Source organism: Carcharhinus amblyrhynchos, unplaced genomic scaffold, assembly GCF_965287045.1.
Source record: "Carcharhinus amblyrhynchos unplaced genomic scaffold, sCarAmb.v2.hapA scaffold_38, whole genome shotgun sequence".
Taxonomy (NCBI): Eukaryota; Metazoa; Chordata; class Chondrichthyes; order Carcharhiniformes; family Carcharhinidae; genus Carcharhinus; species Carcharhinus amblyrhynchos.
In genome coordinates this window covers 1,881,143-1,953,231 of record NW_027649779.1, presented here as the reverse complement: position 1 = coordinate 1,953,231, position 72,089 = coordinate 1,881,143, and the positions used below count along the sequence as shown (strand labels likewise).

Sequence of the window (72,089 nt, the reverse complement as noted above, 5' to 3'; positions counted from 1 at the left end):
TTCATTAGAGGAATTATTATCGATTTTTGTAACGACATGCTAGGATGATTGTATTTCCGATGTGGATAACTATCACTGTAATTTGAGACTGGGTATACGAAGAAGAGAAGAATGGCCTACTGTTTGTGTCACTGACAATTCATCCACCAACTGAACTAATGTATTCAGGACCTGGCTTCGAATCTCAGAGCAACAGATGGTAGAATGTAAATTCAGTACAAACATCTGGAAATAAGAATCTACTTATGATAATGATATCTTTGTCGATTGATTAAAAAAAAATCCATTCGCTTCACTAATGTATTTTAGAGAAGGGAATCTGCCGTCCTTAACTGGTCTGGCCTGTCTGCAATTCCAGAGCCACGGCAATGTGGTTGGCTCTCCATTGTCTTTGGCAAGAGGTGGCCAATAAATTCTGGTCATCCAGCCGTGCCCATGTTCATAGAATCTGTACAGAGCATAAGGAGGCCATTTGGCCTATCGGGCCCGCACCAATGCCATTTCTATTCAGGCCCTATCATCAACACCCAACTACATTCCCAGCTAAATCCCTTGACATTATGGGTCAATTTATCATCGCCAATCAACCTAAGCGACACATTATTTGACAGTGTGAGTAAATAGGCTGACAATTGGAGAATGTGCAGACTCCACACAGGTAGTGATTCCACTTAGACCAAAATCTGGAATTGAAACTGTGTCCCTGGCGCTATAAAGCAGAAGTGCTAACAAAGATGTCACCGTACAACTCACAAATACATTCAAAAATGAAAATCCTCATATGATGCAATGTTACACCTCATATTTCCCCAATAGCTACTTAACCCTGTGAAAATTAACGGTGAAAGAAAACTGGTTGACTTATGATTACTTGACAGAGAAACATGAAATTAAAATCGACTTTGGACAGAGAATTTAATGAGTCAGAACGGACACAGGGATCAGGAAAGTTCTCCCTCAGCATCCAGATCATTGCAGCTCATTTTATCAGCCACCGGCTGTCTAACATTCACTGGTAGTGTGAAAACAGGACATCAGGACTTCGCGGCATATTACACAATATCACAAGAATAAATGTTTTATCTTCCACTGAACCAGGTTATGAACGGGTCATTTCTTCACAGATTGGCAGCTACGAGAGGGACTGGTAAATGGTCGAAATCAGATTCTGCTGCACAACAGAACATGGATCTAATCAAATGTAAGAGACGGACAGAGCACTGAGAATATTCCAAGAATCCGCGCTGTTCAAGGCAGTTGTATGGTTTTCTTCTACTTTTAATTATTTCCATTTTGGGGCCATTACACTGATCTCATTGGACTGAGGGGTTGGGAACATTAAAATCTCCTCCATGCAGATCTTGCAGTAGCTCACAACATGGCTTTAATTGTTGAAAGGGCATTTATTTGGAAGTTACAAAAATGAAATAGCACCTGGCCATTTTACTAGTTTCTGATATTGTTTAATCACATAGTAAACAGTGCATTCATTTAAAATATTTGCTGAGAAAGAATACAAATCAAAACGTTCCTTTCTTGTGGGAAATAAACAATGATTATATTACTGACTTAAGTTCCATTCTATCCTTACAGATTCACGTTAATCTGTCCGACGCAGTATTTGGCAGCAGTCCAACCTGCTGACAAACACCCGAAAATATTTACAGGAAACATCTGACGGTGTTTGTTCAGTAACTCAAAGATCTGTTTACTCAGTACTGAGCGCTTGGCTGCAAGCCAACTTCAAACTCTTAGCATTGTCAATGGGGCCTATTTATAAACAAATCTGCCCAGCAATACTGCTGCAGGCAACTTACTTATTTTTAAATTTGTAAATCTATACCAATACTTCCCATTTCTTCGGAAAAGAAAGTTTCCAGCTTCTCCGGCACCTTGGTAGCAACAATCATGATCTCTCCAACACAACCAAACACTGTGATCGTTGGATAGAAATAAATACAGGCAGATTGCGAGAGCTGATTCAGAGAGATGATATATTTTATACTACATAAACATTTATGCTTGTGTTTTATTTCAGTTATTCTTCTATGGGACGCGGGGGTCGCTGGAAAGACCAACTTTTGTTTCTTGTGCTTAACTTATTTTCAGCAGAGTGGTATTCCAGGGCATCTCAGAAGGCATTGCCCAGTTAAACATACTGCTGTCCGTCTAGAGTCACATCCTGCTGATGGTGGGTCTTCAAATCGAAGCTGGAAAGAGTGAAAATGATGAGGTTGATGAGAGTGGATTGTTATATTTGGTACATTGTGAAATTGATTTGTGCACAACTTGACATTTTCCAGACAAAGCACACAGCCAAACACACACCCACACATTCTCTCTTGTTCTCACTCTGTCTCATATATTGTCTTCTTTTTATATACATATACACGTAGACACACACACACACACACACACACATTTGAATACACACATTTTCCTTCAACTTATGACTCCACCTTGCCTTCCTGGGAGGATTCAGAGATAATGACCCCAACTATCTTTCAGGTGGAATGATGAAGGAATAAACGTTCCCCAACGCCATGATTGCCGATGTGGACGTTAAAGGTGCCATGGTCTCCAACAGAGCCTTGGTCAACATTCTTCCTTCTAACCAGGATCAACAGAAATACATTAACATGAATTGAGGTATTTTACTCTGAGGCTGGATTGGCAATATAGGAACAGGAGTGGGCCATTCAACTCCACAGACTCGCCCCGCCGTTCGTTAAGATCTTGGCTGATCTGTAACCAAATTCCATGCACCTGCCCACGATCCATATTCCTTGATACCCCTGCTCAATTAAAAAAAAATCTTAGACTTAAATTTAACAATTGAACCAGCATCCACTGGCGTTTGAGTAAGAGGGTTCCGAACGTCGCCACTCTCCGTGTGTAGAAATGCTTTGTATCAACTCTCCTGCATGGCTTGGCCTTTTTTTAAAATATGGTCCTTCATTCTCGAGCCTTCAACTGGTGGAAACATTTTATCCTTGTCAACTCTGTCCTTCCCTGGAAATATTTTGTTGATTCCTGTGAGCGCACCCTCCAAACTTCTGAATTCGAGCGAAAATCTCTTGATTTGACTAAATTCTCCTCGCAACCTAACCCCTTAAAATCAAGTATAATTCTTGTAAACCTGCATTGAGCTCCTTCCAGGGTGAACACGCTTCCAAAATGTGTTGCCCATACCTGCTCAGAGTACTGTAATTGGGATCTAACAAAGATTTTGCACAATTGCAGCACAACATCTGCATCCCTACACTCCTACCCTTTAGATATGAAGACCAGCATTCCTTTGGCCTTCTTGACTGGTTTCTGCAACAGTTCGTGGCATTTTAAGAAGCTCTGCACCGGAACTCCAAATCTCGCTGGACATTAACTGAATTTAACTTTGTGCTTTCTAAAAAAAATCTTAATCAATATCAGTTGGATATTTGGCTATTTTTGTAACTATTTAAGTCGCTGATGAATATTGTAAATAATTGAGGCCCCTAGATAGATTCCGGTGGGAAACACCTAACCTACATTATTCAACAGCGTACATATACAATTCTTTGCACCTTTAATTTTGGCACCTTCCAAAGAAGGGGATGTGGTATTATATCTATGGGTATGAATTCTTGATACATTAGTATCATTGATCATACCTGATAATGATATTGTCGCAGTTAACTGTAATTGCAGAGTTCTGCCATCAGATGGAACTGCAATCTTGATCAGTTACTTTAGATGATTCAGGCACTGCTTCAATAAACACTACACTGGACACTGTGTCCGTTCATTTTGAATTGGCCTCCATATGTACATATGTGGAATGGGCCCTGTCTCTGATTATAATATAATGTATCATATGGCACCTTGTTTCAACTAATTTGCACCGGTACGTGTCAATGTATACATCACACCTTCACTCTGATCTGAATTTTTGTAGGCAGGATGTAACGTTGCAGTTCTCCAGCACACAGCCCTGAATGGTAGTTTAAAATAAACACAGCAGAAGTCTCAAATAAAATCCCAATTTTTAAGATGGGGGAGCTCAGCACGAAGGAAAAATAACAAGACTGAAACAATTGCTAATATCTTCAGCCAGAAGTGCCAAGAGGATGTTCCATCGCGGCCTCCTCCTGAGGTCCCCAGCATGACAGATGCCAGTCTCCGAGCAGTTCAACTCATTTCACTGGATAACATAGGAAGATAGGGACAGGATAGGGACAGGAGTTGGTCACTCATCTCCTGGAGCCCGCTCAGTCATGCAATATGATCATGAATGATATGTGGCCTAGCCCCATGCTAAAAGCATTGGACACTGTAAAGATTGTTCGTCCTGACAATAATTCAGCAACAATAATAACGGTTTTTGTTCTGGGACTAGTTGTGCCCCAGCCAATCTATTCAAGTACAGCTATGACACTGTCAAAGACACAACATGGTGGAATTTTGGCAGACACGCCTGATCGCAAAAGGCAGGACAAATCCAACTCGACCAAATGCCACCCAATGAACGGAACTCCATCAACGTAGTAGAAAGTATCAAGGATTATTGAATAAGCAATAATAATAATGGGAATAATAATAATTTGGTCAGTGATGCTCTGTTGGGTTCCCACGAGGAACACTCATTTCCAGAAATCGTTTAAACTTACTCCAAATATAGTGGAAATAGTTGATTTAATAAAGAGAGAGCCTGCCCTCGACATCAGCGCAGCACTTGACCGACTGTCACAGCAAGGACCCTGAGCAAAGCTTCAATCAATGTGGATCCGGGGGTAAATATTTCACTGACCGCAGTCATACCGAGCACAGAGTAAGATGGTTGTGGTTGTTTAAAGCCAATCATCTCAGTCACAGCGGTTTACAGCATGGAACCAGGTCTTTTGGACCAACTTGCCGATGCCGCCCTTTTTTTAAATACCGAAACTAATCCCTATTGCCTGCATTTGGCCCATATCCTTTTATACCCAAGTAACTGGCTAAACGTTTTTTAAGAGACAAAATTGTAACAACGTCTATTACTATCTGCGGTAGCTTGTTCTAGACACTCACCACCCTCTCTTTGGAAACAAATGCCCCTCTGGAGACTTTTGTATCTCTCCCCTCTCACCTTAAACCTGTTCCCTCTAGTTTTAGACTCCCCTATCTTTGGAACAAGATTTTGACAATCTTGCTGATCTGTATCCCTCATCATTTTATAGAAGATCACCCCTCAGCCTTCTACGCCGCAGAGCCAAAAAAGGCCCAGTCTGTCCAACCTCTCCTTATAAATCAAACCATCAAGTCCCAATAGCATCTTAGTAAATCCCTTCTGCACTCTTTCTAGGCCCGGCGTAACTGCAGTAAGACTTCCCTAATTCTGAATTCATGTCTTCTTGCAACAAAAGCCTTCCTAATTGCTTGTTGTACTTGCCTCTAAAATTTCATTGAGTGGTGCAAAAGGATACCCAGATCCATTTTTACATCACACTTCCTAACATATGTTGCTTTTGAATATACACACCAGTATATAACTATACATTTATCCCCGTTGCAAGGCATCTGCTACGCGTTCACCCATTCACTCAAATTGTCCAGATCACATTGAAGCCCCCCTCCCTGCCGCACCCCCCCCACCCCGAGCCCCTCGCGCTATGCCCAGAACCCTTCTCACAGTTGACAAATTTGTCAAACTTTGTATCGCCAGCCATTTTGGACATGGTACAATGGATTCCTTCATCTAGATCCCACTGGCCACAGGGCCAGGGACTTCGGTTCATTTCCCGGTTCGGGTCATTGCTGCACGGTGTCTGCACGTTCTCTCCGTGTCTATGTGGGTTTCATCCAGGTACTCAGGTTTCCTCCCACAGTCCCACAGTCATTCTGCTGAGGTGCATTGGCATAAATTCTCCCTCAGGTGTGTGTACCCGAAAGTGAGCTGGAGTTTGGTGTCTCAGGAATTTTCATTGTAACCTCCTTGCAGTGTTACTGTAGTGTACTTGTGAAGAATAAATAAATAAAATAAATTCAGACCCTGTGGTACCCCACTTGGAGCTGAAAACTGCTCGGGAAAAATCCCCATCTATTTCCACTCTCACTTTCTTATCTGCCCACACTTTATATACCTATATCAGCACGTTACTCCCTATCCCACGTGCTTTAATTTGGCCTTCTAATATTTTATGAGAAACCTTCCCAAATGTCTGGGGGAAGTGAAAATACGCCATGTACGGTGGTCCACCCCCCTCCCCCTTGCCTATTCTATTATTTACATTAGCCAAAAAAAAACGCAAGTAGGTTTGTTAAGAATAGCATGGCTTTCTTAAGATGGCTGTCTTCATCCAACTCCGTTGATGCCTGTCAAATATGTTGCTATTATATCTTTGATAACAGTCTCTGACATCTTTACTGATAGAAAAATCAGGCTGTAATTCAACATCGTCACTCCCCCTTCCATTGTGTACATTGGAGTTACTATCTGTAGGAACTGCTACAGAGTTATCGAATTTTAGAAGATGACTACCAATGCATCCAATGTTCTCCGGGGCCATTTCCCTTCATATTTTGGGATGTAGATTATCAGGCCCCAGTGATTTCTCAGCCTTTAACCGTATCAATTTCCCCAACATGATTTTTCTACTAATACTAGTCTTCTTCAATGCCGTCTTCCAACTATTCCCTTGGTTCCATAACATTTTTTGAAGGATACTTGTGTCCTCTTTTGCGAAGATGAAGTCAAACTTTGTTGTCTATTCCACCAACATTTCTTCCTTCCCCACTATAATTTCTCTGGATTCTGAATGCAAGTTTCGAACATTTGTGTTTATTAATCTTCGTCCATTCAGATATTTATAGACGTTTTTGGAATTAGTTTATTAAAAAAAAATCACTGATAAGACTTACATTAGCATTGCAATGAAGTCACCGCAGTCTGGCGCCTATCCGGGTGAATTCTTCTGACCAAAACAGAATGTGCATGGAAATTGGAGCACTCAGAGGAAACCCACGTAGACACAGGGAGAACGTGCAGGACCACCCAGGCAGTCTCCCAAGAGGGCAATCGAATCCGGGCCGCTGTGAAGCAGGAATGCTCACTACTGTACTACAGTGCCAGCATTATATCTCTAATGTTCCCTGCTGTTTTATTCTCATAATGTATTTCCGCCCTCAATCATGTTGCCTTCATTCGTTTAATTCACAATCCTCAGGCCTGTTGCTTCTTCTGACAATTGTCTATACTTTATAAGTAAGAAGTAAAATTTCCTCTCCTTAAAGCCAATAGAGAAGAAGATGAGCTTTGATGAAATATGATTGTTACTCATTGCAGAAGGATGTATATTTCAGTTGTGACAAATTAATTGAATTGAAATTCCCCAGCTGTCGGGTTGGAATTTAAACTCCTGTCCCCAGAGCATTATTTCAAAATTCTGTATTACTAGTTGAATAATAATATTGTTGCAATTAAGTATGATCACATCTAATAATGAAATAATTGAACATTCATCACTGGGTCACAGGTTGGATCATGAGTTCAGGGATCTGTTGTGGGAATTGAACATATTACCATCCGTTTCAAAAATGATGTTGATTCCTGTGAGATAAGACTGTTAACTGATCACATGTTGTGTTTTGATATTATGCCATTTAATTCACTGTGTCTAAAGTCTGAGGTCAGTGTCCAATATTACATGGATGTACTTAATTGTCAGAGGCAAGTTTTCTCCTCGTCTTCAATCTTATTCTGACTGAATGGCAATGATTAATGGGAATCCATGTGAAACTTCCATCAATTCTTAAAATAACATCTGGAAACACGCGAGGCACAAGTTCTGAGAGTTTGGCGTTAATGATGCATGAGTTCCACCATCATAACAGCTGAACACTGAGTTTGTTTCTCTTAGAACTGAGCAGTCTATGGGAGATTTAGTACAAAATTTGGGAATGTTTTACTCATTTGGAAGAAACTGTTACCCACTGACAAAAGGGCCAGTTTACAGAAGACACTGCTTTATTAGTTATGAATTAACGGAACCATCTCTGATTACATCACACCTGTCCATACTCCTATTTATTTTGTACCAGATCCAATCTTTAATTATACGTCGGTAGATCCTGACCCTCTTTATATTACATTCGCTCGATACTCTCGTTAATCTACACTGGACCATCCCTCTATTTATGTGACATTAGGTCCTCTTAATTAGTACTAATGTCCACCACGGATCTGATCATATTAAATGAGATCCAATCTATTTTTATATTACACAAGGCTCGTCTCTTTACATGACGGAAGGACCTCTCTCTGTTAATTCAATACAGGGCAATGAATATGTTTCCTGTCAAGATATTGTCAATCACGATGTACATCGGATGTGCCTGTCCGATACCAGTCATTCTTGTTTGGAAACGTAGGTTTCTTGTTTGCTAATATCTATAAGTAGCTGTGAGAAACGCCGAATTGCTCTGTTATTGTATTTAGCTTGAACGTTCTAACAATTTCTAAGTGACTAAATGGCACTGGGGGACAGGTCAGTATCTGAACAATAGTGCAACATTTGTTGTAACACCGTTAGGCAATCTCTGTTGAGATACATTTTACTAGTTGAATATTGTGTTGCATTGCGTCAATTTACCACAGATTTTACCGAAAAATGTTTCGTCTGTCTCATTTTATTAAAAAACATTCACTGATACGCTGACAGTGTGAGACTGAATTGTGGACTTACAATATCTCAGATGGATCCAACCGGCTGAATATCTATCCAATCATTAATTGCTTACCTCCTTCGTAAAAAAAAAGCCACAGAACACGTCTTGACAGTTACGTTACGATAGAATATAATTCAAAGTGTATACTTTCTGCAGTTTGTTTTGTTATATTTTAAATTATTGTTTTTTTCTCAACTTGAAATGTGTCCAACTGCTCAGGCCCGAACCTCTGGTATTCCCTCCGAAATCTACTTATCTCAGTTTCCTCGTCTAAATCAATCCATAAAGCTTTCCCTTCACTGACAATCTTTTTACTAATCCGATCAAATAACTGTGGTTCATAAAAAAAATGCAGATGCATGGGGTCTGAAAACATGCCAAAGGCACTCAGCAGATCATTCACCATATGTGGAATGGCATGAGTGTTCATCTCTCCCTTTCTCTCACTCTCTCTCCCTGCCTCTTTCTCCCTCTCCCCTACTCCCCGCCATTCCTGCTTCTCTCCCTCCCACTCCCTGTCTCTCTTTGTCTCTCCTTGTCCCCCTCTCTCTTCCTGGCTCCTTCTCTCTCTGTTTTTCTCTGTCTCTCTGTCTCCCTCTCTCCCTCTCTCTCTCTCTGTCTCACTCTCTGTCTCCCTCTGTCTCTCCTTGTCCCCCCTCTCTCTCCCTGGCTCCTTCTCTCTCTTTGTTTTCCCCTCTGTCTCTCTCTCCCTCCCTCTGTCTGTCTCAGATTGTGCCGAAATCGGATGACTTCTCTTTCACTCAATCTCCAACACTTCAATTTTACAGGTACCCAAGAGACGGATCCAGCTATTAGTTGAAAAAAAATGTTTTTTTTTTGCTGACGGCACCTTGTGACTGAAAAGATGAAGCACAAAAATTCCATCAAGGGAAATTCAGTGACGGAAACAGACCTGTTCACTCACTTAACCTCTCTCTTCTATTTCTCTTACAAGGCGCCTAACACACTTAAAGTGTTTCTTTTATTTCAGAACTTCTCTGCAGGACAAAATGTTCCCTCTTTTAATTTTCCCTCGTTTCTCTCAGTGATAATTTCCAGTCCGCCTTCCTTTCAATTAACCTATTTAACGACCAAATACGACAATTATCTTGCTTCACTAAAATGGGAGTCGACCTGATTGTAATACTGAGACCAGCAGCAATCTGTCTGGTTGTTTTTGATGCTGTAAGCGTGAGTTCACCTTCACAGGCAGGAAGACTGTTCACTGTGATAACATCAGTCTGCCCCGGTTGTTTCATTCTCAGGTAACACAACTTCCCGATTCTTGCTGCCGGTTCCAAACCGCATATCTCACTTCTGAGCAGAAAATAAATCCAGGGACCACAATCTGGTGAGAACATCTGTCAGTGCGGCCTATATCTGCCCACAGAGTCAGGGCAAAGTCACACAGATCACATTGCGGTGACATTTACAAATGATTCTGTTGTGATCTGTTCAGAGTTTCCAGACACAACTGATGGTCACTGGATCAGTCACTGAACTCCCGGTTTTCATGAAGGAAGGAAATTATAACTGTTATCTTTCATTGTTGAATCATTTTCTCTCCATCTGCTATTTATTTTTTGTTCCTCAGTTTTAATCCGACAGTACCCGGTTTTTCTTTCTCCCAAATCTCCAAGTCTCTGTCTCTCTGTGTCTCTATTTCCTTGTCAATCTTTTGAACACTTTTATTCGTACTCAAAATCATGAAGTTTTGATTGGGACAATTAAAGAGAGAGTATTTCAACTGGGAGGGCGGTCAGCAACCATTCGGCAAAAGTTTATTTTATTGAGCTGAGAGACAGGAATGAAATTATTTATTTTTACGCAAGATTTGTTATGAACTGGAATGAACAGCTTGAAAGGGTGATCGAATCAGATTTCACAGTAATTTTGGAACATAAATAAGACATGTCCTTCATGTGTTTAAAATTTCAAGGATTTTCGAGAATGGGAGCATTTTAATCTAGATCTATTTAATCTGTATCATTGCCCCAGCATCCTTTTTTGTGTCTCTCCCTGTCCTTCACTGAGACTGAATAAAATGCAATATTTATACCACTGTCGTCTTGTGTAAATCTCACCTTTTCACAAAACGTATGTGTGTGTGTGTGTGTGTGTGTGTGTGTGTGTGTGTGTAATTGCCAGGAACCAATCCGAAATTCTATTTACAAACCATCATTTTGAACAACTTTTTACTGGATCGAACTTGATTAGGAAAAGCACAATAACACTTAACATTTATCACACTGTTCTTTCTTCCTTCCGGAGAGGTTTTCATACTTAGCCTTTTCAATCTTTACATGTCCTAATTCTGAGTATCAATGTGGAACTGTTTGTAAGAATGAAAAGGAACAGATGATTTTCTGTTCCCCTGATAGATTCACCATTGTTATCTCAGATAACAGAAATCTATGGAGTCAGCCATGACTGTCACCCCGTTGGGAATACCAGCTCTTAGTCAGGTGGAGTCAGTCACTCCTGCGGTTGTCATAGGGTTCCCAATCCGTGTTTGTCACACAAATCCCTGTGTCACTCGTCCTGACAAAGAAACCTGTGCTAAGGCCCTAGAAATGATTGTTTCCTTATGTCAGGTCCCAGTCTGACTCCGGGCCCAGCTGTCTCTGTCAGTGATACACTGGGGCCGGTCATTCACATTGTAATGTTCTCATTCTCAGGTCCCAGTCTGACTCCGGGCCCAGCTGTCTCTGTCAGTGATACACTGGGGCCAGTCATTCACATTGTAATGTTCTAATTCTCAGGTTCCAGTCTGACTCCGGGCCCAGCTGTCTCTGTCAGTGATACACTGGGGCCAGTCATTCACATTGTAATGTTCTCATTCTCAGGTTCCAGTCTGACTCCGGGCCCAGCTGTCTCTGTGAGTGATACACTGGGGCCAGTCATTCAACCTATAATGTTCTAATTCTCTATGATTATTTTTGGAAATCGTTACCCAATCCGTTGTGAATTAGAACCTGCATCTGATTTTACTTCATCTGACCCCTGTCTGTCATTATTGGACAAATCACTTTTTCTAGAATGATCACACGCACAAAAAATGTTTACTTAAATGTTATATCATGTTCTGTCTCTCTTACTTTAGAGAACCCATACGTTGGTTCACGTGATTCTCCTGGTCAGTTTATGTCATCATTGCGCTAGCATATCTGTCTATATTAGATTAGATTCTTCTTCTGTTGTTAGAGCATTATGTTTAATCATTTATAGGGTGTGGGCAGCGCTGACATCTGTTGCCCTTCTCTGATTGCCCCTGACAATGTGGTGATGAGCTGCTCTCTTGAACCGCTGAAGTCCATGTTCACCAGGTGATATCACTGTTTATGTCACATAAGGTCTGGCCACTCTTATGATACACCTGATCCTGATTCATTGTTTTACCGAGATTGTACAACCGATACACAGTAGAAGATGTTTAGGGTGGTTACCATGGAATTGGAGAAGGTAACGGTTAAACAGAAATATTGCTCCTTCTCTGGAGAGTAGCAGATGTTTCAATCCTTTGCATCAATAGAAATAAGAAGTCTGAGAATTACAGGTGTAATTATCTCCTGTCGGCTATATATCCAGGGTCATTTTTATTATCATTTTCACAAATCAGCACACAATTGAGTCGTACATCAGGAAGTTTAATGAGACGCTGAGAAGAACAATTTTCATAACCTCCCCGTCATTCGAGACGTGATTTATCCGTTTTCCAACAGATCTCTAAAGACAGATAAGTCATCACCGGGAACAAAATAGTGAGGCTGCAATAATTTTATATGCAAGAGCACACAACAGAAGGGTTGTCAGTAAATAATTACATATTAACCGTTCTTCAGTTGAAACACATTTTTTCATGCACTCATGGAAGGCAGTGATGGGCTGAAGGTTATCACTGGGAAAACTGAAGGGGAAGTGCTAAAAGAGATCATTTCTCCAAAGGGGGTTATTAGAAAATAAAATATTTAAAATAAGTAAGCACGCAAATGTTTATGATGTTTGTTAGAAATAGAACCGGAAAATTCCTACAGTTCAGAAGAAAGGCCATCTGGCCCACCGAGTCTGCATCCCACCCCAGGTCCTCCGCTCTGCCATATTCCCGTTAGCCCCACACATTTACCATGGTTATTCCACATACTCTGAGGGAAAATAACGGGCAATTTTGCATGGCGAATCCAACCAATACTATCTGTTGCAATATAATCGAGAGACTGGTTTCGTGCAGTAATATTGAGACAGGGCCGAATACACCAGATATCAATATAGCACCTGTACTAATATAAATGCAGACTGGGTCCAGTTCAGTCATTACTGAGAGGGTGTATACAGTATCTAACACTCTCTAACCAGCGTGGTGTTTTCTCATATAAACAGAGACATGCCATACTCAAACAACTGAGATTTTGCTGAGTACAGAATCAACTGAGATTATTGTCATATAATCAGAAATATGATTTCGTGTCATATAAACTGGGTCACGTTTAGGATGGACAAAGACTGAGTCTATTACAGAAATAACTGAGACGATCATCTGTATCGTGGCGTGCCAAAAAATGCAGTTTCACTGCCATCTCCTGGACAAGCTTTGCTATTGCAGGTGTTGTGATATGTTGATTTCAGTTGTTGTTTCTCAATCTTTCATGGGCTGTAGATCCAGCTGGCAAGGCCAGCATATATTGGCAATCGCTAATACATTGAATTTACTGGTTTTCTAGACCATCATAAAAGGCACGTAATGGCCAAGCACGTGTGCGCCTAGAGTCACCTCTGGGCTAAACTGGGAAATGATGGAAAGTTTTCTTTTCTGCAGGGCATTAGAGAATCTGATATATTTCAGGTCATGGCCGCAATCACGGAAATGACCTTTACATTCAAAATTGTAATTGCATTTTGAAGCCTGTTGTAGTTGGACTTGAATATTTATCTTGAGAAATTGGCCTACCCTCACAGAGATATTACCACTCTGTCACTGTCACCCTTTCAACATTGATAAAGTACTTACAGCAGAGAAGAAAGCCATTTTGAAGCGTCATGTGTGTGTTGGCCCTCGAAAGGAGCAATTCATCCAATAACACTCTGTACCCCACAGTCCAGCATTTTGTTCATTTTCAGACAATTATCCAATCCCATTTTGAAACCATTAATTGGCGCTGCCTGCACCACACTCTCAAACAGCACATTCCAGATCTGGATCACTCACTGTCTGAAAATGTTTTTCCTGATGCCTCCATGTTTCTTCCACCAATTTACTTCAACCCGCGCCCTCTGTGTCAAGATCCTTCTGCCATTGAACAGTTTCTCTCTATCTACTCTATCAAGACCCCTCAGGATTTTGAATGCCTCGTTAAAGTCACATCAGCAACTTCCTGTCAAGGAAATTAGTCCGAACCTCTCCAAAATATTTTCGTCACTGAAGTTTCTGATCTCTGGACTTATTCTCGTGTTTTCCGTTACATCCAGCCTATTGACTTTAGATTCTGCCTGAGTTTGGTGCCGAAAATTGGACCGAATTTTTCGGTTGACGATTTTCCAAGTGTTTTCTACAAATTTAGCACAACTTGCTTGCTTCTGTATTCTTTTCCCCAATAGAGAAAAACTATTCACTTTTTTTTGTTTGCAGCTGTCTCAACCTGTCTTGCATCATAAATGATTTATACACATATTCACTCAAGTCCCTCGGCGTCTATATTCACTTTCATAACTTTTCATCATTTCCATTTTTTTCTCCACATTCTGTTGAACAAAACTGATCATGTAACTTTTCTCTGCACGATATTAAATACGCAAATTACTCGTCCATTCAACCAATTAGTTCTTTTTGCCCTGTCACCATTTACCTTAAATAACCATCCTCTGCTTTCCAAGCTTTCCCCCAACGTGTCGATTATCTCCAAGCTGATTCCCCAATTACCTTCTAATCATTTATATATCCATGACAAACAGCAAAGGTACCAGAACTGATCCCTGAGCCACAACACTCCATTCAGAAACGCACACTTGCACAGCTACACTCTGTTTTCTATGACTGAACCAGCTCTCCATCCACCTAGTCATCTCACCTCTGATCTCATTTTACTGCAAATTCTGTACCACTCTGCCATGAGGGACCTTGTCAGAGGCTTTACTGGTGTCCATGTAGATAATATCCACTGCTCTACCATCATCAATCATCTTCGTCACTTCCTCAAAAAATAAACTTGATCATGTTAGTCAGACATGATCAGGTCTTCAAAAACAAAACATGTTGCCTTTCACTAATACATCCACTTATTTCAAAGAGGGATTAAATCCTGTCTCGAAGAATTTTCTTCAATAATTTCCTGACAACTGACATACGGCTCATTGGCTTGTGCTTATCTGGATTATGGTTGCTATTCTCCCTAAACAAAAACCGGCTATTCTCCAATCCTCGTACTTCCACTATAGCCAGTGATGATACAAAGATTTCTCTCGAGGCCCCAGCAATTTCCTCCTGGCCTCTCGCACTATTCTGCGGTATATCACATCAGGCCCTGGGGACTTGTCTACCGTAATGTTTCTCAAGAACCCCAATATCTCCTCTTTTTTGTTCTCAACATGACCCAAACTATCTGCGCATCCTTTCCCAGACTCATCATGCACTAAGTACTTCTCTTTAGTGAATACTAACGTAAAGTATTCAATACCTCGTCATTTCCCTGGCTCCTTGCATAGAATCCCTCACCTGTCCTCGGGTGTGCCAACCCCCTCCCTGGCTAAACTTTTGCCCTTTATATATGTGTAAAACGCCTTCGGATATTCTTCCATCCTGCGGCCAAATAATTCTCGTGACCCCTTTTCGCCCTCTTTACTCTTTGCTTAAGTTTCGTTTTACTTTCCTTGTATTTCATAATTGTTTTGTGCCTTCCTAGGCTAGAAAAAATCCTTTTTTTTCCACTTTGACGAGGCTCATAATTTCTCTCGTTTTACAATGTTCCCGAAATTTGCCATACCTACCCTTCATCCTCATTGGAATGCGCCAGTCCGGAATTCCTATCAACTTGTACTTGAAAGCCTCCCATGTACCAGATGTTGATTTGCCCTCAAACATCTGCCCTAATCTACATTCTTCAGTTTCTGCCTAATATTGTTATAATTAGTCATCCCCCAGTTTAGAGTCTTCACTTGCGTATTACACTTACCATTCTCTGTCCGTACCTTAACGCTTACTGAGTTGTGATCTCTGTTCCCCAACTGCTCCCTTACTGAAATGTCGACCACCTGTCCAGGCTGGTTCCTTATTTCCAGGTCCAGTTCAGCAGCTTCCCTAGTTGGATTACCTATATAATGTTTCGGCAAACCCTCCTGGATGCTCCTTACAAACACTGCCCCATCCACACGCTCAGCACAAAATGAGTCCCCGTCAATTTTGAGGAAGTTAACTCTCCCACCACAACAACCCTGTTACTTTTACATTTTGCCAAGTTCTCATTCACATCTCTTTGTCAATCTCCTGCTGGTTGTTGGGAGGCCAATAGAAAATGCCGAATCTTGCCAGTACACCCTTTCTATTCCTGCACTCTACCCATACTGCCTCGCTGTATAAGCCATGCGAAGTACATTGGGTGCAGTCCTCCTGCAGTACTGCTGCAATATTCTCCTTACCAGCCTTGAAAATGTTCTTCTCCTGTTACATCACTCTCTATCCTGCTTGAATCATTTGTATCCTTGTACGTTAAGCTGTCATTCCTCTCCTTTCCTTAACCAAGTCTTTGTAATAGCAGCAACATCACAGTTCCAAGAACAAATCCAAGCTCCAAGTCCAACAGCCTGACCTGTTACACTTCTTGTATTGAAACAAATGCAGTTCAGCCTGCCGGACCCGCTTTAATTAGGAGCCACACTATTTCTGCTCTTTCTCTGAGTCTTACTGGCCCTGTTCTCTAGTTCCACTTCAGCTAATTCACCTTTGCTTTATCCCCCTCTCCCTGGTAGATTTCCTTCCCTAAAGGACATTAGTGAAAGAAATTGATCCTTTCGACAATCAAATATGATTTTATGGTCATCAGTAGATTTTCATTTCCAGACATTTTTTATTTAATTCAAGTTCCATCAGCTGCAGTGACCGGATTTGTACCTAGAACATTAACAGCATGAGGAATCCTTCCTGAAGTTATGACATCAGTAGGAGCTACTCAGAAAATTTCCTCAGATTTCCTTCCAAGGACTTACTCAACAATCAGCTGCTTCTGTTTGTCCCACGTCACTTTCTGAACTGTAATACCTGATAGACACCTACCCAACTGGACATTGCAGCATGGACCGGGTAGTAAGGGACACAAGACACAGCAACACCTCTCTACCCACTTCCCTAAACTCCCACACTTTCCCCAACTCTCAGCGTTTCACTCTCTGCAACTTACAGTCTGTGGAGATCCCTCAATAGGCAGATTTCACAGGCCTCAGTTCCGAAGTTCATACTTGGTCATGCCCAAATCATTAATCAATTTTAAGTTATTACACCCCTCCCCCTCTCGGTCTGAGTAACCGCCGAGGGCTGACGGGCTTGGAAGCCTTTCTTTGAAATTTCACTGCTGGGTCTGGTTCCTCCTGCTCAGCCTCGGAAGTGAGTGGGGTTCAGCAGACCGGAGCTCGCCCCTTCCACCATGAGCGTTGTGGCCCGAGTTACCTTTATCGGGAGACAATGTGGCCGAGAGGCTAAACCCGCCCTGTCCATTTCAGACTCCGAGTTTCTCACTGGTGGAGATGGAGAGCAGGAGCCGGAGTATCTGGAATTCTTTCCAAAGTTCTGGGTGTGCCGGGAATTGATTTTTCCTGCATGGCTTGGGGTTTCACGGTTTGTAGATGTTTGAAACATTCCCATCGATGGTATCTCCCAAGCGGACTTGATAGAAAACTGGCCCTGTTCCTGACCTGAACGTGCCTCATAACCAGCGTATCCATTGCCATGATTCTTAACTAATAGCCTAACAACTGCCTTTAAGTGCCGGTCCCAGTTGATGGAAACGGCACTGGGTGTCAGCTCCCACCCTCGGAGGATCAGACTTAACTTTGGGAAGAGTGATCATGAGCAACTCTGCTTGGGCTGTTCCATTTGTTGAAGAGGGGAGGGGACTGGTGACTGGGGGGATGTTGTCCTGTAACTGAAGCTGAATCTGGATAGTTTGGTGTCAAAGGAGGCTGTGGGATAGTTTTTTGAACCTCCTTTTACTGTTTGGGCCGCTCTTTCTGCCAGACCGTTGGATGATGGGGAATATGGACACTGTCCTAACGTGTCAAATTCTGTTCAATTTGTTGCAATGCACAAATTCCTGGCAGTTGAAGTGTGGTCCATGTTCAGAAACCAACGCCTGTGGGATCCCGAGTGTCAAGAAAGAGGAGTGAGGTTTCTCCACTCTTGTCCTTGTGTTTGATGATCTCACTCTCTGTATGGCCATCCATTGTGAATCAGCATCTACCATTTTCAGGAACATAGACCCCATGAAAGGTCCGGCACTGACAATGTGCAGCCACGTCTACGGCCGTTCCAGCCATTCCCAAGTGTGAAGAGGAGTGACTGGTAACATTCGTCCCTTGTTGACATTGCCAACACTGACCCACGACCAAATACCTGTATTCATACCTGGCCACAGGCACGGCAATTTGGAGGTTATTAAGTTTGTCACTCCTGGTTGGCCACGAGTACCGCGAAGATGGGATGGTGAACCTTGGCTCAGGATGACACTCTTGAACCCCATCGGCGTGTGCCATCTTCCACAGTCAGCTGTCCTCTGCCACTCCAATATGGGTGCAATTCAGGCTGTAACGGCCTTTTGGTTTCCCCCATCAGCGCTCGCTGCTTCAGTTTATTCAGGACTGGGTAATTTTGTATCCAAAGCCGAATATTATTGGCTGCCACTGGGAGAGTTTTGAAAAAGTTCATGATTACAGTCTCTTCCACTGGGGATATGACCAGTGTCTGTTAATTGGAGCCAACTCAAGGCATCTTCCTTTGCAACTCTGATGCCTAGTTGCCCATGTTCAGAGGGCAATGAAGTGTCAACCACATTGATGTGGCTCTTCCCTGGGACATTGATAAACACAGTAAAAAGTCTGACAACACCAGTTTTAAGTCCAACTGATTTATTTGAGAGTAAATTCACTAGCTTTCGAGGTTACCCTCTTTGTCAGGTGAATGGAGAGTTCTGGTGACGAACATTCACCTGACGAAGAGGGTAACCTCGAAAGCTAGTGAATTTACTATCACATAAATCGATTGGACTTAAGCCTGGTGTTGTCAGACTTTTTACTGTGTTTACCCCAGTCCAACGTCGGCATATCCACATCATGACATTGATAAACCAGATGGGTCTTTCTGAAAATGGACAATGTTTTTATGGTCACTCATGAATTCTAAACTCCAGATATATTTACTCAAGTTCCACCATCTGCAGTGACGTGATCAGAATCCGTGTGCCCAGAACATTAGCTGAGTTCTTGCATTAATACTCAAGTGATAAAACCTACAGTCCATCACATCCACACCTGAGTGTACACATCCTGAATTCCAGTTACCCAGACACACCATACTATGCATGTCTGCAGGGCTCCCGGATTGGACAGCATTAACTGCCTCAATCAGGGAGCTCATATTCCAAAGCTCCACCTGATGGTTATCGTTGAAGTCCTTAGATATATCTCTCTACCTCTTTCTATGTTTCTTGTGGCTCTCTCTCTGTCACTCTTTCTCTATGTCTCTCTGTGCCTCTGTCTCTCTCGATGTTTCACTCTGTCTTTTGCTGTCTCTCCGCCTCTCCCCCACTCTCCCTCTGTCTCTCCTGCCTCCCCCCCTCAGTGTCACTTTCCTACTCCCACTCCCTCTTTAATTTATTTGTCTCTCTGCCCCCCCCCCCCCCCCCCACCCACCTCACTCTGACTTTTGCTCTTGCTTTGTCTATTGTGCTTTTTCAGTCCAACTCTTTCCCATTCACTCCTGCTCTGTGTCTCAATATCTCTGTTTCTATCTGTCTCTGGCTATTTCCTTCTGCATCACTTTTTGTCCCCCGTTCCCCCACCCCCCTTGTCTCCCTCTCCCTCTCGTATTACAAACTCCAATCTGTCTTCCTCTATTTCCCTTTCTCATTCCCTGTATATCTCTCTCGCCATTTTCCTCATTATTTCTGTCTTTCTCATCCCCTGTTTATCTCTCTCGCCATTTTCCTCACTATTTCTGTCTTTCACATTCTGTGAGGCTCTGTCTTTGTCTCTCTTCTATCTCTCTGTCTCCCTGTTTATTTTCCTGTACCTGTTAGAAACTCTTTCAAATTCTTTGCTCTCCAAGTCTTTGTGCCTTTCCCTCTCTCTGCCACTCTCTGTCTAATAATCTTAATGTTGCTAACATTGCCTCTCTATCTATCTGTCACTCTTTCTATCTCTGTGAGGCTGTTTGGTGATTTACAGTTTGAATGCCCAATAGGAAGAGTCAGAGGTCTTGTTGTTGTCATTTCCTCTCAGGCTGTATTGAGTTGAAAAATTGCAGTAAGGGGATATTTCAGTAGATTTTTTAGCTGCTGCCTGAACTGAGTTTGTGTCACAGCATAAATAGCAGTATTTGTACAGCAACTTGTGAGTTGCAGCATGAAGCCCAATTCCATAACATAAAAGTCTAATCTAAAATTCAACCCCAAATCATACATGCGATTCCATACTGAATAAACCATGAATGTTGACCATAAGATAATGAAGTTGGCTGAGATAACAAATAGGAAAATGATGGATTTCCTTCGACTCTCCAACTCTGGGTCTCTGGGCTTCTCACCGCTGCGGTGAGCCCGGAGTCTCCTGCGGGCTCTGCTGCTCACTAAAATGTGTCTGACGGTGAGAGCATTCAGCAGCAGAATCAGGACGAATGGGGCACACGGGGTTAGAATGTAATGGAGGAACTCGATTGTTCCCCAGGCCAGAGAATCTATGGCATCGCTTGTGAAGTGACAAAACCAGGGGAGGTTCTGCAGCCGATATGTATTTAATAACATAAAATACCAGATAATGTTCTTTAAACAGCTCAGCACTGTCATTGTTCCTAGAACCACAGCCGCCGATTTCTCAGTACAATATTTACTTCTCAGCTTGGAGCAGCAAATGGCCACAAATCGATCAAAGGTGAAAGTGACGGTGAACCAGACAGAACAGTCAGTGGCTGCATAAAGCAGGACAGCGTGGATGTTACACACGGGGAACGACTGTAGGAAATAAAAGTGTTCCCAATAAACAATGGGAATGTGTCTCAATATCAGGTCAAAGATAATGACCAGCAGATCCCCCACTGACATGGCCACCAGGTAACGAGTGACACATTTGGACAGACCACAGTTTCTGCTCGTCAGTGTCACAATTGTGATTATGTTCACTGTCAGGAAGGAAATACAGAATAAAATTAGATATGATTCAATGGAAGGAATTGCCATTTAGACTTATGATGGTTTTTTTTTTAGAAAGTACATTATCACAACAATTGGAATACATTTTTTAAGCCAGCATGTCTTTCGGAGTGTGAGGGGAAAGTGGAGCATCTGGAGTAAACCTGTACAGACACAGAGAGAATGTACAAACTCAACACAGACAATGACCCAAAACTGGAACTGAACCCAGGTCCCTGATGCTGTGAGACAGCAGTACTAACCACTATGCCACCGTACTGCCCCTTGGTAGTGACACAACGTTAACATTTGGGAGAGAGCTTTCCAGGGAGTCCTCGACATTGTCCCTCACTCAGCTACAGGTAAATATCCCCTCTGCCTGTGAAGGATTTGGAGGGTAAGAAGGATGAGGCAGTAAACCCTAACAGAAGATGAGGAGTGGAGTCCTGTAGGTGGTAATCTGTTGTCTCTCAGACAGCTCACTGACAACTCCCACAACAGAGCTGGTACCAAACAGTGTTGGTTTGACCCTTTCCTCTGGACAATACTAACAGTTGGCAGAGGGAGACCCTGATGCCCTGAAGCACAGAATCTCTATTAGATTTACATCTCCATGAGTCCTCTCATGGCAGGAATGTTGTCAATATATGCACCAGGTAAAAACTCAAACAAAGGCCAGTAGCAAAGGAAAAGCCAAGCAAGCTGCCAAATGACTCTCATCCTGTGACTCCGACATCCAATATTATGAAATGCATGAAAAGGTTAGTCATGGCATGAATCAGTTCCGGCTTCCCAGATTTCCTGGATCCAGTACGGTTCACTACATCCACAACCGGTCCAAAATCCCATCTCTCTGACACTACAGTCAACCCTGTAACACCGACTCATGTTTTTCGACGACAGCTCAGCCATTAACACCATTATTCCTATGCATGTGTCTGTGTGTGTGTGTGTGTGTGTGTGTGAGCACCAGAGTACCTGATGAGTGCTCCTAAGTGTGTGTTATTCCGGAGGCTTACAGCAATTTTGGCTTCTGAATTTGTGTGTGAGTGGGAGTAAGTGTCTAAATCTGATTGCTTCTATCAGTAAATGTCTCTATTAATACATGTATGTTTGTGTTTCTGTGACTCCAGGAAAGTTTGTGGTGGTACAGGGGACAGTGTTGTTGCCTCATAGCACTAGGCTCCCTGGTTCAATTTCAGGCTTGCCTACACTGTGTGCAGAGTCTACTCGTTCTCACTGTGTCTGCGTGGGTTTCCTCCAGGTGCTCCGGCTTCCTCCCAAGATCTGAAAGTTGTGCTGGTTTGATGCATTGGCCGTGTTAAATTCTACCTCAGTGTACCTGAACAGGCGCCGGAGTGTGGCGGCTCAGGGATTTTTACAGCAACTTCATTGCAGTGTTAATGTTTGCATACTTGTGACATTGATGAATGAATTTCAATATGAAATATTTTTTCTCTTGAGATCCTGCTGTGCAAACAGGATCAATTAAATGCATCCTGCAGCCCGGTGACTGGGTGGGCAATTGGCAGTGAGCTGGCGTTACATGCAGATGGTAAAAAAACGATTCTGCTTTATATTTTTCTCACAAAGGATTTGTGTTAGGTCACATGTCTATGGATAGTCACAGCACACAGAAGACACCCTAGCCCATAGGCCCTGAGACAATTGTCAGCGGCTGAAAGAATTAATAACAGGATATAGGGATTCAACAGAAACAACAAGAGCAGCAAACCCAGTACAGTAAATGACAAGGAAATCAATACAGTTAAACAGCCTTTCTAGAATTAGGAACTGGGGACAGAACTTTACAGCCTCAATTTTCCGAAAACTGCAAAATCCTACCCGTGTTCAACAGACCTTCCCATGCTCTGACCCCTGCCTGCTCCGATTCCAGTGGCAGTCGGACTGGTACAATTCCAGACAGGGACTTACCTGGAACTCCAACAATCGCCAAGATGGGATAGTAAACGTACTGAATCACCTTCAGTAGACTTTCAATCCGATAAGCTAATGGCATCCTCCAATCATCTAAGGTAAACAAATAAATCCAATAGTTTAAACTTTTGTCCATGGCTGGAATCTTCCAATCCATTGTTCCCAGATTCTGATCAATTGTTGGAACTTTCTGGGTCATTCTCCCCAGATTCTGATCCACTGTTGGAACATTCTGGGCCATTGCTCCCAGATTCTGATCTCTCCTCTCTCTCCCTCTCTCTCCACAGCCGCTGATCGCTGTTAGTGTTGGAGTTGTCGCTCCCGCTGACTCAATGGGACAACACACTGAACGGAATCCCTTATTATTAGAAGGGGGAAATCCCTCCAGGCACACTAATCAGATCCATGCAGACTCACATCAATTACAGTCACTAAACAAACAGCTTCACCTCACCCTGTTCAATCCAACACTTTTTACACGCAAAGAAGAGAATTTACAGCCTAGATGGGGTGTTGAGGTTCAGGGAAGTATGGGAAGTTGGAAATAATGGAGAGGCAGACATGACTGTGCAGAAGGAGGCCATATGGCCCAAAGAGTCTGTACCGAGTCTCCGACAGACCACCCTACCCGCATTGGAATGATCATAGTATATGTTTTCTTTTTAAGATCAATGTAAAGGTTTAAGTGTGGAGACCTGAACGCGCCTCTCAATGCACACATATTATTGGTTTCGAGGTATTTTACATTAGCATTAACATAAACCCATTTATATTATATCAGGATATGCCCCTAAATATTACCGTAAGGATAATATACATCATTGAACTTTTTGCCATTCATCGCCTCCAATAACTTTGTGACTTGATTCATTAAGCGCTAAAATCATTCATTTTTTTTCAGGCTTTAGAGTAAGAACGAAGAACATTACAGCACAGGAACAGGCCCGTTTGGCCCTCCAAGCCTGCACTGACCATGCTGCGTCAACTGAACTAAAATCTTTCCCCTTCCAGCGTCCATATTCCTCTGTTCCCATCCTATTCATGTACTTGTCAAGACGCCTCTTAAAAGTCACTACCGTATCCGCTTCCACTACTTCCCCCGGCAATGAGTTACAGGCTCCCACCACCACTTTTGTAGAAAAAAAAATCTGCCTCGTAATCTCCTTTAAACCTTGACCGTCGCACCTTGAACCTGTGCCACCGAGTAAATGACTCTCCCACTCTGGGAAAAAAAAAGCTTCTGACTACCCACTCTGTCCACCCCTCTCATAATCGTGTAGACTTCTATCAGGTCACCCCTCAACCTCTGCCATTCCAGTGAGGTCAAATTACGTTTTTCCACCTCTCCGCCCAAGTCTCCAATCGATCCATATCTTGCTGCATCCTCTTATGGTCCTGACCGCTATCTGCAAATCCACCAACTTTTGTATCATCCACAAACTTGCAACCGTTGTGTCATACACAATGTTGCAAAAAGGGAAGTTCTCAGTTCTGATCCCTGAGGAATGCCACTTGTCATAACCATCATTCAGAAAAAGACAACCTCCCACTGCTACACTCTATCTTTTTTGACCAAGCCAGTTTTGTATCGACCTTGCCAGCTCACCTCTGATCCCATGTGATTTCATGTTCTGCATTAGTCTGCTAAGAGGGATCTTGTCAAAGACCTTACTGAAGTCCATGTAGATAACATCCACTACCTTCTCCTCATTAATCATCTTCCTCGAAAACACTCGATCAAGTTAGTGAGACACAATTTCCCCTTCACAAAACCACGTTGCCTCTCACTAATACGTCCACTTACTTCCAAATGGGAACAGATCCTTCTCGAAGAATCCTCTTCAATAACTTTCCTACCGTTGATGTAGGGCTCATGGCCTGCAATTAACTGGATTGTTCTTGCCACTTGAAGCATAGACAGCAAAGTCACTAGCGGCTGCATTAGTTAATAGTGTTAATAGTAGTTAATAGTGTTGCCTCACAGTGCCAGGGACCAGATTTTGAGTGCTGGCCTTGTTCACTGTGTGGAGTTTGTGTGTCCTCCCCTGTGTCATCATGGGTTTCCTCCAGGTGTTCCGGTTTCCTCCCACAGTCCAAAAGACCTGCTCGTTAGGGTGCATTTGCCATGCTAAATTCTCCATCAGTTTTGCCCGAACAGGCGCCAGAGTGTGGCGACACTTGGATTTCCACGTGTTGATATAAGCAGACTTGTGACATTACTAAATAAACTAAACTCCTCGTCTCCACCCAAACCAAAGATATATTCCAATAACCTCAACATAAGTTAGGGGGGAAATGGCCGAGTGGTATTATCACTAGACAATTAATTGAAAAACTCACCTCATGTCTGGTGGATCATTGGGTCGAATCCCACTACAGCAGATGGTGGAATTCGAACTGAAGGAACGTGTCAGTCTATTGCTCTCAGAATCTGAGGCATTGCTGTCTATTCTTCTCAGGTTTTTATCCAGTATTGGAACATTGTAGCCTATTGTTCTCAGATTCTGATCCAGAATTGTAACATTGCAGTCTATTGTTCTCCAGTGCTGCGGAATTTTTGTTATGAAGTGAAGTTGAATAGACTGGGGAATCCGCCGCTCTTTCCTATTCTGGCCTACACATCACTCCAAATCCTCATCACTATGCTTATTTCATAACTATCCTGTAAAAGGGTTAAGCAAGCCATTGAGTTGATTGGTAACTCGACAAAAGCTACAAATGCTGGCCCAGCCAGCGACATCACGTCCATGAATGAATGAAAATAAAAATAGTCATTCACATTGTGTTTGCTTTCTTATGGAAAATGTTGACACATCTGGTGTATTATCATTATTTAAAATGGGTTTCCTTTACTTATTAACCTTACCTAACCAGTGGTTTTGTGTGATGTCTCACAGCACCAGGGACCTGGGCTCGATTCCTGGCTTGGGTCACTATCTGTTCAGAGACGACATGTTCTTTCCGCGTCTGGGTGGGCTTCCCCCGGCTGTTACGATTTCCTCTCAAATTCCAAAGATGTGCGGGTTAGGTGGATTGGTCATGCAAAGTTACCCCTTAGTGTCAGGGGGATTAGCGAGGGTAAATGCATGGTGTTATGGAGATAGGGCATGGGTTGGTTTGTGTTCAGTGCAGACTAGAATCGCCTCCATCTTCACTGAAGGATTCTATGATATTCCCTACGTTATTAAGGCAGGTGTGGTTCAGAACGGGAAAACTGAACAACCTTTACCCAAAGACAAGACATTGCACATATTACAAATGCCATCTCACAACAGAACATTTTGTGAAACTGAGGGAAATGGAGAGCATGTTTCATTTCGGTGGTCTTTCATTAGGAAGAATTCAGATATTTAGGTTTTTTCTAACCAGTGCAGAGTCAGGGAAAAGACAGAGGGAGAGGAGGAAAGAACAAATGGTCTTGTGATAAGAGGGAAGGCTGGAGTTTTTTTTTAATTTGACAAAGGGAATGATGCTAAGAGACAATAAGAAATCTCACAACACCTGGTTAATGTCCAAAAAGTTTATTTGGAATCAAAAACTTTTGGAGCATTGCTCCATCCTCAGGTGAGTGGAGAACTGGACTAACAAACATGGCATACATATACTATAAACACACACAGATGCAAATGCAAGTAAGTAGTTGGAATGCGAGCCTCTACAGGTAATTAAGTCTTTAGAGCAACAGAAAATGCAATTGTCGAGAACATGGCTCACAGGTTAAAGAAGTATGAATTGTCTCAAGGCAGGATAGTTAGCAAGATTTCACAAGCTCAGGCCAAATACTGAGAGCGATATGCAGTATAGCAAGAACTCAACGTTGAGGCCGTCCTCGTGCAGAACTTGGCTATCAGTTTCTGCCCGGTGATTATGCATTGCTGTGTGTCTTGAAGGCCACCTTTGCAGGACACTGACCCAAAGATCGGAAGATGAGCGGGCTTGACTGCTGACATTTTCCCCGATCAGCATTGCATCTATCTCCTCAGTATTTAAACACAGGATATGACCGACACATTATCCTTGATCATCCAGTACTTTCCCAGACCTGAAAAGCTCTGAGATCTTCTTCGGAGCCTTCCACATGTCATCGATGAAGACGAACATCTGGTCAAGGCCTCCCCATACCCCCAGTACCTGCCTTCAGACAACCACACAACCTCAAATAGACAATTGTTGCAGCAAACGACCCAGCCTTTAGGAAAATAGCAATCTGGACACCAGACACAACCTCTGTAGGACGTGCCGGATCATCGACATGGATATCACCATCACAAATGAGGACACTATCCAGCAGGCACACGATACATACTCATGCGACTCAGTCAATGTGGTCTACCTTATACACTGCAGGAAAGGACATCCTGAGGTGTGGTACATTGGTGAAACAATGCAGACACGACGACATTGTATAAATAGATACCGCAGGACAATCACCGGGCAGGAGTGTCCCCTTCCTGTCGGAGAACAGGTCAGCAGTCAGGGGCAATCAACCTCTGACCATTGGGTCAGCGTTCTCCAAGGCAGCTTTCAAGACACATGACAACAACAAATCACTGAGCAGAGACCGATAGCCAAGTTCCACATGTGTGAGGATGGTTTCAACCCAGATCTTGGGTTCATGTCACATTACATTTAAACTCCAACATTTGGCCTGAGCTTGCAAAATTTTACTAATTGTCATGGTTTGAGACAATGCATACCTCTTTAACCTGTGATTATCTCTCTCCATTCGCTTTATCTGTAACTGTAAAGACTTGATTACCTGCAAAGACTTCAATTGTAAACATTACCTTGCAATTCTGTCTATCTATATAGGCCCTGTTTGTGAACTCTCCATTCACCTGATGAAGGAGCAGTGCTCCAAAAGTTCGTGCTACCAGATACAGCTGTTGGACTGTAACTTGGTGTTGTGAGACTTGTTTCTGTGACGACTCCAGTCCAATGCCAGCATCTCTACTTCATGGCTATCACCAACAGCACAAATCATCGGTTCAAAGTGGAGAGGATCTTCAACGATATCACCCACATCAACACAGACATCATATTCCTACAAAATGCAAGAAAGCAAACAAGGTCCCAAAAGGATACAGATCACGAACTCAGTCAACACGGCCTACAATACAAATTATGTCTCGAGACGTTGCCGTTGCATCTCTCTCACACTCCTCAATCACCTTGTACATTACTCTACAGCGGATGTCACAGCCTTGAAACTAAAATAGAGACAATATCCTGAATTTGTCCTCAGGACACAGCAGAACAGAAATTAGAGGCCAGCAAGCAGACAAGACAACAAAACTACACCATCTACATGAACAACAAGAAGATGAAACTTGAGAAACTCGACATTCCCACCAGCAGCAACCAAGTCTTCCTCGTACCACAGTAGAAAACCATACCAATACAGTGAAGTCCATTGTCAACTTACCGGACTACACCCTTCAACCAGATGAAGTCGAAGTTCTCAGTCGAAGGCCCATTTCTGCCCCATTACCAAAATGGACCCATTGGTCATGCGGCAGAAGGAGAGAAAAACATCAGTCGAATGAGGCTCAGGCAGCCCTTCGACAAGCCCCTCCACCTCTCTTCAACCCTCCTCTGTCTCACCTAAAACAGTTGTACCCAGAAACATTCAGCTGCCAGTCCTGCCCTTCCCTTAACCATGCCTCTGTTACAGCCACCACATCTAACTGCCTCACAAACATCAAGGCCCTAAGCTCATCCATTTTCCCTGCCACACTCCTAGCATTGAAACAGACACAGTTCAACCCACGAGTGTCCCTCGGAACCTCCTTCTCCCTGATACTTTTCCTTTCACCCGACTCTCTCCCAGCCACCTCCCCACCCCCCCTCCATATTAGTTTAAATCCTTCATAAACACCCCAGCTAACCTCCCCGCTAAGACATTAGTTCCCCTCCCGTTCAAATTCTCCCCACCCCTCCTGTACAATTCGCCTTCTCTCCTAAACACCTCCCAGTGATCCACAAAAGTAAAGCCCTCTACCCTACACCAATCCCTCAACCATGCATTCAGCTGCACGATCTCGTCATTCTTTGCCCTGCTGGTACTGGGCAACAACCCAGAGAGTGCCACCCTGGAGGTCCTACTCTTTAGTTTGGCCCCCAACTCCCTAAATCGCCTACGGACCTCTACCCTACTCCTCCTTCCTATGTCCCCCTCCCCTACATGTACTATGACCTCAGCCTGTGCCCCTTCCCCTTTCAAAATTCCCTCTACCCTGTCCGTTACATCCTTGACCCCTGCTCCCGGAAGGCAGACCACCATCCTGGAGTCACGCCTCTGTCCACAGAACCTCCTATCGATACCTCTGACCCTCCCGTCCCCTACCACTATCACCTTGCCAGCCCCCTTCTGTCCCTCTAAGTCAGTCTCCCCCTCCTGCCTATCTTTCTGTGCCCCTGTCGACGAACCATGGGGGGCGTCTGGGGAGGCCGGGGGAACCTGACTACTCTTCTTCTTCCTCTTTCCCCTCCTCACAGTCGTCCATCCTCCCTTCTCTTCAGCCCTTGAGACCTCCTCCTGCTCATGGTTCCCAGCCATTATCTCCTCGTTCTCCCTGACTAGAAACGCATCTTCCAGCCGCCCCTCGAGTTGCCTGACCCGGGCCCTCAAGCGCTGCAGTTCCAAACATTTACTGCAGATGTGTACCTTGGGGGCACGTGACACCACCAGGAACTCCCACATGTGGCACCTGACACAACTTACATTCCTCCCTATATTCCCTACCATGTCCCAACCTCCTGTAAGTGCCCAAAGGTAGAAATCTGTCACTCACCTTCTCTAAGCCTAGTCTCTCCTAAGCCCAGCGAGCCAAAGCCCTTCTCACTCAGTTCCCACTCACTCCGCTGCCCGCTCCTGACGCTGCCCGCTCTATGCTGCTACCCCTTTTTTTTCATACCCCCCGCTCCCCCTTAACGACTATCCCCTGGCCTAACTTCCGGTACGAAAGTAAACTACTCTCTAACAAGCCCCGAGAACCGGAAGTACAGAAAAAAAGCGATTTTTTACTTTAAATCAGTCACTCACCACAGCCACAGCCACCAGGTTCAATGCTCCGGACAACAACTGAGGGTCTCTCCTGCACTGTGTGAATCTGGGATTGTATGATGGGGAAATGTTTTTAACGCACTGGGATCTGGAATGTTCTGTCTGAGCCAGAGGGGGAAGGAGATTGCATCAGGAGGAGATTGAATGGGAAGCTGAGGGGAAAATATTGACAGGGTTACGGGGAGAGGGTGGGGGGACTGGGAATAGTCAAACTGCTCTTGCAGGCTCTCCATCCTGGATTGACGGGCTGAATGGCCTCCTGTGCTGTCCCCATTCTATGATTCACACACAAGTGACCCTCTGGGTGTCTATTAGACCCCACTCATTCCTCCAGGATCAGTTCCAGCATTTCAAGCTCAGATCCCAGTACTTTCTAGCTGGGGGCAGTGAGGAGTAAAACAGAAATAGGAATAGGAGTGGGTGCCAATAAAAAATAGCTGTCAATTGTTCCCGGCTGTACTGTTATCTGGTATTACCAACATTATTTAATGACGATTGACTTCAAACATATTACATATAACATTATATATACATATATACATATCTGTACACCATTACATATATATATCATATATATAAAAATGCTTCCATTATACCTTTAAACATAAAAAAAATTGAAAAATGAACTTGTTGCTGAGCATTTGTTCCAATTCCTGCTTCCTTTCATTCCTGCAATGATCATAAATCTGTCTAACCCAAACTGAAGTGTGTTCAATGATGGAGCATCACAATCCTCTGGGGTAAAGAATTTCCAAGATTCACCAGCCTTTGAGTGAAGCAATTTCTCCTCATCTCAGTCCTAAATCATCAGCTCCTTATCCTGAGATTGTGCCTCCGCGTGGAAATAAAACAAAATGCAGGTGACATTAATATTTTAAAGTCAGCCAGCTTCCCTGGTGGTCTAGTGGTTAGGATTCGGCGCTTTCACCACCGCGGCCCGGGTTCGATTCCCGCTCAGGGAATGTAGATTTATTGCTGTATCACAATCCTGCGTTACTTCCGGGTCTGCACCAGTTCTGTCGGAATCAGTATCAGAGAGATTTCCTCTTTCGTATCTGATTTGGAAATGTCACATTTAAAGAACATTTTGACACCAAGCATTTATTTGCATTTCGTTCAGTCCCCAACAGAATTTAATGGGTTTCTAGGTGCAGACTAATATGGTTAATCACCATCTGAAATATCTGATTGTAGTGTGTGCTCAAAAAGACAGGTACAAGCGATACTGGAAGTGTTTGCAGTCTCGATGCTGTGCTAGCTGTTGTAATTCACACTCAGTTACTGGTTTGAACTCGAAAACTTAACTTTCTGTCTTTCTCCACCTTTATTGCAAACCCTGCTGAGAACTTCCTGTCCTTTCTGTTTTTATTCTAACAGGAATCATAGGAGGAGGAGCAGACCACTCGGTCCATCGAGATTTCCACCATTCAATACCATCATGGCTGATCTTTGGATATTACTTAGTTTTTCCAGCAACTCCCCATATCCCTGAATTCTCCAAGAAATCAGAAACCTGTTTATCCCAACTTTATATGTGCTTGATGATGGGACATACATCAAGCCAAAGATTCTCACCCTTTGAGTGAAGCAATTTCTGCTTATCTTAGCCCTAAATGATACTGTGCCGCATTGGGTCAGATTCCCGAATAGCAGAAAAAAGAAAATCTCTCAGCCTTCTTCCATCAAACCGAATCAGAACTGTGTAGGTTCAAAGAGATCACCTCATATTCTTCTAAACTACAGACAATTTCATCATAGGACAACTCACTGACCCCAGTGAGCAATCTGGTGAACCTTCTCCTTACCGTTTCTAATGCAAAGCATAAACATTTTTAAATGTGACTGTCACATCTGCGCAGAATATTCAACCTGACTTCAACAAAACCCTGTGTAACAGGAGAAACACCTCGTTATTTTTAAACTCCAGTCTGCCGCCAGTAAGAACAAAATGTAATTTCCCTTCCAATTAACTGCTGCACCTACATGTGTATTCCTTGTGTAAATACATCTATTCTGTTCTTAATATCAACATTTATATTTTTCAGCTCCTTAAATATGTTCTGGTCATGCTATATTTTTTCACGAAGAAGAAAATCGGTTTACTTTCCAAAGTTGCACCCGATCTGCCCCTACACTCAGAAGAGCACTCTGTTCCACCTCCCACTCTACCTGCCTTTTTCCTACGGTTTATTGTAGCTAAATTTTGTGTGGAGGCTCCAGCGAGAATTGAACTCGCGACCGCTGGTTTACTAGACCAGTACTCTAACCACTGAGCTATAGAGCCAAACGCTATCGCCACCTTGCGGTACGAATAGCATTATCAGCGGATTGAGGAGCAGGATGGGGTTTGAAGTGGGGGATTTTTGATGAATGTGGAAATGTCTGAGGTGGAGAGCAGAAAGTTAAAAGACGCAACTTGAAAGTGACATGATTTGACACGTGTGCTGTGTGTGTATTTGACATGTATGTTGTGTATCTGACATGTATGTTCTTCAGAGTTTATCGTTAGTGTTACATCGCTGTCTTCTCCAGCTCCGATCCCAGTTCATCCAGCTGGAAGATTTAGATGTTGTTCCCTTCACAGACGCTGTGGGGCGTGTTTTCATTAAATGAAGAATTGAACAAAAATGATTCACTCCGTGACTGGGAATCGAAACCGCGTCACAGCGCCGATCCTGATCACTGGACCTTCAGTGATGCTGATGTGAGAGATTTGTAATGAATTGACCATCTCTGTGCCCATTGCTTTATTTCCAATAATTTCCAACAAAAATAAGTCACGGTGAGAAATGACGGGAGGTGAAAATGACTGGATTTGAACCTCAGTTATAAAGTTCCAACCCATCCTCTGGGCAGGGATTGCAGTCTCAATGTTGGCAATTCTGTAGCTTATATCAACAAACAGCCATTCAGCCTGTGTTCCTGTCTGTCTTCTCGATCGGAGTAACTCCGTTTGATAAAGTGTCATCTGGACTCGAAACGTCCGCCCTTTTCACTCCTTACAGGTGCTGTCAGACATTGGGAGATTTTGGAGCATTTCCTTTTTTCCCATCCGCAGTAATTTGCTTTTATCACTGAGTACAATTGATTGAGATTATTCGAAGAAAGTTGAAAATGATGCATTAATGAATGGGCAGAAATCATTGCTCCCTTAGATATTGGCCAGATGAACTCTTTTAAGTTTTGGTGTTAGGGATAAGTTGTACAATCAGCTTGAAAGTAACGGTTATCTTCCTGAATTCAGTGACATGGGCTCTCAGTCTGACTATCGGAACCTGCAGCAACACAGCGCAGCTGAACATTGCAGACAGGCAGATTCGCTATAGTGTGCTTTCAGCTGTTTCTGTAGTGTAGTGGTTATCACATTCACCTAACACGCGAAAGGTCCCCGGTTCGAAACCGGGTAGAAACAGTCATTAAACTTTCTCGTGTGGTGGAAGAGAAAATTGTTTGATCTTAGTTTGTTGTTCAATATGAACCGAAGTTCGATGTTAAACACGTTATCGTTGATCTGATATCTCCCTCAAATACATAAATATAAACACGCTATTTTGACGAAAAGACAGGGAAGTTCGATTTTGACACCGAGCATTTATCCGCATCTTATTCAGTCTACAACAGAATTTAATGGGTTTATTGGAGCAGACTAATATGGTTAATCACCATCTGAAATATCTGATAGTAGTGTGTGCTCAAACAGACAGATACAAGTGATACTGTAAGTGAACTAGAGGAAATGGCGCACATTTCACAGAAGTATTTTTCTCATATATCGTTTTTCATCACTAAGAAACAGGAAAAACCGTTCAGACAGATGAGGGAATGGAGACTCAGTGCGGATCTACTGGACTTTCCTGTAACGGACCGGATTTATGTGCCTGAATGTTTCAATCCCATAATAAAAATGGTGATCAGTTCCCTTCCCTCCCGTTGAATTCCTCCCTGTGGTAAGAGACGTGGATTTATTTTACCTGCCCGTTCATAGTAGAAAGGGAATAACCAACACACTACAGCAGTGCTGCGGGATCAACGGAACTAAAGAGACTTGTATAGAATTGTAAACAGTGCGGTCATGCTGCAGTTCTGGAATAGGATTTCAGAAATAGAATTGTGGTCATTGACACACTACTTTAGAATATACTTAAGATTTACTGTCTTAGTCTCTGTGGTGCAATTGGTCAGCACGTTCGGCTATTAACCGTAAAGGTTGGTGGTTCAAGACCACCCAGGGACGGAATTTTACTATTTTTCTTACCATCAACATTCACAGTAAACAGTTGCCTCTTGGCAATGGGTCCGTGGGTGCCCATAAAGCATACCTGTCAATTGTTCCCGGCTGTACTGTTATCTGGTGTTACCAACATTATTTAATGACGATTGATTTCTATCACATCACATGTGATAGAGCCCGCGCCGCCACCTTAACAAAACATTTTTCCTACACCTCCCTTGACCCGTGTCTATGCGTATGGTACCCCCATTGGAAACCAGATTCAGGGGAGAATTATTTAGGGGCAATTTGTTACACCAATCAGCCTAAGAGCACATCTTTGGGGTGTGGGAGGAAACTGGAGCACCCGGAAGAAACCCACGCAACCACAGGGAGAATGCGCAAACTCCCACAGACACTGGCCCAAATCCATGTATCCGCACAGCGAACAGTGATAGTCACTGAGCTGTTGTGGTGCCCATCTGCTGGCCCAGTTTTAAGCACACACTTCGACGCGAAGTACTAGGCCACTCTCGAAACATCCAAGAGCAGCCCACACACGACCCACCGTATGCATGCCCCTCGTAAGAAAACAAGGTGGACCAATACACCTGCGGAGTAAAAGAGACAAAACATCAACACATGTAGCATTAGATTTCCAGTAATGTCCCGAGGCTCTGACCCTCATTTAAAACCGTCCCCTATAACCCTCCATCCCTGTTTCACTCATGTGCCTATCTAAGTAAGCCTTAAACAAGTCCAGCGTGCCTGCCTCCACCACCTTACTTGGTAGTGCATTCCATATCCCCACGACCCTCTGTGTGAAAAACCTCCCTGTACTATCCAAATTGCACTTCTCCCCCCTCACCCTTAGCTCGCGACCCCTCGTGATATTTGTCTCCAATCGAGGAAAAAGCCGGCCACTGTTTATTCTATCTATACCCTTCATTATTTTATACACCTCTATCAGGTCCCCCCTTAATCTCCGTCTTTCTAAGGAAAACAGCCCCAGTTTACCCAATCTTTCCTCATAACCCAGTCCTTCCAAACCAGGCAGCATCCTGGTAAACATCCTCTACATTCTCTCCAGGGTCTCCACGTCCTTCCGGTAGTAAGGTGACCAGAACTGGACGCAGTTCTCCAAATGCGGTCTAACCAACATTCTGTACAACTGTAGCATTAGACGCCAGCTCTTATACTCTATACCCCTTCCTATAAAGGCTAGCATTCTGTAAGCTTTCTTCGCCACTTTCTCCACCTGTGTTGCCACCTTCAGAGACTTGTGCACCTGCAGTCCCAGGTCCGTCTGCATTTCTATACTCTTAATTGGTCTACCCTTTATCCCTGCATTGTTCCTTCCAAAATGCATCACCTCGCATTTATCAGGATTAAATTCCATCTGCCATCTATCTGCCCAGTATACCAGCCTATCTATATCCTGCTGTGTCACCTGATAATCCTCCTCGCTATCCGCCAATCCTACCATCTTTGTGCCATCTGCAAAGACTTATGACTTAGTGACTTGTGCCCGTTTCCCCCCGTGATGAATTCCTGCCATGTGTTACCTTTCAAGTTTCACAGGAGCCACAGTGATGAGGTTGGTGGGTTTTGGAAATTGAAAGTGTCACATGAGCAGTTTGTGGGACTATTTCACCTCACTGTCTATTTCCTGTTCCAGCTAACACTGCTTTCATTGGCTGAAACAGTCACTTGCGCGTGAAATAAACGTGACAATGTGCAAGAAATTTGCATTTGGTGAATAAGAATTCCGAAATACAATAAAAAGCAGGTGATTCGTGGATAAATGAACATTTTAAAGCGTTTATGCCTGCTTCCCTGGTGGTTTAGTGGTTAGGATTCAGCGCTCTCGCCACCCCAGCCCGGGTTCGATTCCCAGCCAAGGAATGTAGATTTATTGCTGCGTTACTTCCCGGTCTGCAACTGTCAGAATCAATATTAAGGAGATTTCCTTGTTTGCGTCTGAATTGGAAAAGTCACATGTGAAGAACCAAAAAGAAAAGAAGAGAGCGATAGGCTAGAAAGGGCTGATGACACAAAATGCTGATACGGGTTAAAATCTGGCTGTTAATAGGGGAAAGTTTGTTGTTTCTGCCGACACAAATATCTCGCAGATCTGGGTTCAAATCTCTGATTCAATGATAAGAAAACATTTCCTTAAATGAAATAGTAAACTTTCCCACCTCCAGTGAAGTGGAGGCAGTTTTCACTCAGAAACCAGTAAGTGTGAGTTTAACAATGTGGGAAGGAGAAAGACTCAGTTTGAGCGGTGACATTGCGGAAGGAATGGAGAGCTGGAGATCACCCAGAAAAGCAGCAAAGTTTAAAATCAATGGCGTCCAACGTTGGATGGCCCATTAACGGTGATAATTTAATGTTATTCAGCAGAATCACCACAGGATGGTTTATCACAGATTGATGCTAAAACTTTGAATGGAGTGAACTGCAGTGACATTGAATGCAGTAGAAAGGGCAGCACGGTAGCACAGTGATTAGCACTGATGCCTCACAGCGCCAGGGACTCAGGTCCTCGGGTCACCGTCTGTGCGGAGTTTGCACGTTCTCCCCGTCCCTCCGTGGGTTTCCTCCGGGTGTTCAGGTTTCAAAGGTGCATGGGTTAGTTTGATTGGCCATGCTAAATTGATCCTAGTGTCAGAGGGATTAGAAGGGTAAATATGTGGGTTTACGGGGAATAGGGCGTGGGTGGGATTGTTGTGGGTGCGGACACGATGGGCCGAATGGCCTCCTTCTGGAGGAATCGAAAGAGGTAATGCAAATATACATTGTTTTGGATGAAACAGCATGTCAATTAAATGTATTTTCACTGCCATGTAAATGCGGACCTGACATCTGCACTGAAATGTGATGAAGTTGGAAACTCAGGACGTTACATGGCATGTATGCATAAGGAAACAAAGATAAACCTTCACCTCCATCACCTTTCATTAACATTGGGAATGTTTAGAAATAGAGGACGTTTTTAAAAAGTGAAATCCAACAAGCAGGAAATAGAACAACACCTGGTAGGGTGGAATTGCGATGCGTATTCGGTCTGTTGTAGTTTGTGTGAATTGATGTTTGAAGACAGTGCGAATTCCATTTGCAGATAGCACAGAAAACCAGCGAGAGGGTCCTGCCGAATCTCGGGATTGAACCAGGGACTTTTAGATCTTCAGTCTAACGCTCTCCCAACTGAGCTATTTCGGCCAGTTGGTAGGTTAGAAGCTTCCGTCTCCAGAATATCTAAGGGAGCACTGATTTGGAGCTCTGCTCCTTCATCAGAGTGTTTAACTCGGCAGTCAGAAATTCACTGTGTGTGTGTGCTCTCGAAAGGGACCACTTGCACTCACTGCTTCACCCCAACAACTTGTTAAGTTGGTAATGTTTCTGTTCGTTGTTCTTGACGAAAATGACACCGTACACATTCCTGCATTCAATCTGAGCTGTGAGACCAAAACTCAAATCCATTTTGGCAGCGGTGGGAGTCGAACCCACGCCTCCGAAGAGACTGGAGCCTTAATCCAGCGCCTTAGACCGCTCGGCCACGCTACCACGCAAAAAGCTATCACAATAATGTTATTTGATGATAATGTTACTGAAATTCATTAAAAGCAATGGAGCTGGGAAAGACCATCAGGAGGATTGAGCCTGCTCCTTCACTGATTCAGGTATGTCTGAACTTAGCAACAAACAGAAATCATCTCACCTCAGAAACACAATGAGCTGCACGCAGTAACATGCAGTGAAGGGCCGGCATCATTTAAACTGTCTCTTCCCAATTTCCTGCCAGAAATGACAAGAGAACCTCCTGTTGGATTTGCTCTGAGTCTGCACTGCAGGACACGAGGCGAAATTATGCTTTATATGTTCATCCAGGGAACAACTCGCATGTGTTTTCAGGGTTTCGATGGGAGCAATAAATTTTCTATTTCAGACCAGTAATCCGAACAGCAGGGAAAGAGTCAAACTCTAACCACCAGACCAGCAGCTTACAGCGTGTTTTAGAATTTACTTTATCCACGCTGCTTTTGTTACTTTAATTTTTACACCAGACCACTTTCATCACAAACAGATTTCTCCCGCAAAATGGCAGCTTCTGATTCAACCATGATGTGTTCATCCAATGAAAACATTTCATGAACACTTCAGTATAATTATCACTTCTGCTTCTGACAGTTCGAAACTGAACAGAAATATTTCCAAACGCTTTTCAATGCAGAATGAGGGAAAAGTTTATTTATTCAGTGTGAATATAAACGGTGAAATCTGACAGATTTTACCTTGCAAAAACATCTCAATCCTTAGTACTTTGCAGTCTATCACTGCCCTTCCCTTTCTGTGTTTGTTTTTGAACTGTTCTACATGTGAAATTTCCAGCTCTGATGGAATCTTGCAAATCTCACTCGGCTGATTCCAATAGATCTGCTTTCGATCGGAGAGGAAATCAGATTATTATTAATGGTTTCTGAGATCAAATAATCTTCCTCAGCGCGAATTGAAACCACGCATCAGTGGGGAAGTGCTGAACACAAACCATTGAACTACCAGGGAAACCAGTGAATAGTAGTTTCCAAACTGACTTAACACAAATCCCTTTGATTCTTATTTTCATTTAGATCTTTTTTTTTCACTTCTGACACTTTCCATTTTCAAAATGTCCAGTTGGATGGAACATGATTGCCCCTTTCAGCCAATGACAACACGGATTGAGCTGGGTCATGGAATTGATAGTGAGGTGAAATGGTCTCATAAGCTGCTGGAGTTTAGAAGTGAGGGAGGAATCTGATCGAGGTATGTACAATTCTAAATGGATTGATAAATGAAGATAGACCCAAAGAATCTTCTTATTGGGCAATCTAAGACAAGAGGTCATATGGATAGTTTGAGGGTCGGTAGATTTAAAACTGAGATGAGGAGGGACTATGGCCTGGGAACCTTAGTAATTAGTAAAATTAATATTTGAAAGTTTCTGGCGAGGGACCACATTTTGCAACTTTATGAATGGGGACATTCAATGTTTAGACATAAAAAATGGCGACACGGTAGCACAATGTTTAGCACTGCTGTTTCACAGCTCCAGAGTCCTGGGTCCGATTCTCAGCTCCGGTCACTGCCTGTGTGGAGTTTGCACATTCTCCTCGTGTCTGTTTGGTTTTCCTCCAGGTACTCCAGTTTCTTCCCACAGATGTGCGGGTCAGGTCGATTGGCCATGCTAAATTGTCCCTTAGTATCCAGGGATGCACAGGTTAGAGAGATTAATGGGTATAGAATGTAGAGATATGGGGGTCGGACCTGGGTGGGATTACATTCGGTGCAGACTTGAAGGGTCTCTTTCTGCACTGTAGCGTTCTATGATTCTATGAAGAAGATACTTGCTTGGACTCAGGATCATGCGCCTATTCTGTTTTAGCAATGAGCCGGTGGGAATGTTCACTTTGACCTCTCGATGAGTGTCCTTAGTTACACAGCAACAGGGAAGTGAGTTCAGCCAAGATGGAATCAGCATCCAAATTAAATGGACGAATGTGATACCATTATGCAGTGAAGAAAAATGTGATTGGCAGAGAAACCTGTTAACACTTATTATTGTTGTATGTTTACTGAGTGTAATTGATTTTAAACTAATATGAGACGGGAATGATCGGTAAGAAAATCGATAATTGATTTGTTATTCATGTTACACGAATAACATGTTAGATTCATTGGAAAGGTTCTGCTGCTCTATTCCAGGACGATTTAACTCTTTTGGTGATCGCCGAACATTTGTGCGTTTTGTTTTGTTTTCAACAAGTGTTACATCCTTATACAGAGATATCTGCCTCGTGAGTTTTATATTTTCTGTAGTAAAATACAGTATTGGTCATCACAAATTATCCCACAACATTTAGTAATAATTTGGAATTTTGGAATCAATGATGTGCACTTGTGAAGCCTCTTGGTTTCGCCTCATATTTTGCATCTCTGTTTTGTATGTGCCCTCTATTTAGCTTGTAGTTTGCTTGCCTTGTATTATTTAATCGGAGGACATATAGAGAGATTCACTCTGTCAGCCCACGTTGCAGCAACACTGATAGTTTCCTTTACACTGTGCCTTATAAACACTATCTTCTGCCTACAATATCCTGCATCGGCCTCTGATGAAGCAGAGCCTTTGCTGTTTAGAATTACCTGAAACTCGTCAGTGACAGACCAGTTTATGAATGAGATCACCGAGGTCTCCTCCTACTTCACTCATTCTGTCTCTGGATGTTATCCCAAAAAGGCAGAGATGAAGGTGGTTTTACACAGATGGGTCACTGGGTGGCGCAGTGGCTCTTTCACTAAAGGGTTTTGTGTTAAACCACATCCCACACATGACTGCGGGAACATGCCTGTCTGGGAAAGGGGGCAACCCTATAGTTGGGAAACTGGAGCTGAGTGGATGGGTTTTGGAGCACGGAATTAAGCCAAGCCAGAGACAGTTTTTTTAAATTTAAAATTGATTTAAAAATTCAGAGAATATTTTACAGAGTTTTTTTTTAATTTAGCAAAGTGAACATAGCGATCGAGCTTCACATTGAGAACAGAACACATGCACAGGGAATCCGTCAATATTTGTACAACTGTTACATACACCACAAAGAGAATACGGACCTTAATAGAAAGAGGAATTAACAGATGTGAATAAGGAATGAGAAAAGTCACTTTTGTATACATGAAATTTAAACTATGGGAAATCTATTAACACAGTAAAAAGTCTGACAACACCAGATTTTAGTCCAACCGATTTATTTGATAGTAAACTCACAAGCTTTCGAGGGGACTCCCTCTTCGCCAGGTGAATGGAGAGTTCTGGCCTCGGACAGAGCATAGCTCAACAGGGATCTTGGGTTCATGTCGCACTATCTGTAACACCCGTGACTTGCCTGGGTTTGCAAAACCTCACTCACTGTGCTGTCTGGAGACAATACACATCTCTTTAAACTGTGATCAGTGCTCCTTCCACTCACATTGTCGGCCACTTTAGGACTTGAACAGCAGGTTAGGTATAAAGATTCGCATTCTAATCAGTAATCTCTAAACTGTCTGTGCTTTATATGCTCTGTCCGAGGCCAGAACTCGCCATTCACCTGACGAAAAGGGAGTCCCCTCGAAAGCTTGTGAGTTTACTATCAAATAAATCGGTTGGACTAAAATCTGGTGTATTCAGACTCTTTACTGTGTTTACCCCAGTCCAACGCCGGCACATCCACATCATGAAAACTATTAACTGCAGTTACATTATAACAAAAATAAGTCTCGCACTTACTCACACTGGAAACTGAAATAACATTTATGATTGCCTCAGCTACAGATTCAGAATGATAAACTGTGAGAATAGAATAACCAAGAGCAGATATTGCATTTGAGTCAAAAAGAGATCTTCATAATCAGCCCAGAGTCAAAGTATTCAACCCATCATTTAATCTGTAAAATAAAGAGACGATATTGAAGCAGATGTTTCTGATGCGGGACATTAATGTTGGCGTTTTTAATCAGTGAAACATTGAGAGATTTTTCAAATCCATTCTGCCAGTTTGAAATGTGAGTGAATTGAATCATCTCACCTTCACCAGAGTGACGGCAGTGCTGTAGAAAATGCTCAGGAAGAACAGGACGATGAACGTGGAAGCGGTTGTCCAGATGTTCCTGTTATCATCCTCATTGCCTTCAATCCAGTCGGTGGGGTCTAGGGAACGGAGACCAGGAAAGGAAATTAGATTACTTTATTTATCCAGGTAATCTTATTGTTACTTTCTCTTTCCCCGTTCTCCGTCATAAGTTGTTAATGTATTCTCTTGTATAATTTTCAATATATATCTACTTTGAAATTCAGGACACTCAGTAACCGACCTCCGTAATTATTTTCACACCTGATCTTTATGTACATTCCTTGGACAGTCCATGTCAGAAAGCACTGAAGATGTTTCCTTGAGTATCAGTTCATTTTTGATCAATTTGGCACTATCCCTCATTGAAGAATATTATTACTGATATCGAGGAACCTTCACTGATCAATGATTGTTTCCACAGATGGTTACTCATCTGTAAACTGTGAACGCTGTTGTTTAAGAACTGGGATGTAATTTCTGATCTTTTCATATTTGTGGTGTTAATGGCTAGAAGATCACTAGCTTAATTCAGTTTCTCAACGTGTTTTCGGTGCAATGTACATTGGGCTAGTTGTCGGTAGATATGTCCATTAAAACTCATGTTTAAATTTTACTTTCATCATTTACCTACCATTTGTATTTAAGATTTTGCATTTGTGTGCGTGTGCATGATCATCTCGTGCTCTGCATTAATCTTTGGCTCTGAGTTAATATATGTACAAGAACGTTAGTATACGCGTTCATTTGCCTGTGTTGATTTGTGCAGTTGTGTGTCTGCATTTGTGTGTCTATTTTATTCTTCTGTCATTGTGTATGTATGACTCTATTATTGTGTTAAGTCAATGTATATTTATTAATGCCACTCTTAACGGGTGCACATGTGTTTATGCCTGTTGCTATGTGTAAATTTCTGTCCTTCTAGCAATGCTTGTTTCCCTTTCTGTGTGCGTATGTTTCCCCATGTGTCTGCGTGTGTACCTGTTAACATGTATGCATATACGTGTTGATAGTTCTCTATAACTTTGTCTTGAAGTTTTTACTTTGATATTTCATAATGTGTGCTATGGTGTTATGTGCTGTATGAGCATGAGAATGTTTGTGTCTACATGTTTGCGTGCAAATGTTTTGCTGTCAGTTCACCCATATAAAGTCTGCTTATTTGGTTATTTTCATTTCCATATATGTTTGTTAACGTGTATAACATTGTGTGTCTCGATATCCATATTCCTGTCAGTGTGAATGTGTGCTATTTGAGTATATGTTATTGTTTGCGTATTTATGTGGATCTGCATGCCTGTGAAGATCTGTCTGTGTTGTGCCTATGCATGTATGTGTTTGTGTTTGGGTCTGTGTACCTACTCACATAAATGTATGTACTTGAGTGATTTATGTGTACACATGTGCGTGCGTTTGTATATACTTGATTGTGTGCGTATGTTGCTGTGTTAGTGCCTGTTTGTACAAGCACGAATCTATATATTCGTGTGTGTGTGTGTGTGTGTATGTGTGTGTGTGTGTGTGTGTATGTGTGTGCCGATGTTTATTTGTGTGTGGATATATTTGTGCATGGGTGATTTTTTGTGTGGGTGTATTTGTGTCTACTTGTGTAAGTGTGTATTTTTGTTTAAGTATGTGTTGTCCATGAGTGCATTTGTGTGCACATTCATATTTCTCTGCATGTGTGTTCGTTTGTGCAAGTATTGCATGCATCTATGTTGTGTGAAATTGTATCGTTGTGTATGCACGTATCTGTGTGGTTTTGTGCATGTGTACGTGTTGTGCATTTGTGTGTTTCTGTGCCTGTATTTGAATGCACCTGTCCGTATTTCTGTATTTGTGCATGGTTTTGTGTGTGCGTATTTGAATGTGTCTTTCTATATTTGTGTGCATATTTATGAATATGTGTATTTGTGCATATATTTATGCATTTGTGTCGATGTGTGTGTGTGTGTGTGTGTGTGTGTGTGTGTTTGAGTGTGTACGCCTATGTGTGTATTTATAATTGTGACAGTTTTGGGCAGTATTGTCAGCGTGTGTATTTGCTAACTCTTGCTTCAATTTTCACCGCCAATCAATAACTGAACATGATCCAGTCAATACGAATAATGGAGCACATTTTCAATGTGTTGCTGTATAAATTTATTTTGTGTGAGTGGCGCCGTGATATCAGGAGAAAGAATAAAATAATTCATTGATGCATCTCAGAAATCTTAGTGGCAGAACAGTGAAAACCGGGGAGGATTATGTTTAAATTTGTATTATGGGGAATCAATGCCAGCACATGAAAAAGAATGTTGAAACATGTTTAAATTGTGTTGCGTAAGGTTATGTGTATTACGATGATGAAGGTAATGATATTTAAATATCAGCAGCGAGTAAACTAGTTTGTGCTATTGGCAACTGGGTCCTTATAGTAGAGAGCTGGTCCCTTCCAAACACGCTACTTCGGGAGAGGGAGGACAGTGAGCTCAGAGTTTCCCTCTCTCTACCCGGTGATGCGATGTATCTGATGGTTCTAACCACTGAGGTGATGGAGGTGCAGTGGATTAAATAATGACATTTCTCCTCTTTTCATTGAGGAAGTTGTGGAACATGGGTTAGGTATTAATCCTCCTCTCTCTTTGAGTAGGAATCCGGTAGGTTAACAATTTCACTCTCCCTCTCTCTGATGGGAGGATTGTTGTTCCATGTTTCTGTGTGACCCTCACTTCAGTTCCCATGAGATGTGGTGTAGCAGCAGAAAGCTGACATCAATGGATAAAGGCATGGACAATGAGGGAAGCAGGAACTCAGAAATATACATGTTGTGTTTGTCAGAATGTTGAAATTGTCGGATTTTTCCTCAGCGGGAGGAAAGTCAGTGAAGTTACTTTGCAGAATCCTGTAATGAATGTGCTCTACTCTACTTCTAACCCAGGGTGTGTCTGCGCTGGGAGCACTGATTCAACAAGATTTGGGCTCGGGACCCTAAAATATCTGACTCAAACCAAAGGTATAATCGAAGTGAAACTGGAAAAAATCAATTAAACAATTGGGTATTTCATCTATCGTTAGAGGAAAATGATTTTATTATCTTTATTGTAGTTTTTAATGTAACCGAGTGATTCTCATTGACATGAATTAACAGTGTCCATCAGTGCAAGGGAAATGTTCACAAAACTGGGTTTACCACTGGATTTGTCAACTGTTTTGTTGATGATCTTTAAGGGGATGGCTTCATGTCCCACCACACAGGAGTAAGAAGCGCCGCTGGACCATTCCTCTGCTGCAATGGATAACAGGCTGTACATGAAGAAGGAGCTATTGCCGTTCTCCGCCACCGCCTCGGTGTTCCTGTAATTCCCGGGATTCACCGGCTTGTCGTTGACGGTCCACTTGACGAAGATCTCTCGGGGGGAGAAACCTCTCACTAAGCAGCTGAGAGAGACGAATCTCTGAGCGGAGACTTCTTCTGCCGAGGGCAGGAGGACAGAGACGACGGGTTCCCGCGGATTTGGATCTGCAGAAAATGTACAATAAACGTCAATAAACTGGAGAATTCTGGAGACAATGAAACCGCTGGTTAGATATCAGGAAAATGTGCTTTGCTTCTGATTTTAACTCTTCCCATTTTTGATTTGCAGCTTGGAGGAGAGATGAACACAATTGTTTTCTCAAATAACTCGGGGGGGGGGGCGGAGTGGAAAGATTCAGAAAGTTTACAGCACAGAATCAGGCCATTCGGCCCAACTGATCTACTTTTCCTTTTTGGTTTTCCGGTTTTTACGCGCCACATCAGGCTCCTCCCTTCTTCTTCAATCTAAACCCAATAACATCGCCTTCAGTTCACTTTTCACTCATCAACACATCAAACTCCCCATAAAAATATCAATCGGCCCAGAGTCGTTTAGTTCAGGGGGGAACATTAATGCACTGAATACTAAATATTGACTGATAAACTTACATTGGAGATAGACACAGTGATACATTTACATAGAAACATAGAACATTACAGCACACTACAGGCCTTTTGGCCCTCAATGTTGTGCCGAGCTATGTCCGAACCCAAGATCAAGCTATCCCTCTCCCTATCATTCTGGTGTGCTCCATGTGCCTATCCAATAACCGCTTGAAAGCTCCTAAAGTTTCCGACTCCGCTATCTCAGCAGGCAGTCTATTCCACACCCCAATCACTCTGAGTGAAGAATCTACTTCGGACATCCCTCCTATATGTCCCACCATGAACCTTATAGTAATGCCCCCCTCGTAACAGCTACATCCACCCGAGGAAATAGTCTCCGCACTCTATCTATCCCCCTCATCATCTTATAAACCTCTATTAAGTCGCCTCTCATCCTCCTCTGCTCTAAAGAGAAAAGCCCCAGCTCCCTCAACTTTTCCTCATAAGACCTACCCTCCAAACCAGGCAGCATCCTGGTAAATCTCGTCTGCACTCTCTCCAATGCTTCCACATCCGTCTTATAGTGAGGTGACCAGAACTGAACACAATATTCCAAATGTGGTCTCACCAAGGCCCGGTATAGTTGCAGCATAACCCCACAGCTCTTAAACTCAAACCCCCTGTTAATAAACACTAACACACTTTAAGCCTTCTTCACGGAGCTATCCACTTGAGTGGCAACCTTCAGAGATCTGTGGATATGAACCCCAGGATCTCTCTGTTCCTCCACATTGCTCAGAACCCTGCCGTTGACCCTACATTTATTGCTTCAATCTCTCAGCTCACCTGTTTCCTTGTGGATAGATGTTCTTAGAGGAGTCGGCAGATCCTGATGGCTCACCACGCACTCAAACACAGCCGCACTCAGCCAGGCTTGTGTGGAGATGCTTAATTTGCTGATCACGCTGTCACGATCCGCTCCGGGCTTTCCGGCAATCTCTGATTTCAAATACTTCTTGTCTCGGATCCAGGACACGTTAACTCCATCAGGGGCATGAGAAATGATGCAGGTTAAGGTCACGGTCGCCTCCAGTAAGACCTGTTCTATTGGTGGTGGCTGTATCTTCACTGTGGTATCAAGGCACAGGGGAGGATCTGTGAATGAGAAATGAAAATGAACCCTAGTTCCCCTTCAGAAGCAGGACAGCAGTCTTCAGCCTGAAGGAGACAAAGTCGCCTTCAATATATCAATCTCTAACTATCGCCTTTCACCTTCCATGGCGAATGGGAAACCAGCTTGCTCTATGGAATTATTCCCTGTATTAAATATTGGAGCAGCGGTAACAGTTCCATGAATCAGAATTGGAGAATTCCCAAACAAACACACCATCCTGAGCTCAGGGAAAAAGTACTGACCGTTGGTTTATAAATAGGGTGGATGCACTTTCTAATATTTTACCCCTGTGCTGTGACCTGTGAAACAGTCTCACACCTACTGTCTCTCCAAATTTTACCAGCTGTCTCAGGGACAAGCTGACATCAAGGCCACCTCACTCACTATATTGCTTCAAACTGAAAGGGGGCACTCTTTTAAGGGGAGGCAGTGGCATATGGTGTTGTCAATGGACTTATAACCTCGGGCAAGACTCTGGGGACACAGATTCGAATCCCATCATTGCAAATATGAAATTTGAATTTTGTAAAAATCTATAATTAAAAGTTGAAATGGTTCTCATGAAGCTATTGCTGTAAAACCCCTCCTAGTTCACAAATGCTCCTTAGCAAAATCAACCTGCTGTCTTTATCTGGCCTGGCATGCATGTGACTCCAGATTCACAGCAACGTGAGTGACACTTCAGTGCCCTCAGGTTTGGGAAATAAACACACATCTCAGGAAAGGATAACAAAAAAATTGTTTTTCTGATGAAATTCTGAATGAAATATTGTCCTAATGCAGCAAACTACATGACAATAACTTACAAGTTGTTCTATGCTTATTACCAACTTTAATAGATCCCTAATTCTGATTAACATCAGAATGATATATGTTGTCCTCTGTTTGAGTCTCTTACCCTGAGATGCGCTGATGTCCAGACTCTGAGTGTGTCCTTGGTGAGTGACCTGGCAGGTATAGACTGCTTTGCTGAACCATTCCCCAGCGGAGACTGTCAGCCGACTGCTGGCCGAAAAGTTCCCGTTCACTTCACAGGGGGAAGAGGTGACAATTCCTGAATGCGTGGGTTCCCCATTCTTCAGCCACCTCACTTCCATTGACCCTGGCTGGAAATCGATGATTGAACAGACGATGATTGCGAATTTCCTGCGTGAGATTTCTTCACTGGAACTCACGGTGAGGATAACAGTTGGATGGATCTTAGGCTTAGGATCACCTTCAGGAAATAAAAACATACCAATTAAACATTTGTCAACAGAGGGTAATAAGGGCGTGGAATGCCCTGCCTGCAGCAGTTGCGGACTCACCAACTTTACGGGCGTTCAAATGGTCAGTGGATAGGCATATGGATAACATTGGAATAGTTTAGGTCAGAGGGTCATTAGATTGGTTCCACTGGTCGGCGCAACATCGAGGGCCGAAGGGCCTGTACTGCTCTGCAATGTTCTATGTTCTAACTCATTTGCAGTCAATAGACACGATCTGGACCAATCCAGAGGGCCGGATTATGCACATCTATTTCAATGAGTTCTCACCAAGGCCCGACATGTTAACCACAGTGTTTCTGTTTCACACAAGTTCCACAACACTTACATGGTATTTTAACGCTCTTGACTGTGCTGATGTGTCGAACCTCACAGTCAATTCTGGGACATTCTCCCGCTGAGTCGCTGATGGTTAACTGGCTGCTCAGGGTGTAGGTTCCCTTCGTGTTTCTCACTGATGGGTAAGTCTTAAACCCACTGGGGACCGTTTGCCCATTTTTCTTCCAGGTCAGTTTGGAAACATCTGGAGAGTAATCCATCGCCAAACATCCGAAGGTGATGGAGCCGTCGGAGTTCTGTTGCTGACAGGAGGAGACCAGGCCGTAGAGATTGGGCGCAGATGGTGTCGCTGGGAAAGAATAGCCAATTGAACAAGTTAGACTCGTGCGTTTATTAAGTCAACAAACATATTGTTACAAATAGGTTTCTATATGAGATATAGCTCTTGGTGTTAAAGGGATGAAGGGATATGGGTAGTAGGTGTGATCAGGACAGTGATGAGCTCTGACCAAAGTGAATGGCGGAGTAGGCTCCAAGGGCCGAATGGCCTACTCCAGCTTCTATTTTCTATTTTTCTATCTCGAACATTCATTAGAATTATGAACTTATCCCTAATATTTCCCGATTATATCTTTCATCCGCCTTTGAGATGATGTTACTTCTATCATTTGGGAATTGTCATCTCTGTAGAAACTCATATCCCTGTCTCCACTTCTATCAAATTAGGAAAAAAAAACACATTCTGTTAGTCTCACAATGACATGTCATTCATTGGATTAACAGAGAACAGCAAAAATTTTCTCCATTATTGCAGCAACTATTTATTTCTCAACAACAGCAGTGTGTGATGAACCGCTGTTTATTTCTCAAACAACAACACTTTGTAATGAAGAAGTTCTCCCTTCATTCAGACTATCCACTCACCTGATGAGGGAGCTCCAACAGCTTGTGATTCCAAATAAACCTGTTGGACTTTAACCTGGTGTTGTGAGAATCCTTACTGTGCCCACACCAACCTCACTCTGGCATCTCCACACTAGTTTTGGAAATTGCCTGGGTTCAAACTGATTGGTGCCCCTTACTCTCTCCAACTCACTGTCTCTCACTGCACAAAACGGAGATTAGTGACTTTGCTTCAAACATACCTCCGGAATGAATACTTACTGAATGATCAGGAAACTCTAAATGTGATTATAAATTCAAATAAATCCAACACTGACTCATTGAAGGATCATACATTAATAGCAGGAGTTGGCCATTCGGGCCCTGAAGTCTCCTCCATCATTCACTGAGATTACAGATGAGCTGACTGTGGTGCTAGCTCTATTCTGAACCTCCTCACGCCGCCCGTCCATCACCCGCCCTCTGCCCATTTCCCCAGCTCTTTGCCCTTTCCCCTGGCTCTCTGGCTTTCACGGTGGCTCTTTTCCCCTTTCATCCGGCTCTCTGTATTTCCACCTGGTTCTCTACACTTCCCTCCAGCTCTGTGCCCTCTCTCCCGGCTCTCTGCTCTTCCCCTCAGCTCCCTACGCTTTCCCTCAGCTCTCTGCCCTCTGTCCCTGCTCCCTCCCCTCTTTCTCCTTTCCCCCAGCTCTCTGACCTTTCCCCCTGACTCTCCTGCCCTTTCCCCTCGGCTCTCTGCCCTTTCCCTCGGCTCTCTGGCCTTTCTCCTGCCTCCCTGCCCTTTTACGTGCCTCCCTGCCCTTTCTCCTGGTACTTTCCCCTTTTCCTGGTCTTTCTACCCTTTCCCCCATCCCTCTGCCCTTTCTTTCGGCTCTCTCCCCTTTCACTGGTCTCTCTCCCCTTTCCCCCTGCTCCCTGCCCTTTCCCCCCTCTCTCTACCCTTTCCCCTGGCTTTCCGCCCTGTTCCCCGGCTATGTGCCCTATTCCCCGCCTCTCTGCCCTTCCCCCAGCTCTCTGCTGTTTCCCCTGGCTCTCTGCCCTCCCCCCACCCCGGCTCTCTGCCCTTTCCCCCGCCTCCTGTTCTCCCCTGACTCTTTGCCATTGTCCCTGGCCCCGAGCCCCCAGCGATTCCCTCCAGGTCTCTGCACTCCCAGGGCAGCGCTCACATTTGAACACCAAACTGCCGCTTGAGATCTTTCTTCTCTCTCGTTGCAGGCCCTCCCCACACAGATTCAGTGAGTGTGAGTGGGAGAATGTGAGTGTGTAAGGGTGAGTGATTAATTGAGTGAGAGTGGATGAGTGATGTGTGAAGGAAGGTGCGTAAGTGAGGGTGAGTGAGTCAAGTTCTTTGAGTGAGGATGAGTGATTGAGGGTGAGTAAGTGTGGGTGAGGGTGAGAGAGTGTGAGTAAATGAGGGTGTGTGAGAGAGGGTAGGTGAGTGAAGGAGGCTGAATGTGAGTGAAGGTGGCTGGATGAGTGTAGGTAAGCAAGAGTGAAAAAGTGTGGGAGAGTGAGTGAGGATGTGTGAAGGTTAGTTGAGATGGGTGAGTGGAAGTGAGTGAGATTGAGTGAATGAGGGTGAGGGAGTGAATGTAACTGTGTTTGTGAGGGGTGAGAGTGAATGAATCAGGGTGTGTTATTGAGGGTGGTGTGTGAGGGAGAATGAATGTGGATGGGTGGGAGAGTGAGGGTGAGTGAGTGAAGGTGTTTGAGTGAGGATGAGTGATTGAGGATCTGTGAGTTAGGGTGCGTGATGTTGAGTGATGATGAGGATGTGAGGGTGTGTGAGTGAATGTAAGTGCGTGAGTCTGAGTGAGTCTGAATGGGTGAGGTGGCGCAAGTGAGAAAGACACAGAGAGAGGGTCATTGAGCTTGAGTCTGTGGGGGTGAGTCTGGGTGATTGAGGGTGGGTAGGTGAGTAAGTGAGTGAGTGTGAGTGAGAGTGAGTGAGACCGGCTGAGTGAGGGTGGGTAAGTCCGGTAAGTGAGTGACTGTGAGAGAATGGGGTGAGTGAGTGAGAGTGAGTGAGACTGGGTGAGTGAAGGTGGATTAGTAGGATGAGTGAATGACGGTGAGTATGAATGTTGGTGACTGACTGAGGGTCTAAGTCAGTGAGTGTGGTTTAGTGAGTGAGGTTGAGTGAGTGATGGTGTATGAGTGTGGGTGGCTGAGTGACAGTGAGTTAATGACGGCGCATGAGGGTGAGTGCGTGAGGGTGAGTGCGTGTGAGTGAGTGAGTGAATGTGGGTGCGTGATGAGGGTGTGAGAGTGAGTAAATGTGAGTGAATCAGTCAGGGTGTGAGAGTGAGTGAGGCAGGGTGTGTGATTGAGGTTGAACGAGTGAGGTTGAATGAGTGTTTGTGGGTGAGTGAGGATGGATGAGAGTGAGTGAGCGAATATGAGTGAGTGACTGTGAGTGAGTGAGTGTGTGAGGGTGTGAGGATGAGTGAGTCAGGGCGTGTGTTTGAGTGAACGAGTGAGGTTGAATGAGGGTGTGTGAGTGCTTGTGTGTGTGAGTGGCGATGGATGAGAGTGAGTGAGTGAATATGAGTGAGTGATTATGAGTCAGTGAGTGTGTGAGGGTGAGTGACTCAGGGTGAATCAGGATCAGTGAGTTTCTGAGTTTGAGTGCATGAGTTTGAGTGCTTGAGGTTGAGTGCATGAGGTTGAGTGCATGAGGTTGAGTGCATGAGGTTGAGTGCATGAGGATGAGTGCGTGAGGGCGAGTGCGTGAGGTTGAGTGCATGGGGATGAGTGCGTGAGGGCGAGTGCATGAGAGCGAGTGTGTGTGAGGGCGAGTGCGTGAGGGTGGATGAGTGAGCAAGGGTGAGTGAATGAGGGCGATTGAGTAAGCGTAAATGAGAATGAGTGACTGTGGGTGAGTGATTGTGGTTGAGTGAGTGAGGGTGAGTGAATGAGGGTGAGTGAGTAAGATTGTGTCAGTGAGGGAAGGTTGGTAAGTGAGGGTGAGTGAGTGAAGTTATTTGAGTGAGGATGAGAGATTGAGGGTGAGTGAGTCAGTGTGGGTGAGGGTGAGAGAGTCAGTGAGCCACCTCCTCCTCTCCCTCTCCATCGATCTTTTCCCGATTCTCTCCATTGATCAGCTTTCAGTAACAGGGCTGTGTAAAGTCAGGAATCAGTGTAGATCACCGGGCAGCTGCTTTAATGTCGGGGCCTTTCTTTCAGAAACACGGATCAGTGAACAAATAGACAGACTGAGGGAGCTGGAAGGGAAGCTTCCAGCAAAACTAGGGTCACACAGGAATCAAACACCAAGTTTACACCAGTACTGGGGAGCCAGGCGGACTTAGTCTCAGCCAGATCCCTTCTTATTGATCGTGTCTTTGTGTCCGGTGTAACACATGGAAATCCCTACTTCTGACCTCATGTTGGATGGAATGTGTCATTGATGAAGCAATAGAAGATTGTTGGTCCCAGAACAGTCCCCTGCCGAACTCCTGCAGTGATTTCTCAACTTAGATGTTTGACTTCCAACAACCATCACCATCTTGCTTTGTGCTAAATATGACTCCAAACAGAGAAGAATTTCCCGCTGAAACTTATTCACATGAGTTTTACTCGGGCTCCTCGATCCCACCCTCATTCAAATGTTAGTGCGGGAGGGGGAGGGGGTGGCCGAGGTGGCACAGTGATTAACGCTGCTGCCTCACAGTTCAATTCCCGATATGAGACATTGTGTATGGAGTTAGTAAGTTCACCCCGTGTCTGCTTGGGTTTCCTTCGGTTGCTCTTGTTTCCTCCCACAGTCCAAAGAAGTTTGGGTTCAGGGGACTGGCCGTGCTAAATTGCCCCTTAGTTTCAGGAGGTCTAGTTAGAGTAAACACATGTGGTTATGGGGATAGGGCTTTGGTGGGATTCCTGTTGATGCAGACTCGATGGGCTGAATGGCCTCCTTCTGTACTGTAGGATCTTGTGATTCTATTCTATGATGCAAATGACTGTCTCTCTGACGTATGTGAGATGGAAAGTGTGTGAGGTGTGTTTGGGTGTGTGTTTGATAGAGAGAGAGGGGTGAATGTGTGTGTGTGAAGGTGCCTGTGTGTGATAGACTGTGTTTGCACATGTGTGTGACAGTGGGCTGCGTTTGCAAGAGGGGGCAGTGTGCCTACTGGAATGCAAAATAATCTGTTCATGAGTGTGTGGAAGTGTGCATGGGATTGTGTGTGAGAGAGAAAGATGTGTGCAATGTGCGTGGGTGATAGAAGCAAAGTGTGTGTGTGTGTGTGTGTGTGTGTGTGTGTGTGTGTGTGTGTGTGTGTCAGAGAATGTTTGCGCGAGACTGTGCTTATGTGAGAGACTGTGTCTGTGTATAAGTTAGAGTGTGTGCATAGGTCTATATTTGTGAGAAAGTGTTTGTGAGAGAGCTCGTGTGAGAGGGCAAGAATGTGCAGGTGTGAGATAGTGTGTGCAAAAGGGATAGAAATATGTGTGTGTGTGAGAGAGAGCGATGCGTGTGCAAGAGGAATTGTGAGAGAGTGTGTGTGAATAAATGTGAGACAACTTGAGCGTGTGTGACAGAGTTTGGGAGAGAGAGTGCGTGTGCGAGAGCATGAGACTATGCTTATGTGTGTGTGTGTCTGAGTGTAAGAGAGAATGTGTGTGGAGGTGTGTGCGTGTGAGTGTTTTTGTGTATGAGAGATGAGAGACTGATTGAGAGAGCGAGAGTATGTCTGTATTTGTATTTGAGACAGAGTCTGTCGGCCGTGAGAGAAAGAGGATGTGTGTGAGATATCGTATGAGAGAGAAAGTAAGTGTTTGTATGTATGTGTGAGAGAATATGAGGGTCTGTATGTGTGTATTTATGTGTGTGAGAGTGTGTGATGTGTGTAAGTCTCTATCTGGCTGATTCAGTCTGGAAAAGCACCCTCACTCCACACACACTCACCCACTCACACAGTAAGTGGGAGTGACAAGCGAGCACAATACGGACTGTGGGTCAAGTGTTGGAAAAACATTTAAATCATTCACATGTCAGTCACAATTAAATAATTTCCTCTTTCCTCAATGAGAGAAACGTGTAAAATCTCACGCAATCTGACGCAATGTGGAGAGTCTGCAGAAGGATCTAGATAGGCTGGGCGAATGGGCCAGGAAATGGCAAATGGAATTTAATGTTGGCAAGTGTGAGGTGGTCCACTTTGGTAGGAAGAATGGTAGGAAGGACTATTACTTACGTGGCGAAAAACTGCAGCAGGCGACGGTGCAGAGGGACCTCGGGGTCCTTGTGCATGAGTCGCAAAAACCCAGCTTGCAGGTGCAGCAGGTGGTCAGGAAGGCGAATGGGATGCTGGCCTTCATAGCGAGGGGGATTGAATATAAAAGTAGGGAGGTCTTGCTGCAGCTGTATAGGGCATTGGTGAGGCCGCAGCTGGAGTACTGTGTGCAGTTTTGGGCGCCGCACCTGTGCAAGGATATTTTGGCCCTGGAGGGAGTGCAGAGGAGGTTTACTAGGCTGATACCGGAGTTGAGGCGGTTGAGCTATGAGGAGAGGCTGAATAAACTAGGCTTGTACTCGCTAGAGTTTAGAAGAATGAGGGGAGATCTCATTGAGACGTATAAGATGATGAATGGGATGGATAGGATAGAGGTGGAGAGACTCTTCCCGCTCAAAAAAGACAGTAGGACTAGGGGGCACAGCCTCAAGATAAAGGGGAGGCGGTTTAGAACGGAGTTGAGGAGGAACTTCTTCACTCAAAGGGTGGTGAATCTCTGGAATTCTCTGCCCGTTGAAGTGGTGGAGGCTGCCTCGCTAAATATTTTTAAGAAGCGGGTTGATGGGTTTTTGATAAGAGAGGGGATTAAGGGTTATGGGGAGAGGGCGGGAAAGTGGAACTGAGCCACAACAGATCAGCCATGATCTTATTGAATGGCGGGGCAGGCTCGAAGGGCTAGATGGCCTACTCCTGCTCCTATTTCTTATGTTCTTATGTTCTTATGTTCTTATGCAATCCAGGGCAAAGCCACCCACAAGATTATCCGCCCCCTCATTCACCCTATTCACTCTCTCCATCACTAACAAGCAGTGTCAGCACTGTGTGTATTATATACAACATGCACTGCAGCAACTCACCAAGGCTCCATAGAATACACTGTCCAAACCCGCTGCCTTTACATCCTAACAGGACAAGGGCAGCAGCTACATCTGAAACAGTATAACCTGTAAGCTCCCCACCAAAACACACACCATCCCGACCTGAAACAATATCTCAATTCATTCATAATCGCTGGGTCAAAATCCTGGAACTTCCTGCCTAACAGCAGGGCGGATGCCTGCAGCATATGGACTGCAATTGTTCAAGGATGCTTCATACTTTGTGAAGGAACAATTAGATTAAAAATTCTGGCCGAGCAAATGTCTCTAAAATGCCTTTAGAAGATTAAAAATAATATGCAAGTGAATTTGACCCTTCAACTGTCAAACTAAACAGTTCAGGGGCTCCTGTAGTACGGAGCACAATATAGTAAATCTCACTTTGTATTTGTTCATCGAACATTCCCAAGGCCGGGACATCACTGCTTAAAAATCACCCAATTCTCCCTCTACAGCCTGATGTTTCTGCTTCTCTGATGGACACAATATGCTTCAGGGGTTTAATTTATGAGATGCCGAGTCAAACAGTCACATTTCTCACAAGTACAAATGCATTGAAGAAATAAATCAAATTTCACTTCCTGCAGTACAGGAGAAGGAACCAGAAGATTTATAACCAGTCAGGGAGATTCCTGGTCCCAACACAGTGACCACACGCCCAGAAACAGAACAGACACAAATAGTTCAACAGTCGATTTACCAGCAGAAAGATCTGTTCAATCTGTCAATTTCAAACTGTTGGATTCTCATTGATCAATAGTCAAGTTACAACAGAAAATCAATAACCTATTTTAAATTAAACTGATATTCATTTCAGAACTCCTCTCGACTTTTAATTATTTCTCTCTGCCTGTCTCACTTCTCGAAAACTGTGTAAAAATGTAATTTCGCTGAAAATGAGCAAAAATAACAGATTCAGGGCAGTTCAATGTCCCTAACAGTGATACAGCGACACAGTAGCAGTTCAATGTCCCTAACAGAGATACAGTGACACAGTAACAGTTCAATGTCCCTAACAGAGATGCAGTGACACAATAACAGTTCAATGTCCCTAACAGAGATACAGTGACACAGTGACAGTTCAATTTTCCCCAACAGAGATGCAGTGACACTGTAAGAATTAAACAAACCAGAAAAAATTACATTGAAAATCGTTACCTGATTGGATATAATTTCTTAATTAAATGTAATCAACAAAATAATCAAGGCAAAACACTTTATCGAGCCGAGCACAGCTGAGTAAAGAAATGTTTTGTTTTTGAATTCATTTTGATACAATTAAATATTCTCTAAAACTGATAATATTTTGCACGCTAGTGCAATATTCAAGGTCTTTTGTTTTGAATTAATCAGCGTCAATATTACATTTTAAGTTATTGTTAATTGTCAGTTAGTTCTCCTGCTAGCTGATTTGTTCTCTGTAATAAAGTGAGTTTTCAATCATTCAAAACGTGCTTCTGCCCCCAACATTGTTAAATAATTAGGTTACAATTAAATCTCAATGTTAAACTATAATTACAAATTACTGAATGGAAACATTCAAACATCAGTCATTCATTTACTTAAATCTAATTACATCGTAATATTTTACTTTTTCACTTTTACTACAAATGTCTTCTTATAACCAACAATCGTGTTAAAAATGCAGATTTCTGAGTTTGTACAGACTGTAACGGCCTGGCCGTTTGAAATCAATAATACTGCTTCCGAGATTTAATAATTTAGACCACCCATATAACAACTTCATTACTGAACACATTGTTTAATGAAGGAAGATCTGAATTAAACAGTGCAAACACAGAGACGATAATTGATTCAAATCCTCTGTAACGCTAAAAACACGATGCAGAATTTAAGCCTCGACCTTTTCTTCATTATAATATTTAATATGAATTAAACATAAGCTTCAGTTAGTATGAATTCTTCCATTCTGTCATTTATTCTTCCTATAATTCTATTCTGTGTTTAACATTAATGGGAAACATGATGTTATTAAGTGCAGAGCTAATATTATTTTTATAATATTTATAACATCATACTATTTTTATTCAAAGTAATCTTTTTGAATTTCAAGCATTTAATTGTCAATCGGTAGCCAGTTTCCGTTGACACTTTACTACAATTCACACACAATCAGTTGAGCAATTTTGCTTGAGTGTCAGCGAATTCCATCTGTCAGAAAACTGTGTTCAGTCTGTCAAATTTTTATAAACTGTTTGATTCTAATTGATCCAAGGTCAAATTACAACAGCGAAAAAAAATCAATAAACATTTTAAATTAACCTGATGTTTATTTTAAAACTCCCTTTGCCTTTTAACTATCTCTCCCTGACTGTCTCAAATCCCTAAAACTGGGCAATTATTTTTTCTGAAAATGAGAACTTCGAATATAACAGATTCAGGGCAGTGTAATGTCCCTAATAGAGATACAGTGAATTGTAATTCACGTTTTATGTTAATATGTAACCACTAGTTAACATGAATAAAATGGCCGAACATATATTTTTCTGCTTTATCCCTCCAAGAATATTCAAAAGCAAGTTTATTTTCATTTAGCCAGAACTGCTCAGTTTCACTGAGCTGAAACAATGTAAAAACAATTGAGGAACACCAAACAATTTCACAAATTTTGAGATGAGATAAGTAATTAATTATCTCGGCATCTAATTTAAAAAGAATACTTAGAACGAATAATCTGGCTGCAATTGCACAGAAAAAAAAATTAATAATCGGAAACAACAATTTCCAAAAAGGAAATTATTCTGCAAAACTCGTATTCCAGTGAATGCGAACTTAATCTGAAACATACCGATTAATGCAAAATATCTTGTTCAACTGAGTGCTGCTGTGAAAACAGCAGGTTATCATTGAAATAGTTTCTGGAATTGACACAAAATATTTCCAGTCTGGAAAATGTTCTGGTCATGTTATTTGTGTGAAAAACACAACAAAACTATTAAAGGGGATTATTGCTAAATTATTAATATAAAATAATCTGTGGTGAATATGGAGTTAAATTACTGATTAATAATCCTTTGATTTACATTAATTTTACTATTAAACTTGTTCATGAGAAGTTTGTGATTGCAGCAAAGACTAAGTGTCGGAACGAGCGTTGTAAGTCATGACTTACTTGAATTTGTGAGCGTTAGTTAAAATTTATAAAAATGCTGTGAAATCTTTTAGATTTTTTTTCCCAAACCTGCTTGTTTCCTCCCTACAAGGATTTTCAAACTCAAAGATTGTTTGCATTCAACCAGAAAACATCTAAGCTCTCAACGGCACCGTTAAAACACTATTTAAACAACACAGAAATAATGCCACAAAGCCAAACCATTGCACAAATTTTAAACATTCACAGTGACTGCACCACAGAATCTCCTCAGCAGAAACACAACAAAACACATCAATGAGGGAATGAATCCGCTTCACAGAAAAAACAGCTCAATTATCCAATCAACAGAATCAAATGTAACATTGCAAAAAAAAACTCAATATCGAATCTAGCAAACCAGCTCTTAACCAATTGTTAAACTAAACAGAAATCTGGAGTAATGGGAATAGCATTGCGAGGAGGTGGAATATGTCCAACAAATTAGTATTGAAACTTTATCACATCTTATTCATATTGGGTCATATTTCAAACATATTTAAACATTTGGATGGTAAAAGTTCCAGCCATCAAATGCCACCGAGATTAAACATTGCAGGTACCCCAAATTCTGAAAGCAGTGACAAACTATGTTCTGAGCGAGCTGCGTCAGCCGTTATCACTAAAGATTTTAAACATACAAACACAATAAAGCCTGCTTTATTTCTGCCTGCAGTCATGCATCAAGCAGTTGCGACCTGCAGAATGTTCATATTCAATCACAAAACGTGTAACAGCTCAGTGTCACTGAGTTCAAACAATGCAGAGACACCAAATTAATTCACAAATTTTACGTATTTAGAGTCACCCAGATACATAATCTCCTCACCCGAAAAAAAAGAATCACTGAGAGACTGAACCCCGCTTCATGCAGAAGCAGTACAATTCTACAAACACTTTCAACAGAATCAAATATAACATTTACAGAAATGTTTAATATAAATTCCAGCCAATTCGCCCATCACCAAACTAATTAATGTTTAGAATAAGCAGAAAATATTGCACAGCAGCACCAACATTGTGAGTGAGTGGAACATTTTCACTGGATAAATATAGAAATTTTAGATTTTTTACTATTTTTGGTTTAAATTTCAAACACTTGTGCAGGTGATGGTACAACCCGCAGCCACTAGATGTCGCCGAGAGTAAGCGCTGCAGAAACGCTGAATTGTTTAACAGACATTAGGCTTTTAAAGTAACCCAACCACACAGTAACGTCAACAGATAAACACAAAATCCCAACAATTTGGGATTGAATCCCTCAGCAGCACCTATTGTCAAGAAAAAGCGGAATTCTAAAACCCCTTTGCAGCAAAATCACAGGAAACATTGTAACAATTCTCGACCGAGAATCCACCAAACTCACATTTATGTTACCACATGGATTATTCGTATAGATAAAAATATAAAACAAAGACACACGTAAACAAGTTACTCAATAAGTGGATGGTTCTTACCTGTAGTCACCGTCACCATGGTCCCTTGTCCCCAGTAGCCGAAGTAGTCACAGTGTCACATTCCGTAGGTTGTGTCACACAATAACCGTCCCTGCACAAATTAGACACAAAATCAGTATTATTTTAAATATCCACAAACCCAAGGAAAAGCAAAGACAATTAATGTTTATTCGATTATAATTGGATTTCTGGATACTATTTGGCATTCATAAATGACCCTAATATTTTATATTTCACAGAGTTACACGTGAACATGTTGTTGAAAACACACATCGATAATTGAGTAATAATCAAGATTTTCCATGTTTATTCTTGTCATGTGGTCAGTGCTGGACATAAATAATACTGTACTGTGATTACAGTTGGGATTTAAAAGTGACACTGATCCAGTTTCAGTCAATCAGTGCTGAGGGGTTTTTGTATTGACAGTAACTGCTGTGCCATCCAGTTATCACAGTGAGACACAGCATGACAAATACTGAGACGGACTGTTAACTGTAAAATACAGACAGTTAATTTCACAGCTATTTCAAAAGCCTGTTCCCAGCTCGTTCAGGGTGAGTCAGTGAGATACTTCAATTTTTACTGGTCATGATATTGATAAAGGGGGTTAGAAACTTTTACACTCTCTGTGCACATTCAGCGTGTAAATCAATAACAATAAAATTGAAGCATTTTACATCTTAAAAAAAACAATGCTGTTTGTAAGTATTATTTTGTTGAACCCTCATTTACTTTGGCATTCGGCAATGGCATTGGTCACAAATTTAAGCAACGTCCTTTTCTGAGGTTTTTGTATGAGGATGGCGCTTTTCTCAGCATTGTGACCCCCGTAGTATATCACAGTGACACACACCCATACAAAAACTGCACTCACTCTGTTCAGTACTGCTGTTCAATATTCACTTCAAATGGACCATTAGTTTTGCTCTAATGTAAAATGTAGGCAACTGTTTATATAACACAATCTATCAGAAATATTAAAAAGAGTAATATATCGTGTGTGGTACTTGCCGAAACTACAATGAATATAAAGTCAGTGAAAAGCTCACCAGTTATATCGGTGAGTTTGGGAAGTTTTACTGTTAAATGCTTTCTGTGTTACTTTTTTTAACACGATTATAGTTTGGTTCTGACCAGCCTCGATCATATTGCATTTAAAACAGACACTGACCTTCAGGTTATGATGGAAGACGCTGATATCCCTCCCGGGCTGTTCTTGTCCGGGTGCAGCCCTGGATCTTCTCGCTGTGTTGTCTTGCACAGTAATAGATGGCCGTGTCTTCAATCTTTAGGCTCCTCATGTCCAAAGAGAAGATGTTGATTGAAGTGTCTGTGGACGCAGTAAATCGACCCTGAATTGATGGCGCGTAGTAGCTGCTCGATGAACTAGCATAGCTAACCAGCCACTCCAGGTCCTGCCCGGGAACCTGCCGGATCCAGTACATCCAGTAGCCGCTAAGACTGAAACCGCTGGCTTTACACGTCAGTCTCAGGGAGCCTCCGGGACGCCCGGTCTCTGCCTCTGGCTGGGTCAACACAACATCCGACTGGACACCTGTAAAAATAGATCAAAAACACCAGGGATTAATCTTAGTGAAATGATTGCTGAGTCTGGAACATTCCAGAGAGAGACTAACACTGAGACAGTAACAGTGAGAGACTTGAACAATAATAAAAAAATACTCACCGGATAAGAAAGTCAGCAACAAACTGAGAGAAATGGCCGACCTCATCTTTCTGGTGATTTGGGGGAAATGGTTGTGTCAGGAACTCAGTGAACAAACCAGCTCCCGGGCTGTTGGATTCCGGTCCCAGTGAGCGGTATTTAAATACCCGGCAGAAGGGGGCGGCTTTCCAGGCGCCGCCTGTTGATTCCCTGCTGGAGGCGGCGCCTGGATCCACGTCCCACCTTCCACACCCCCAACAGAATGGACTCGGAGATTTACAATAGATTAATATTAAAATGGACATTTTATCTGTATCAGAATATTTGTTTGACTGAAATGTTAATTGTATTGTCCCCATTATTTCTGATGGTGATATTACAATTCATTATTTATTTATTTAAATAAGTAATTCCATTGTAAATATGGTGATTTTATTACCACACCACCAACAAGAAAATAAATCTGAAAATGATGAAATAACATTTTGGAACATTAGAGAATTTTGCAACAACTCCGTGTCTCTGCCACATTACAATAATAAAGCACAATTTATCAGAAGAAATACCATCGATTTCTGTAATTAAATGTGTAGAATATACAAAGTGATTCTATTTACAGTGTGGTTGGCTTTCACTGTACAAATTGGGTTTGGAGATGAGAAGAAACTCTCACACAATACAATATTTCTCCTTATATTTGTCAAACTGCCCCAATCTCGAAGACAGGCCTTTGAAAATAATGAGAATCCCAACCTCCTGATAATTAAATAGGGAGTTGACAGAGAAACATAAAATTAGATTGATTTTTGATGGAGAAGTTAATGAATCGGAACGGACATGGAGATCATTAAAGTTCTTCTTCAGCATCCAAATCATTGCAGCTCACTCTATTGGCCACCGGCTGTCGAACATACACTGTTCTTGGGAATACAGGATATCAGAGCTTTGCGGCACATTGCACAGTATCACAAGAATAAATGTTTTATCTTCCATTGAATCAGGTTATAAACTGATCATTTCTTCACTCATTGGCAGCTATGAGAGGAACTCTTCAATAACAGAAATCAGATTATACTGTACAATAGAACACGGTGCAAATCAGGTACAAGAGACGCTGCTGTTTCAATGACATACAGAAATTTCAGAATATTCCAGGAATCCCCGGTGTTCATGTCAGTTTTATGATGTTGTTTTAATATTATTTCATGTCATTGCACCGATTTCACTTCATTGGGGAACTGGGCACATCAACATCTCTCTCTCTCTCTCATTTCATGAAGTGATTAATAAACAGACTTTAATTATTGGAATGAAATTTACTCGGAAACTATACAAATGAAAAAAATCATCCGGTCACATTATTGTTTTGACATAGTATTTACTCAGGTAATGAACAGGACACTGAATGAAAATATTTGATTAGAATGATTACGATTTAAATTGTGGGAATGAAACATTTACTGTTTAAATGTCTGAATCCCTTGTTGTCCATTCAGCTTCACGCGAATCTGTCCCACACAGTATTTGGCAGCAACCCAGGCTGGTGTCAAATGCTCAAAGTTATTGACAGGAAACATCTGGGGGTGTTTGTGCAGTAGATCAAAGATCGGTTTCATCAGTACTGACCGCTTGGCAACAAGCCAACTTAAAACACTGCATGTTGTCAGTAAGGTCTATTTATAAACAAATCTACCCAGCAACAGTACTGGAGGCACTTGAATTTTTAGAAGTTATAAATCCAGATGATGTTTTCCCATCTCTAAAGAAAGGATTATTTTCCACCTTCTCTGGCACCCAATTAACAACAATGATGATTTTTCCAACACATCAGGATATTGTGATGGACGGACAGAAATAATCTCAGGCAGACTGAGAAATGGCTCAGAGAGACGATACATGTTGTCATATTTGAGCAGGCACATTTATATTTTATTTCCTTTTATCTTTCCATGGGATGTTTGTTTGGAAAGACCAACACTCTTTGCCTGCACCAAATTCCCTTAAATTGATTGGTTTTCTAGGACACGTCTGTAGATATTAAAGAGTCAGCTATTTTGCTTTCAGTCTGCAGTTATATCCTTGTGCGACAAGATAGCGATGGCAGATTTTCACCATTGGGGAATCAGAGCGGTTCCAACGATCGCAATTAGTATCCATTCCAGATTTATCAATAGAATTCAAAATCTACCTGCGGGAACGGCCCGACTTAAATCCCCGTCCTCACACCATTGCCCTGGGCCTCTGGATCACAGGATCAAGTAAAATAATTGATGTCACCATCTACACAAACAATAAATGTATGACTCTGTTGACACTGGAATGAATGACATTTGAATGACTGATGGATGAATGACTGTTGGATGCCTGAATATTTTCATTGAGGACTTAGTGAATGGATTGGTGGATTCATTGATAAATGGCCCTGAATGATGCTGTTCTACATTTCCATATTTGTGTTTGACTACTTCATAAATTGAAACAACTCCCTTATTCAATGTGTGTCCATCTAATACCTTCACTCCTTCCAGAGTGTCTGGACGAAATACATTCCGAGTTTCTCGGGAGTTTGCAAGCTGATCCTCTTGAAGAGTAGGGGGAGATTTTCCTGCAGCTCGGACGGTTCATTTCTCTGCTGATGCTGTATCTTCATATCCAGGACAGAAAGAGAGAGCGTGATATGCTTGAGGAGGAATGACTGTACTATATAAAATACTTGCTCTTTCATATACAACAAATCAATCAATATACCCTCACCCAAATTAGTGAAGGCAACAGGGTGAAAAGTAAATAAGATAGCAACAGAAATATTTTTGAAACTCACTGGAAAACTACAAGTGTCACATTATTTCCCAAAACAGTGTAATAATGAATCGGAAATTAAAGATTCAGTAACTTCACATGAAGTACAGGTAATTCCATTTATATCATCACTTTGAAAACCATCACACACCCCAGCTATGTACCAGGACTTTCTGTGTGATGATGAGGTGATGACTTGTCAATGAAGCGCAGAGGCTGCTGGGTAGCTGTTCATTCTCCTCGGTCTGAATTAATTCCACTCCCCACTGAATTCTGGGACAGATTTCATTCCTTGGTGTCAAAAAAGCCAATATATTGTCAATAAATTTTACTATCAATAAATTATACGAAGCAAAGTATAGTTATATATTAAATAGAATGAAATGCTGAAAATAAACAGAAAATACTGGAGAATCTCAGTAACATCTGTGGAGACAGAATACAGCCTTTGTTTCACATCTGGATGACCCTCCGGCAGAGTATTCCTGCTGCTTTGGAGAGATCATCATTGTTTCCTACAACGTGCCAGAAAAGCTGCATAAATTTCCTGTCAGATGGGAATAACAGAAATCATAGATACTATTTCAAGACACACACAAGTTGCATCAATTCACATAGTGATCCCAAATATCATAACAAACTTCTTCATTTTAAACTAATCAACATCTCAATCACGAACTATATCCTAAAAAAAAATCCTAATCCCTATCCACCCACATCATTTCTCAATGTCATCACTCTCTTCAATTTCCTCCAAAGAAAAGATCACACTGACTCGAAACGTTGGCTCTATTCTCTCTCCACACATGCTATCAGAGCCGTTGAGATTTTCCAGCATTCATTATTTTTGTTTCAGTTTCCAGAATCTGCAGTATTTTGCTTTTATCAAACTGATGAACATAATTGGTGAACTAATTGTCTATCTGTATGAATTGATGATAACTGGGGAATTGGAACAACCCCGCCTGGAAATTCCTCTCCAAGACACTCACAAACCTGACTTGGACCACTCCTTCACTTACACTGCGTCGGAATCCAGGAGCAGCCTCCCTAAGAGCACTGTAGGTGTACCTACACTGCAGGTTCTGCAGCAATCGAATAAGGCGGCTCACCACCAGCTTACCGAATGCAATCAGCAATGGGGAATAAATGGGGGCCTAGACAATGTCGCCTTCCTATCATAGACTAATTTTAAATATACTCCTCATTATATATGAATGAGATCTGGTGAATGAAATTATTAAACTGCAAATAGACGGTAATTGGTGAAAATAATTACTATATTTCTGATTTTTTTTTTATATTCCCCTTATTCGGTACAGTATAATTAATTACTCGGTGCTGTCTCAGTTCATGCCTAAGAAATTCCTACATCATTCAAACTGTGCGAGACACTGCCTCAGTTTTACTTTACTTGACAATGTTATTTTTAAAAATGTTTATTTCGCGGGATATGGGTCTCATTGGAATTTGGCATTTGACCATCCCCACATGGCACTCGGCACTTGAACCAGGCCCCTGTTTATATTAAAATACAGTCTGGCTCTGTTAATACTCTGCTAGACCAGAGCTCAGTTTACATTGCACACGGCATTCTCTCTGGTTATGTAATATTTGATACTCACCCTGTATATATATTTCACCGTGGCAATTTTGTTCCAGCACTTAACTATGCTTCTCTTTGAATTATGTTTGTTTTACTCCACGGTTTTGTGAGAAGAAGAGATAATATGTTGGGATAAAAAAGATTGCTATCAGGCAAGATCCAGAAACGGGCAGTATTGGATCACCAGTATTTTATTGTGCTGTAATTTTCTTTGATTTTTTGTTCTTCATTGACCGTGCATGCTACACAGGACTTGATATCCACTTTCACTGCAGCCAGCAGAAGTAGATTTCAGATTTCTTTTCCAGTGTCCAAAACCTCACACGGTTTGCCCTTGCAGAAGGATGCAGAGAATTGTGTTCTCCCAGCCACTTTAATCATTACTGGCATTGACCAGTGCAGTAAAAACTGAGACCATGTCTAATACAATATAAACGTGGATATGGACAATTGCAGAAATAAGATTGCATCTACTTTGATGCAAACAGAGAGAGATCTAAATTAATATAAACAGAGACAATGTCGAGTTTAATATAAACAGAAACATGGTGACATATAATATAAGCAGGGACAGCGTCTTATTTGGTACTGACAGATAATATATCCAATTTACTATGTGTAGAGACAGACAACATAACATTCTACATGCAAGATAAAAAGAGTTAGGGTCTAGTGGAAAATAAACGAAGGCATGGCTCATACTACAAGCTGACACAGGGTAAATTTACTGTAATATAAAGAGACTGGTTCAATCCCCATGAAATTTGTAGAGACGGCCGAGTGTCCCATCAAAATCTTACAGGACAGGAGTAACATGGGGTTAGCTGCAGAATGCAAAGCCCCCTCTGTACCGGCAAATTAATAACTCCCAAAGCAGGAATAGCATGACTTAGATGCAAAGTGAATCTCCCTCTAAACTATCCAATTCAAACATTGTCACAACAGTATACTGCCTATAAACAGAGTGAAACTCCGTCTACAAATCTGTACAAACAAAATTGAGGCAGAAAGAGCATGGACACTCTTCTATGTAAAACTCTCCTGCACTCTTCCTTCAGAGATCCAGGAGGCAGGTTTAAATTAGTGTAAGGTATCGGGGAAAGAGCCGTCTATACAGTTCCACAAAACACACCCAGGCCAGGTACAGCAGAGATTAAATACGGATCACATCTTCCCTGACAAACATATATCAACCATTCATAAGTCAGAAACAATGAGATTAGACGCAGAGTAAATGTTCCTCTACACTGTCCAGTCAAATACTCCAAGGACAGGGACAACACCGGCTAAATATAGGGAAAGATTCCACATTGAATCCTTATCCGAGGTTAGGTGCAGAAGAAAATGTATCAAGCATTTCAAGATCATTGATTTCTCAAGAGATCTTTTAGAGTACATCTCACTCACGGATTCCAATTTATTGAGTTATATTATTTTAGAAACCTGTAACTGTGGCTGAGAGAACACATTGGGCAGACATTGTCTTTATGCTGTGGAGTGAAGACGATGAACCATCATGGAGAAACAAGACGCAGAACCAGACAGGAGAAAAACAGAGAAAGAGATAAAACACAGGAGATGATCTGTGTCTTCTGTGTCATTACATTTCGGGATCAGAGGGATTATTTCCTAATTCAGAACATAGATTTCATCATGATGTTTATTTTTCCTCACATAACTGATGAATAAATAATGTTGAAAAACAATCATTACTGGAATCCGTTGATTGATTTGCATTGTTCTCTCTATTTCTGTGCTGTGTTGGTGGGGAAATATTTGTTGTGTTTTTGTCTGTCAACAATCTAATTTGGAGTTTCTATTTTTGTATTTATTTACATAAATACCTCACTGTTTACAATGAAATGTTCATGACAGCAAAACCAGATAAACCGTCACTTATTGATCAGTTTGAATTCAAAATAGCGATTTATTTTAAGGATATTAACCGTTGGTTGAAAATGAATAGAAACTTTTTGAACATTCATTACACCAGTTGCATTTAATTAAAAGAAAATGATACATACCATTGCAGAATTAGTTCTCAAAGTTCTGAAGTCACAATTAAGAAAACATCTGTGAACAGGCTGATATTCCACTGAATGTTAATTTGATTGAGGATTTAATCTGTTTAAACTAGACAAATGCAATTTTAAAAAATCTGTTGTCTCAATGTTCCTGTCACGAATAGTGATCACACTCACACGACAGAAGAATAGAAAAAAAAATCCAATATGGTTATCACTAAGAGATACAATTATTTTTGCTGCCTCACAGGCGACAGGGAAACGGGTTCGATTCCAACCCTGGGTGAATGTGACTGGTTTTCACCTTCTACCCATATCCATGTGAATTCCCTCCGAGTGCTCCAGTTTCCTTCCACAGACCCAACATATGCAGATTAGGTGGATTGGCTGTGATAAGTTGCCCCTTAGCGTCTAATGATGTGCAACGTAGAATCATGGAATCCCGACAGTGCAGAAGGTGACCATTCTGTTCATCAAGTCTGCACCAGCTATCTATCAGAGCATGTCTCACAAGGTGGAATGTCTATGTTAAATTTTCTGTTAGTGTCCAGCGATGTGTTGGTTCGGGGGATTAGCCTGTGAATATGTGACGTTGTCGGGATAGGCTGGGTCCAGGTAGGGTGCTCTGCTGGAGAGCCACTGCAGACTTTTTGGACAGAATGGCCTCCAGTTGAACTGTAGGGATTCTATGAGTTCATGCTGCTATGATCAGGCAGAAGAATGAATATATCTGCAACAATCTCAGCACTTCCAGAAAATTACAACTTTCATTTTGGTGGAACTTGCATTTATAGAACATTTTACCCGAACTCATGTCGTCCCAACGTTCTTACAGCTCACTAATGTACCTTTGCTGAATTTATTCACAGCTATAATGTTGGAAATACAGCAGGTAATGTATGTGTAACTTGCTCTAACAAACCAAGATATGATAAATGACCATCACAATGCGATTTTATTTGAAAAATGAGGATTTGTGTCGGATATTGGGCATAACAGCCTTGCTGTTTGTAGTTATATCAAGAGATTTTGCATCCTGGCATCGACCTTAAATGTGAATCTGCTTCTCTCTCTGCTGATGCCCATTGAGCTGCTGAGTAGCGTTTTTATTGTTTAGATTTCTGTAATCTGCAGCACTTTGCGCTGTTATCATTGATCCTCTGGATGTGAGCATCACCGACAAAGCCAAATTAGTTATCCCTGCTGAAAAGGCGGTTGTGAACCACCTTGGTGAAAGTTGCCCTCGGGATGATTTTATTGTTTGACTGTCGATAAAATCTTTGATACAACTGGGTGGCTTGCTCGGCAATTTCAGTGGTGGTGAAGGGTCATTTTCCTCACAGTGGGACTGGAATCTATCTAGGACAGACAAGGGAAAGATAGGAATCTTTGGTTCTCGTGTTATTTCCAAAGGACGGTGTTGTTTGAAGTATAAAAGTATATTACTTTGTATTTCTGGAATTGAAACCAAAAGAAAAAAAATGCTGGGAAATCTCAGCAGGCCTGATAATATCTGTAAGGAGAGAAAAGAGCTGGCGTTTCGAGTCCAGATGACCTTTTGACAAAGCGTTGATGAAGGGACATTGCACTCGAAAAGTCAGCTCTTCTCTCTCCTTACAGATGCTGCCAGACTTGCTGAGATTTTCCAGCGTTTTCTCTTGATTATTTTTTACGTGTCTTTGGACGGAGTGAATTGATACTGAATCCCTGGGACGAAGGAATTGTAGGGTGATCCAAGACTTGTACGGAAGAAGACACTACAAATATTGCCCAGCGACCTGTGGGACCCAGGCCAAGCTTTTCTTGAAATCTTGGGATGAAACTTGTAGCGGTCTCTTGTTCAAAAGAGATTGAAGAACATAATAAATGTATATCACGTTGCACTGTAAATGGACACTAAAGGGCAACTGAGCATGGCCATTCCAACCACCCTGTATTTTTTTGGAATGTAGAGGGAAAGTGGTAAACCTGGAGGAAACCCACGCACACACGGGGTGATTTTTCAAACACCATACAGTTACACAAGGCCGAAATGGAACCTGTGTCCGTAACAGTGTGTGGTTCCAGTGCTAATCACTGTGTAAATAATTCTTACTGACTTGAAAAACGATATGAGTAACATATTCAGTATTTACTTGCACATTCTGTGTCTCAGTCAAAACCTAAATGTAATGATTTGCCCGGGGCGCCCTTGAATGTGATGTACAGCTGACCATTCCGCTGCCAGTGCAATGCATCTTTCAAATGACTCACTGAACTTCTCGCCAATCTTTCTCTGCCTCAGACTGCACCTAAATCAGATAAATTTTATTCTCTCCCTCAGTCTCCATTAACTCACTTACACGGGTACCCAGGAAACGGATCTGGCTACTCGTTGAAAAAAAAAGTTTATTTACTTTTTTGGTTACGACGTCTTTTGACTAAAAAGGTGAAGCACAAATGTCTCAACAGGGGAAAATTCAGTGTCGGAAACAAACCAGTTCATTCGCTTAAACCCCTCTCCTCAACTCTGTTACACAGCACTGAACACACTTAAACTTCCTACTTTAAAACGCCTCGGCGGGAAAGAAAGGTTGCTTTAATGTTTCCTCTCAGTGATAATCTTTAGTCCATTTCCCTTCAATTAATCTGTTTAAACCTCCTAATATGATAATTTTCTGGATTCATTAAAATGGGAATGGGGGTGAATGTAATGCTGAGACCAGCAGCAATCTGTATGGTTGTTCTTGATGCTTTCAAAGTGAGTTCACCCTCACAGGCAGGAAGACTGTTCACGGTGATAACATCAAACTGGCCCCGGTTGTTCCATTCTCAGGTAACACAACTTCCTGTTTCATGCTGCCGGTTCCAAACCGCACATCTCACTTCTGAGCAGAAAATAAATCCAGAGACCACAATCTGATGAGAACATCTGTCAGTGCGGCTTATATCTGCCCACAGAGTCAGGGCAGAGTCAGACAGATCACATTGCGGTGACATTTACAAATGAGCCTGATGTGATCTGTTCAGAGTTTCCATTCCCGGACATTATCGGAATGGTCAGTGGATCAGTCACTGAACTCCCCCGGATTCCGTGAAGGGAGGGAATGATAGCTGTTATCTTTCCTTGTTTGATCATTTTGTGTCCATCTGTTATTTATTTTCGTTCCTCAGCTTTTATCTGTCAGCACTCTGTTCTTCTTTCTCCCAAATCTCCCGTTGTCTCTCTCCTTGTCAATCATTTGAACACTTTAATTCGAGTTCAAAATCGTGAAGTTGTGAGTGGGGTAATTAAAGAGAGTATATTTCTACTCGAAGGACGGTCGGTAACCAATGGGAAAAGACGTATTTTATTGAACAGGGCGACAGAATTTTAATTGTTCACCTTGACACAACAGTTGTCATGAAATGGAATAAAGAGCTTGAAAGGCTGATAGAATCAGATTTCACAGTAACTTTGGAAAATTGATGAGATATATCCTTTAACTCTATGGAGTTAAAATTTGAAGGATTTTCGAGAATAGGTCCATTTTAATGGTCTTTAAGTATCATTGTCCTCGCATCGATTCTGTACCCCTCCTCCCCTCCCCACCCCCCCCCCCCCCCCCCCCCACCCCCGACCTTCATTGAGCCTGAATAAAATGCAACATTCATCCGGCTTTCATCTTGTGCTACTCTTATCTTGCGACAGAACTTGTGTTTGTGTGCGTTTGTGTGTGTGCGTGGGGGAGGAGTGCTGGGGGGTGGGGAGGGTGGGGGCGGGGAGGTGGACTGTTCCGAAATTCAATTATTCAATTCTACATACAAGCCGTCACTTTGAACAAATTAGCATTGGATCGAACTTGTTTAGGAAAAGCACAACAATC

General features: G+C 42.4%; 1 protein-coding gene, 6 non-coding genes and 1 gene segment (V, D, J or C); 3 read left to right on the top strand and 5 right to left on the bottom strand.

The window, feature by feature from the left end:
* Window positions 1–20,153: 20,153 nt before the first annotated feature.
* LOC145362377 (putative G-protein coupled receptor 139) lies at window positions 20,154–23,841 on the bottom strand. The gene is made up of 3 exons (XM_080218434.1): window positions 23,802–23,841; window positions 22,998–23,093; window positions 20,154–21,052 (listed from the first exon to the last, which is right to left on the bottom strand). The coding sequence occupies exons 1-3, from the start codon at window positions 23,839–23,841 to the stop codon at window positions 20,154–20,156; spliced, it is 1,035 nt and encodes a 344-aa protein (XP_080074560.1).
* Window positions 23,842–30,956: 7,115 nt separating this feature from the next.
* trnae-uuc (transfer RNA glutamic acid (anticodon UUC)) lies at window positions 30,957–31,028 on the top strand. Its single transcript has one exon. It is a non-coding gene; the product is annotated as a tRNA-Glu (tRNA).
* A 1,249-nt stretch (window positions 31,029–32,277) lies between these two features.
* On the bottom strand, window positions 32,278–32,350 carry trnat-agu (transfer RNA threonine (anticodon AGU)). Its single transcript has one exon. It is a non-coding gene; the product is annotated as a tRNA-Thr (tRNA).
* Window positions 32,351–33,405: 1,055 nt separating this feature from the next.
* Window positions 33,406–33,478, top strand: trnav-aac (transfer RNA valine (anticodon AAC)). The gene has a single exon. It is a non-coding gene; the product is annotated as a tRNA-Val (tRNA).
* Window positions 33,479–34,225: 747 nt separating this feature from the next.
* On the top strand, window positions 34,226–34,300 carry trnan-auu (transfer RNA asparagine (anticodon AUU)). The gene has a single exon. It is a non-coding gene; the product is annotated as a tRNA-Asn (tRNA).
* Window positions 34,301–37,428: 3,128 nt separating this feature from the next.
* trnaf-gaa (transfer RNA phenylalanine (anticodon GAA)) lies at window positions 37,429–37,501 on the bottom strand. Its single transcript has one exon. It is a non-coding gene; the product is annotated as a tRNA-Phe (tRNA).
* A 263-nt stretch (window positions 37,502–37,764) lies between these two features.
* Window positions 37,765–37,846, bottom strand: trnal-aag (transfer RNA leucine (anticodon AAG)). Its single transcript has one exon. It is a non-coding gene; the product is annotated as a tRNA-Leu (tRNA).
* A 7,186-nt stretch (window positions 37,847–45,032) lies between these two features.
* On the bottom strand, window positions 45,033–71,628 carry LOC145362555 (Ig heavy chain C region-like). The segment is given in 8 exon segments: window positions 45,033–45,424; window positions 46,652–46,960; window positions 47,878–48,195; window positions 48,567–48,872; window positions 60,147–60,194; window positions 61,372–61,704; window positions 63,640–63,674; window positions 71,615–71,628. Coding segments are annotated over 8 exon segments (1,755 nt in total).
* Window positions 71,629–72,089: the final 461 nt, after the last annotated feature.

What these genes read in the sequence shown, in the direction of transcription:
- LOC145362377 (XM_080218434.1), bottom strand. Translation starts at nt 23,841, where the DNA reads ATGAATGGCAAAAAGTTCAATGATGTATATTATCCTTACG. An exon ending in TGATGTATATTATCCTTACG is followed by an intron (nt 23,094 to 23,801) that starts GTAATATTTAGG and finishes TGTTTACCTTAG; the next exon opens with ATGATTGGAGGATGCCATTA. An exon ending in GGCGATTGTTGGAGTTCCAG is followed by an intron (nt 21,053 to 22,997) that starts GTAAGTCCCTGT and finishes CCTTCCTGACAG; the next exon opens with TGAACATAATCACAATTGTG.